We start from the raw sequence: 72,089 nt of genomic DNA, 5'->3' as shown, positions 1-72,089 counted from the left end.
CGGGTGGCAGTGAAGGATCCGGACACAGGGAGAGAGGAGTGGGGGGGGCTAGTGATGCGGCCGGGACATGAGGGGCAGCGGCAGCCTCAGCTCAGTGGCTGAAGATGGTGAAGGAGGAGACCATCTTCTCACGACGGGCTGATCCGAGCTGTCACGCGGGGTCACGGAGGCCGGGAGAGATTGGGGTGGAGGGGGGCGGATGGCCCGATGGGAGGGGGGGGGCACAGGTGGCCCGATGGGAGGGAGGAGGGGACAGATGGCCCGATGGAAGTGAGGGGGGGGCGACAGATGGCCCGATGGGAGGGAGGGGGGGGGCGACAGATGGCCCGATGGAAGAGGGAGGGGGGGGGGGGAGCGACAGATGGCCCGATGGAAGGGAGGGGGGGGGGGGAGCGACAGATGGCCTGATGGAAGAGAGGGGGGGGCGACAGATGGCCCTGCAGGGGCCTGAGGCAGACAGGCGTGGAAGGGGCTGGCTGCCGGAAGGGGGAGGAGTAGAAGCGCTGAGGAGGGAGGCCACTGCTCAGAGAGCCGGAGGCGGGGTAATCTCCCCCAACAACATGAACCCGCCTCCGGCTTTTTTTTTTTTCTCCAGCGCGAGCGTGGGAAAAGCAGCAGCGCGAGCGCGGGATATTTAAAAAACACTTGTGTGCTGCTGGGGCCAATATTTACTCGCCCGGGGGTTAAATCCACCCGCCCCGGGCGAGTAAATGTATATAATTGTCGAACACTGTGTATGTGTATACCGGTATTACCTCTCTGGGCGTGTATGTGTATACCGGTATTACCTCTGTGGACGTGTATGTGTATACCGGTATTACCTCTCTGGGCGTGTATGTGTATACCGGTATTACCTCTCTGGGCGTGTATGTGTATACCGATATTACCTCCCTGGGCGGGTATGTGTATACCGGTATTACCTCTCTGGGCGTGTATGTGTATACCGGTATTACCTCTCTGGGCGTGTATGTGTATACCGGTATTACCTCTCTGGGCGTGTATGTGTATACCGGTATTACCTCTCTGGGTGTGTATGTGTATACCGGTATTACCTCTCTGGGCATGTCTGTGTATACCGGTATTACCTCTCTGGGCGTGTATGTGTATACCGGTATTACCTCTCTGAGCGGGAATGTGTATACCGGTATTACCTCTCTGGGCGTGTATGTGTATACCGGTATTACCTCTCTGGGCATGTATGTGTATACCGGTATTACCTCTCTGGGCGTGTATGTGTATACCGGTATTACCTCTCTGGACGTGTATGTGGATACCGGTATTACCTCTCTGGGCGTGTATGTGTATACCGGTATTACCTCTCTGGGCGTTTATGTGTATACCGGTATTACCTCTCTGGGCGTTTATGTGTATACCGGTATTACCTCTGGGCGTGTATGTGTATACCGGTATTACCTCTCTGGGCGTGTATGTGTATACCGGTATTACCTCTCTGGGCGTGTATGTATATACCGGTGTTACCTCTCTGGGCGTGTATGTGTATACCGGTATAACCTCTCTGGGCGTGTATGTGTATACCGGTATTACCTCTGGGCGTGTATGTGTATACCGGTATTACCTCTCTGGGCGTGTATGTGTATACCGGTATTATCTCTCTGGGCGTGTATGTGCATACCGGTATTACCTCTCTGGGCGTTTATGTGTATACCGGTATTACCTCTCTCGGTGTTTATTTGTATACTGGTATTACCTCTCTGGACGTGTATGTGTATACCGGTATTACCTCTCTGGGCGTGTATGTGTATACCGGTATTACCTCTCTGGGCGTGTATGTGTATACCGGTATTACCTCTCTGGGCGTGTATGTATATGCCGGTATTACCTCTCTGGGCGTGTATGTGTATACCGGTATTACCTCTCTGGGCGTGTATGTGTATACCGGTATTACCTCTCTGGGCGTGTATGTGTATACCGGTATTACCTCTCTGGGCGTGTATGTATATGCCGGTATTACCTCTCTGGGCGTGTATGTGTATACCGGTGTTACCTCTCTGTCATGCCATGCATTATCACGCTGTCACCCTAGGGGACAGGGGAGCAGGAGACGGGAAAGCAGGAGACGGGAAAGCAGGAGACGGGAAAGCAGGAGACGGGGAAGCAGGAGACGGGGAAGCAGGAGAGGAGTCGGGGAGCAGGAGACGGGGAGCATGAGAGAAGGAGTCGAGGAGCAGGAGATGGGGAGCAGGAGTCGGGGAGCAGGAGAGAAGGAGTCGGGGAGAAGGAGATGGGGAGCAGGAGTCGGGGAGCAGGGGACGGAGCAGGGGACAGGGGAGTAGGAGACAGAGGAACAGGAGTTGGGGAGCAGGAGATGGGGAGCAGAAACAGAGGAACAGGAGTCGGGGAGCAGGGAACGGAGTAGAGGAGCAGGGGACAGGGGAGCAGGAGATGGGGAGCAGGGGACGGAGTAGAGGAGCAGGGGACAGGGGAGCAGGAGACATAGGAACAGGAGACGGGGAGCAGGAGACGGAGAGCAGGGGAGAAGGAGACGGGGAGCAGGAGACAGGGGAGCAGGAGTCAGGGAGCAGGAGTCAGGGAGCAGGAGTCAGGGAGCAGGAGTCGGGGAGCAGGACACAGGGGAGCAGGGGAGCAGGAGTCGGGGAGCAGGAGTCGGGGAGCAGGAGTCGGGGAGCAGGAGTCGGGGAGCAGGAGTCGGGGAGCAGGAGTCGGGGAGCAGGAGAGAAGGAGTCGGGGAGCAGGAGTCGGGGAGCATGAGAGCAGGAGTAGGGGGAGCAGGAGTAGGGGGAGCAGGAGTCGGGGGAGCAGGAGTCTGGGGAGCAGGAGTCGGGGGAGCAGGAGTCGGGGGAGCAGGAGTCGGGGGAGCAGGAGACGGGGAGCAGGAGACGGGGGAGAAGGAGACGGGGGAGCAGGAGACGGGGAGCAGGAGACGGGGGAGCAGGAGACGGGGAGCAGAGCAGGCAGAGTTAGGGAGCAGGAGTCGGGGGAGCAGGAGACGGGGAGCAGGAGAAAGGGGAGCAGGAGACGGGGAGCAGGAGTCGGGGGAGCAGGAGTCGGGGGAGCAGGAGTCGGGGGAGCAGGAGACGGGGGAGCAGGAGTCGGGGGAGCAGGAGTCGGGGAGCAGGCGTCGGGGTGGCAGAGTGAGGGAGCAGGAGTCGGGGAGCAGGAGACGGGGAGCAGGAGTCGGGGAGCAGAGCAGGCAGAGTGAGGGAAGATAGAGACACCAGAGATTTTCTGTCTCCATTAGTGCTGATTGCAGAGGGTCGTTAGGTGCTCTGTGGCTGGTCAGAGATTAGTCTGGTTTCATTTTATCAGCCTGTGCACGTCCGCTGTATTACTAACACCGGAGCATTTCTATACCTCACACTGGGCGCCCGTGTCTAATGCTACAAACCCCCACCTGGGGGCAGGAAGAGAGGGGAGAGAGAGCAGGGGATGGGGGTGTACGGAGGGAGGTTGGGAAAGAGGAAGATCAACAGGAAGGGATAAATAGTGACATGGAATGAGAGAGAGTGAGAGAGGGAGAGGAAAAGGCCGGAATTATAAAAGCTCTTGCCTCACTCACTCTCTCACTGTCTCCCACTCTCTCCCACTCTCTTTCTGTCCCTCACTCATTCTCTCACTGTCTCCCACTTTCTCTCTGTCCCTCACTCATTCTCTCACTCTCCTTCCCTCTTTCTGTCCCTCACTCATTCTCTCACTGTCTCCCACTCTCTTTCTGTCCCTCACTCATTCTCTCACTCTCCCTCCCTCTTTCTGTCCCTCACTCATTCTCTCACTCTCCCACTCTCTCTCTGTCCCTCACTCATTCTCTCACTCTCCCTCCCTCTCTCCCACTCTCTCTCTGTCCCTCACTCATTCTCTCACTCTCCCTCCCTCTTTCTGTCCCTCACTCATTCTCTCACTCTCCCACTCTCTCTCTGTCCCTCACTCATTCTCTCACTCTCCCTACCTCTCTCCCACTCTCTGTCTCTCACTCACTCTCCAAATCAGTGGTTCTTAAAATGTTTTGACTTGGACAGCTCTCATGGATTTTAAGGCTCCCTCAAACCATAGGCAACCTTTCTCGCTCACATGCTCCTCACTCGCCATCCTCACGCACACACACACCACACTCACCATCCACATGCTCACAGCCACCACACTCGCCCTCCTCACAATCACACATCCACCACACTTGCCCTCTTCACACGCACACATCCACCACACTCACTCCCGCACCCACCTCACACACACACACACCCACCACACTCACCCACCTCACACGCACACATCCACCACACTCACGCTCCTCACGCCCACACCCACCTCATGCACACGCACACACCCACCTCACTCACCCTCCTCACATGCACACACCCACCACACTCACCCTCCTCACACCAACCTCACTCATCCACCTCACTCACCCTCCGCACATGCACAAACCCACTGCACTAACTCTTCTCACACATCCATCACACTCACCCTCCTCACACACACACACCTCACTCACCCTCCTCACACACACACACACCTAATTCATTCTCCTCACATGCACACTCCCCCTCCTCACACGCACACACCCACCTCACTCACCCTCATACGCACACACCCACCACACTCGCTCTCATCACACGCACACACCCACCTCACTCACCCTCCTCACACGCACACACCCACTTCACTCACCCTCCTCACACGTACACACCCACCACACTCACCCTCGTCACACGCACAAACCCACCTCACTCACCCTCCTCACACGCAAACACATCCACTTCACTCACCCCCCTGACACACAAAATCTTCACACTCCCCCTCCTGACACACAAACCCCTCACACTCCCCATCGAGACACCCAGAAACCCTCTTGAAACACACAAACCCACCACACTCAACCTCCTCAAATGCACAAACGCACAACACTCTCCGTCATCCCCCCCCCAAACCAATCTAGCCTCTATCCCCAACAACTTGCTATGGATGGTGTCTTGGGCTCCGGCAACTGCGGGTCAGCTCAATGTACCCCCAAGACCTCCCATGGTTGCAGCTTAGAAGAACGTAGTGGTGGCATGCTCTCATGATGAGTTGGACGTCCTTATGGGTGAGCCCAAATGGAGGGCCGCTCTTCAAGGTAAGTACCCCCCACCACTTTCACCAGAGGAGCCCCAATGCCAGGGTGTGTAGCACATTCTGAGACCGGCCCAAAGTTAGACCCAATTGTTACGTTGCAAGTTTGCAAATGGTTTCGTTATTAAAACATTTTTTTATCATCCAATCAGTGTGTACTCAGCAGCCAATTAAAGATACCCCTCTTTTTGGGGGAGCCTGCTTTAGGGTGAACACATATCGAAACAAGTCAAAGAATGTTCAGTCCGCGCTCTTGCTTCCTATGGTAGCAGAAAATAATTCCTCTCCTTCCTCTTGCAGCTCCTGTGGCTCGAAGTGTCTCCCCTCACTCTAAAGATGAACTCCGTTGGAATACTCCGTCGGCGAACCAGACAACCAAGAAAGAAAGCACAGGAGCGCACCAAGGTAAGGATATAGTATATTGTATAATAGACAACAACAATGTAGAAACTTACATATAAGTAAAAGTTGGTTCGTGTCCAGGTCGAACGAAATCATCATCATATGGGCTCCACTATTGGTCAGACAAGGGGGCGATATTAATTCCTCTCATGTGAAAAATAGCCTCCGCGGGGGGAGCCTGCTTTAGGGTGAACACATATCGAAACAACTGAGCAATACCTTGGAAGGTGTAAAGATGGGATTGTTTACGCTGGAGAAGAAGGTATACACGAGGAACGAGGACGTTTTCAGAGAAATCAAGTGCAGTAACACAATGACTTTGTGATTGCTTTCAGTTATGGGTTTTTGGAGGACATTACCTTCAATAGGACTCTTCCCCAATGAGATACAACATTCAGTGGGCTCCCAGGGGGTGGAAGCACTTTGCCAGAGCAATGCACTGCAGATCGGTTTGGCGGCGGAGCAAGGAGGCTCTCCCCCCTGACGTCCACTTGGTGGCTTGATAAGTTGTCGCGTGGCTAATGCCTGTGCTAGGTAACATGGTATGGTGGCGTCCTCTCACGGTGGGTGAAGTGGCACCCCAGCCCAATGGTGAGCGGCAGAGCATGGTGGTCTCCTCTCAGGAAGGACGCTTGGTGGCAGAGTTTGGTGCGGCTCTCTCCTGGAGCAAAGCTACCACTCAATGGTGACTGTCAGGGTATGGGGGTGTCCTCTGATGGATTGTACTTTATGACATTTGGAACAGCGCACCATATGGGTATGGCTGACTGCGGGTGTACAAGTTCGACAGGAAATCTATGTATAAATGGGCCTCTTCATTTATGAATAATATTCTGAATAAAATGCTGTGGCCATTTTCACCCACATACTGTATGTGTTTTGATGTTGTTCATGTAGGAATGAAAGTAAGTGCAGACAATATTATAATAATGAAGCGTGTATTCAGACTTGGCTTTTATGTGCAGCCTACTCACGAGATGTTAGTAGGGTAAAGGCAATGATAGGATGAGTCCTCTGGACACAGACAGGATGCAACTCAGGTTCAGAAGTCAGGTGCAAAGGTACATGGAGAAATAAAGAGAAACCTCCATGGTGCAGGTCAATGGTACAAAAGATAACTTTATAGAAATGCTAAAATGCGCACTTACAATTTAAACATGTAAAATAAACATGTATCACTTAAAAGTGGATGAGGAGTGTTATGATGGTTGCTGCAGCTCACCGCACCGCTGACGCCTCGTGGTTCCTGTGTTTGGTAGGCTTTCTATGGTCCCCTTCTCCACTGCAATGTCCACTCAACGCGTTTCGCCAATAGGATAGCTGGCAATAGGCGAAACGCGTTGAGTGGACCCGCCCAGGAAGTGTGAGGATTGGTGCTGCAAGCTGTCAATCTCGATCGGAACCGGAAGTGACGCGACGGAGGTCATCGTGTACACCGGAAGTGACGTATCGCACCGGTGAGAATGCTGGAGGTGATCCCCATACATTGCAGTGGAGAAGGGGACCATAGAAAGCCTACCAAACACAGGAACCACGAGGCGTCGGCGGTGCGGTGAGCTGCAGCAACCATCATAACACTCCTCAAGTCTGAATACACGCTTCATATTATAATATTATTATATTGTCTGCACTTAGTTTGTGTTTTCTTTGTTGTTTTTTCCCACATGCTCCCCCATGGTTGTGAGAATTTGTATCGATCATCTGGGACCAGTCAAGACAGTCCCTTCCAGAGGGTTTGAGCAGGGGGTTACAACCTTTATTTATATACACCTCTCAGCTTATGGTTGCACTATTTGTAGTCACTTTAAGTGTTCACACCATTATATGTGTATTATATTTTTTTCACTTAATTATTAGTGAGCACTAGTATTTTATTAGCGCCTGTTTTTTCACCATCACCTTGTCATGTAGGAATGAAACACAGAGAGGTATGTCGCATGGTACAGTCACGGTATTGCCCAAAATGAAGGGCCAATTGAAGATTTTGCCATTCGTGATAAATGGCACAGATACCCTAATACTTATTTTTTATTTATTTATAAAATATTTTACCAGGAAGTAATACATTGAGAGTTACCTCTCGTTTTCAAGTATGTCCTGGGCACAGAGTAAAACAAATAATACATGGTTACAAGTACAGTTACATACATGAACAAGGTATACATTATATATAAGACATTGTGTGCACAGTTAAAGAAAATATATATTATGGGCGTATGAAACAGTTACAAACCAGATTAAAATGTGAGACAGCCTTAGATTTGAAAGAACTTAAGCTGGTGGTGGATATGAGAGTCTCTGGTAATACACACACAGACAAACTGATACACACATACGGGCACACGCAGACACACTGTTACTCATACAGACACACTGTCACACATACAGACACTCTTAGGCCTCGTTCAAGGTGCTGGCTTCGGAGGGCGGGCGTGCTGACGTGCGTGCTGCCGTGAGCAACAAAGTATTCAATTTGAATACTTGTTGTCAGGGTAGCAACTGCCCTGCCTCCGAAGCCAGGAGTTGCCGCTGACGACAGCTTCAGTAAACGAAAATTTAGTTTCTTGGAGCTGAAGCAGCATCACAGGGACCAAGGCAGCCAATGAAATCATTCTTCAGAATGATTTCATGACTGCAACTTGGATACTTTACCCTGCCGTCTGTAGCCCCGCCCCCTCCCCAACGCTGAAAAGTCTGCTGGGGGATAATCACATGTCGCCCAGCAAACTCCCAGCACTGCCTCCCGCACGCCCTCCCTCCGAGTCCTCAGCTGGCTCCCTGAACGAGCCCTTACATACACACACAACACCCCACACACAGACACTGTTACACACAGACACACTATTACACAGACACATTGATACACACAGAGAGACACTATTACACACACAGACACACTGTTACACTGAAATTCAAGGTATCCCCAGCACTCAACAAAAAAAGAGTCTGACGCTCAGTAATATGTATCAAATATAGCCCATCTTATTAAGTCAGGTGAGTGATAAAAATATACAGATACAGTATTTACATATATAGAAGTGTCCATGTTCCCTCGGGAACTCTAGTCTTCAATTATATAAGAATCAGCTACCCCACAATGTACAAAATATTCCCGTTAATCAACGTGAGCAAAAGTGGAAAAGACCGAAACACTATCTGTATGTTATTGTTACTCACCTGCCTTAATAAGATGGGACTATATTTGTCACATAGAAAAAAAGTCAAACAAACAAAGTCCTAGTTACAGGACGAAACGGGTCAGAGTGTTCTTGTGGCATTTTGTAATGTCTAGTGCACATTAAAAGTTCTTTTTTTATTTGTTTGCGCTTTATCCTTACCCTACGGACGGCTGTGAACCGCCATACCTACCTTTTTTTCTATCTGACTTCCTGAGGCTGGAGCACGCCGACACTGCACCTGGATCAAGTCTTTGGATTAACGGCATCTGATGGGCGGCATCGACGTGTCACGTCTGTGAGTGCCGCGCCCTCGGGGGCTAACGAGTTGTGCTTAGGGCGCCAGGATTAGTGAGGGTAGTGGCGGAGCTTTGTATATTTACAGGGTTCTCTGCTTGGATCCTTGCTCCTTACCACATATTGGCCCCTTCCTGAGGTTTGATGCCACTTTGCACACTGTGAGCCCCCTTTATATGCCTATTACGACGTGGATTTTGTTCCATGGCAGGACTGATATACTCATTCCCTATTATTGCAGTGCAACTGCTTGTCATTTTGTAGCACCGGTTTCGGAGTTTTCTCCACCCCACACATGCTTTGTTACATATCACTGAGCGTGTCAGTCTCTCTTTGTTGAGTCCCGGGATACCTTGAATTTCTATAAATTGGGTTTCCTGGGTAACAGCCCGCATCCCTTGCGGACCACTGCTTGGCAAACATACTTGCATGAATACATACTGATTTTGTGTGTATACAAGGCCCGTTCTAGACTGCATGCGGCCGAGCGTGCCTATGCGAACGTGCGTGCACGTGCCGCATGCTTTTCCCTGTTATAGAGCCGGGAGCTGCAGGTACTGTGTGTGTGTGTGTGTGTGTGTGTGTGTGTGTGTGTGTGTGTGTGTGTGTGTGTGTGTGTGTGTGTGTGTGTGTGTGTGTGTGTGTGTGTGTGTGTGTATGGGTTGTGTGAGTGAAGAAAGCCCTAAATAAGATTTTTTTAAAGAATAAAAAAGTTTAATAAGTATTTTTTTAATTTTATTTGTGCAATCATTGACACCTACACACACACACACGCACACACGCACACACGCACACACGCACGCACACACGCACACACGCATACATACACACATTTGAGCGCCGGTAGCGGCACAAAATCATCTTTTCCCCATCTTCGCCGCTGTCTGTCGGCTCCCAGCTCCCTGCCGTGCGCGCGCGGTACCATTATAGGAAGGCTGACTAATGTCACCAACTAAAATTCCGCACGCACGGTGTAGCGCGCACACGGCACTATAGAACGTGACTAAGGAAGCGACGGGATGATATAAGGCTGACGGGCCCCTCCCCTAAGGAGCCATGAGGTCATGGTAGTGGTTAAGGAAGGGGTAGTTAGGGCAAGGGGGAGGGATCCAAGCTTCCTCTTCTAGGATCTACTGGTGATCTTCCAGGTCTCCTGAGAGATGGCGGCGCAGCGCGGAGGAAGAAGGACACTGTCGGGTGGCCCAGTGCAGATGATGGCGGTCAGGGTCAGTAGCGGAGAAGCCCGGATGCGGGAGATGCAGGAGGAGGCGTGGCGGCTTTGTAATGGTTCTGAAGAAATGCACGGAGCTGGCGGGTTTTGGGGACTTGATAAGTAAGTCCCACTCTTTCAGGATTGGGACGGCATCTGAAACCTCGGAGTTTGGCCTAGGGTAGACAGCTATTAAAGACTTGGGCAGGTGGTCATCGGGGCGTTTTAAGGGTTATGTTAGACGCTGTGCAAACTGTTCAAAGAGATCAGGAGTTGATTTTGTTACTTGTTTTTGTCCAGTTCACGCCTCTCTGGAAGTCTGGCTGTGCGGGGATTCTGTGCACTGGGCTGGGTAGCGAGCGGAGCATAAGCCAGGGGGAGGCAGTTGGGAACAAGGGCAGACTTGGTGAGGATGTTGTGAGTTGGTATTAAGGGCATTTTGGCATTAGGGGTTTCAGAATGGCTGCTTGCTCATGTGCTCCGCGGTAAGGCGGGGATTTGGGCCAGAGGAAGCACCCAGCGGCGCGGAAATACAGCGATGAAGGTGGACGCGGAAGGTAGAGTAAAAGGGAATTTAAATTTTGCTGATTGGGTGCTTTTTTAGACTGCAGTTTTTTTGCGGATTGGCCTGGGAGGGGGGATTTGTTTCTTTTGCTGGGTGGTCCGGTATATGGATTCCGATACGTGTGGTCGGATTGTCATTTGATGATACTCCGGCGAATGGCGGGGATTTTTCACGCAATTTGCAGCGCGGATTGAATTTGGGGGTGAATATTGTTCAGGGCCGGCACGGATCGGACAGGAGAAGAGCTGGTTTTGGTTAGATTAGATCGATGGCGGATTTGTTCAAGGTCTGCGTTGATTGAATATAGGGTGGTTTTCGATATAGAAATCCGCGCAAATTGGGAGTGCGGGCGCATTTTCGGTTTGCTGTTTACTGTAGTATTTTGCCTGGCCTTCTGTGGGGCCATGCACATTAGCGAGATAGTGAGAATCTCAAAGAAAGGTGGGGAGTTGGGGGTGTTGCAAAGAGAGGACATAGAGTAGGATGCCGAGTAAGTGCGGTTTAAAATCAGGAGGTCAAAGACGAACCAGGCAGGGAAAAGGGAAATGGGTTCACCTAGGGGGGGTAGCGGACAATACGATTTGTCCGGTTAGGCAAGTGGGAGACTATGGGCAGTGTAGGCCCCAGGGTGGTAGCAAAGATGTGCGCAGTCTCAATAGATCCCCTTGATTCACAATAGGTGTCTCCCTCTGCAGCTCTCACTCTCCCGTGATCAGCGGGGTAGATACGAAACATGCAAGCAAAAAGAAAGTGCGGCCCCTGGTTGAAATCAATGTAAGCTGTGGTAATATCCAGCCTTATCCCAGGACTTTTCAACACCACTAAACCTAGGGGCTTTGATTAAGGTTATCCCCGCTAGTACTCTGCAATTGTGGAAGTGTGGGTTCATGTGAACCCTTATTTTATGTAAACGATTTTTAGTATGTATTTTTAAGTTTATTATAAAGGTCATTATCTTTATTAATTGTGTTTTTCCCTTTTTGCGCTTTCTTTTTGTTTGCATAGGCCCCAGGGTGGTGCCTCTTCCTTTTTGATACATGAAGACGAAACTGTGGTGTCCCGTTTTCAGTTTGTAAGGGTTCTGAAGAAATGCACGGAGCTGGTGGGTTTTGGGGACTTGATAAGTAAGTCCCACTCTTTCAAGATTGGGACGGCATCTGAAACCTCGGAGTTTGGCCTAGGGTAGACAGCTATTCAAGAGTTGTGCAGGTGGTCATCGGGGCGTTTTAAGGGTTATGTTAGACGCTGTGCAAACTGTTCAAAGAGATCAGGAGTTGATGTTGTTACTTGTTTTTGTCCAGTTCACGCCTCTCTGGAAGTCTGGCTGTGCGGGGATTCTTATGTGCACTGGGCTGGGAAGCGAGCGGAGCATAAGCCAGGGGGAGGCAGTTGAGGATAAGGGCAGACTTGGTGAGGATGTTGTGAGTTGGTATTGAGGGCATGTGTTGGGACCAACTGCTGCCCAAGTTATAGGGTAGGGAAAGGCGTTGGGCCCCTCCTCTTAGATTTTGTCTGCATGTAGGAGGAAACGATTTGGCAATCGTCCAATCATTAGATTTAATGAGGAACATGCAGCGGGACTTGGCGCAGTTAGTGGCGAAGTTTAGGCCTCTGATGCTAGTATGGTCGGAGGTGTCTCCAAGGCTGCGCTGGCGTGGGGCTAGAAACGACGCAGTGGTAGACGGATCTAGGAAAAAGTAAATAAGGCGATGGCGCCATTCGTGAAGGATTTAGCGGGGATAACAATAAGGCACGAGGACCTCAAGGGTGGGGGCTGAAAGGCCTGTTTAGGGAGGATGAGGTTCACTTATCCAATATAGGGAATAATATCCTCATCTTAGTGTGGCATGGCGTGCTAGAAAAGCAGTGAGGCTGGTGGCAGCTCGCCAGTTTAAGGCTCGTTAAATGACATTGGGGGGGCTATGTGAATTCAGACTACGGTACTGAGATGAGCACAGGCTGAGGGTAACTCTCGAGCTCCGGTGGGTGTGAGTGGAGCAATCTGGCAGGGTCGCTACTTGGGATAAATATGAGATATTTATCTGTTATTATAAATAAAGCCGTGGCCGTTAATTTCTCCCAAGACGTTGTGTGGTGTGTTTATTGGGAACGGGAGAGGGCATGGGTAAGTCATGTAATACACACACGCCACTGTCCAATACCACCCACTCCAATGACTAACCATTAAACTACCCATGACCTGCCAGTGCCGGCACCGTGCAGGGTATATATTGGCTAATAAGGCACCAAAATGACCACCTCATTACTGAACATACTGACTTAATAGTGTGTCCCGTGTTGAATTGTTCTCAAAATCTAATTGGCTTCCAGAAATTAATCTAACCATGGTAAAGGCAAATATTAATCTGCTATTGTTTTTCTGGACATTAATGACACATTTTATATCATAGTGACCTCTAAATAGGGGAGCGTTTGTCAATCAAGTGTTTTCTTTCCCCTTCGCACCCCTGTGCTTCTCAGAAAGCCAGTAAGGGTAAGGGGGAGAGAGGGGACCTTGCCTGTGCAAACTCTTTGTTGAACACACCCCTCCCAAGTCTCAGCACTACAGGTTTACAGACTCATTTTCAAAATACTTATTGGTGTCAAATTTGTGTAGACAAGGTATCAGTCACCCAGATTTATCCCGTAAACAGGTCACTGGCATTAGTATACTTTGGTTCACGGAAGGATTGCCCCTTTAAAACAAACACACTAATTAAATTACCCCACAGTCACATGATAATCAAATCAACTATTCAATTAATCAGCTGAATAATCTCTTTAATAGTGGCTTATATAATTAAAAATCAGCCGTGCAGCGTTGTATCTCAGAGATGTTACACTGCTGGTGCCTTACTGTATTTGCAGAATTATTTCTCTGTTTATTACGGTTTCCGTTTTAAAAAGGGGACTTCACTATTAATCCAAATTAAAAAGGTTTCACCTAACAATATATATTGTAAGACAAGCTTTCGAGAGTTCTCGCTCTTCTTCTGATTTGACAAAGATTCCAGCAATTAGTCCAAATTAAACAGGTATCACGTTTGATACCTTTGTACTAATTTACTCTGCACTATCGCAACTGGACTAACACGGCTATTTCTACTTAATTTAGGTTTTAAAAGAGTAGTCGTCCCACCCGAAATCAAAGGAGTTAAACAACGTGTCATATGGAAGAACGGCCAATTACAAGCTTAGCCCTAAATCTATCCTAAAGTAATATCTACTGAAATAAACACCCGTAGTATTGAGTACTGACTGCTAAATCACACGGACCTGTGGCTGCTATTGTCGCCTCTCCCAGAATCCTCTGCAGGTCTTGTCCTCCCTGTGAGGGCAGTGACACTGTCAGACTGGAATTACAGCTTCATCTGATTCTAGCTGCCATTTTGTTCTAGCCCCAGGCAGCAGAGGATTTGTAGAGGAAACTATCCAATGGGCTGAAAGGGTGTGGAGGGATGAACCTTTAAAACCCACCAAGGCCTACAGCTTCCTTATCCATACCAGGCTTACCCACAAAAAGGATAACCTCCTTATGCAAAGAGGGGTCATGTGCGGCTTGTATAGGATGCCTACATTTCTCCTTATCAGGACCGTACAGACACTTTTTGGGGTGGTACACGACCTCTGCTTTGGGCCCTCTGTGGATTCAGTCATTCCCAGGACGAATCATCCATTCGCTCCAGGCTGCAGGGCATCTCTGCTCCCCTTTTTCCCTGTGAAACCTGTGGTTGTGTCTGACCCTTCCATGGTAAACAGAAAACCTTGTTTCTTTTTTTTTTCCCGCCTTTTTGCTTTGAACGACTCCGTCCCATCAGGGATACTGGGGTCTCCCTCTTTGTTTGAAACTTCAGCAGTTTCACTGCACCCACAAGGCTTTTCTTGCAGTTGCATTAGCTGGCGGAAATATTCGGCATTCAGCTATTCAGCCTTCACTTGCAGAGTTCATAGCTCTCACAGGCGTCTCTGTAGACTTTTTTTTATTTTTCTGAGCAGCCATTTTAAAAACCCATGGGGTGTTCTCGCACACGTGGTGGGGTAGATGTTGGTCACAGAGTCAGTACCCTGTGTGGGTCACTGTCGCAGTCCCCCCAGTCAGACTGTGGCATTGTGGCTTTTCTCCAGCGCAGTGTAGCTTTCCTGCCTGGATGTGTAGGCCTTTAATTCTGGTCACTGTTGCATGGGATTGTTCTGTTCTTGCTTGTGCTGCTCAGGCTGTTGCAGGAACTGTAAGGAAACAAAAGCACAACCATATTCCCGGACGGTCTCCGGAGGCCCCTTTCCAAATGAAGGGCCACCTTCCATCCCACTTCTTACACCATATGTAGGAGACGAGTGCAGAGGCCAGGGAGGCGTATTTAAGGGAATAGAAACATTTGGCTTCTATTTAGCCCGCTGCATTAAACATTACTGCTTCATGTCGGCATGGAAAATCAATTAAACAGGCCTTCACCTTTGTAAATGCTGACTCGCACGTCTCAGTCCCTATCTGCAGGGCTGGGAGGATATGCCCTGTCACATGGAGTAATAGGAGGGGTTATAGGGAGGGGTAATATGGGGTATTAGGAGGTTTTAGGGAGAGGTTATATGGAGTAATAGGAGGAGTTGTAGGAAGCGTTTATATAGGGTAATAGGAGGAGTTATAGAGAGCGGTTATATGGGGTAATAGGAGGAGTTATATGGGGTAATAGGAGGAGTTATATGGGGTAATAGGAGGAGTTATATGGGGTAATAGGAGGAGTTATAGGGAGCGGTTATATGGGGTAATAGGAGGAGTTATATGGGGTAATAGGAGGAGTTATATGGGGTAATAGGAGGAGTTACAGGGAGAGGTTATATGGGGTAATAGGAGGAGTTGTAGGAAGCGTTTATATAGGGTAATAGGAGGAGTTATAGGGAGCGGTTATATGGGGTAATAGGAGGAGTTATAGCGAGCAGTTATATGGGTATTAGGAGGTTTTAGGGAGAGGTTATATGGAGTAATAGGAGGAGTTATAGGGAGCATTTATATAGGGTAGTAGGAGGAGTTATCTGGAGCGGTTATATGGGGTAATAGAGGAGTTTTAGGGAGTGGTTATATGGGTAATAGGAGGTTTTAGAGAGAGTTATATGGAGTAATAGGAGGAATTATAGAAAGACGTTAAATGGCGTAATATAGGAGGAGCTATGGGGAGCAGTTATATGGAGCAAAAGGAGGCATTATCGGGAGTAATAGGAGGAGTTATAGGGAGCAGTTTATGGGGGAATCTGAGTTATAGGGAGCGGTTATATTGAGCAATATGAAGAGTTATTGGGACTGATAGGAGGAGCTATAGGGTCTGATAGGAAGAGTTATAGGGACTGATAGGAGGAGCTATAGGGTCTGATAGGAAGAGTAAGGCGACCTACAGATCATAAGGAGATGGATCAGATTTAGCATTTCTGCGTCTCATTTTTCCCTTTTTCTTAACGTCACAAACACGTCGGGTCTGAGTCGCTATAAACTTCCTGTGTAAAAGAAACGTAATTACCGAGATTCTAACATTTTACTCATTAACAACGAAATATAAACACTTACATTCATTAATACACAGAATCTGGGGTCACAGTGCAATGGTACCAGGTGCCAACAGGACAGCTACCTTTTCATTTACACACCTTGAGTACCACAGTGTTTTTATTTACACACCCAGAGTACCTGTACTATTGTAGTAACACACTCCAAGTACCACTCCTTTTTATTTACACAGCTACACCATTCCAGTTTCTTCTAACTGACACAGGGATGGGACTGAAGATTCTCTCCTTTCCTTCTGTTAGAAAGATTGAATCAATATGTATTCTCTAACATGCTGTCCAAAAAGCTTTGTCTAATACATGGAGATGTGATGTTCAATCGGACCATGTAAAGTACCACTATTTATTAGGACTCTTCAACTACTATATCTATCTGTATATCTTTCTATTATCTACTGTATCTAGCTGTGTATCTACTGTATACTGTATCTGTATCTATCTACAGTATTTCTGTATCTGTGTATCTGTCTGTGTATCTACTGTATACTGTATCTATCTGTGTGTCTACTGTGTATCTGTATCTATATTTATGTGTATCTGTGTATCTGTCTGTGCATTTATCTATTTTTATATAAACAATGATTGACGCCCATCAGAGATGGTATACAGAAACATTACATACTGTACATTACATACTGTACATTACATACTGTACAAAACATTATACAGAAAAGGATTATACATATATATTAGAGATATAACTGCATAGTTCATCAAAGTATTTACCCCATAGAGCTCACAAACTATACATGAATAATTATGTGTGTGTGCGCACGTGTTTGTGGTTGTGTATGTGTGTGTGTGTGTATACATGCTGGGAACATAACACAACCTCATTTGCATTTAAATAGATTTAAAATGTGGTTCGATTTCTCGCACCCATTCCCTCCCTCTCCCTCCCTCCCTCCCTCTCCCCTTTTTTTCCTCCGCAAAGGAGAATTAGCAGGTGACGAGATGAGATATTGAAAAATAGTTTAACATGGCGGCTGTGCGTTTGGAGCAAGGACGGGAAAGGGGAGAGAGGGAGTGAGGGGGGAGGGAGAGAGTGAAGGGGAGAGAGAGGGGAGAGGAGAGAAAGAGGGGGATAGAGAGGGAGAGATAGAGAAGGGGAGGAAGAGAGAGAAGGTGAGAGAGAGAAGAGAGGGAGAGAGAAGGGGGATAGAGAGAGAGAAAAGGGGAGAGAGAGAGAGAATAAGTGGAGTGGAGGGGATGGAGACAGAGAGAGAATAAGTGTAGGCCGAAGATTCGGGAAGGAGGGATGTGTGTGAGAGAACGAGAAAGAGGAGAGGGAGAAAAGAGAGCGTGTGAGAGGACGAGAAAGAGAGAGGTAGTGGGGGAAGGAGAGAAGAGAGAGTGCGAGAGTGTGAAAGGGAGAGCGCAAAAGAGAAAGGAGTGAGTATGCCAGCATACTTTAACTAAATATTTAACAGCAAATAGTGTAGATAAGGTGTTTCCTGCATAATCAAGAGTTTACAAATGGCCTTATCATCAAAGAGATTAGGTAAAGAGTTAAATGGCTGACTATCATAATCTTGGCTAAATTCATACTGGGCTGAATCTCCAATGGCTGTGTATGAGAGCGGGAGTGAATGCATATCTGAGCGTATATGCATCAGTGCAAGCCCTTATCACTTATCTGTGCCTGTAATTGCCCGATAGTGTCCCCCTACAATCTGTTTTACCCTTGTGGAGCCTTGATACTCCAGTCAAATGCTGCCGACCTACACCACTCAACATTGGGTCTCATCGTCTTGGTGTCCATAATTGTTCTCTATGTTTGGGTAACTAGTCCTTCTAGAATGCCCCTTATCCAGAGCTTTACGCAGACGTACCCAAAACATTGTCCTCTCTAGAGGTCCGTTTCCCCACTCTAGGTAGGTATTCCTGCGCAGGTACTTGTGTAGCCCAAGCACCTGTCTCAGCTCGACCTTCGTCACTTGCTCAAGGAGGATGACGATAATCCCAACCCGGCCCTCCAGGAACTGCCAGGACTTGGCCATGTCGAACTCGAAGCTGCACCACGGACTCTGCATGAAGTTCCGAGATAGAATGACTAAAGCCTTGCGACTTCTCAGAAGACCCTCATTGATAATGTTGGAGGTGATGGCGACACCGGGCAGGAAGTCCCGATAATGCAGGCAAAGTCGGAAGCGTGTCTTACCCTCTTCTAAGTTAGGGACCAGTTGCCTCCTCACCCATTCTTCATCTCCACTAGAATAGATGACGAAGGCATCATACTCGTCCTCTGTAATACGCTTTGGATATAGGTGTTGGCAGCACCAGTGTCGGAGCAGCAACAAGTAGTTTTGAGAGTAGCAAAGATACAACAAGAGAAAGGCGGTCATGGCAGGAAGGAGAGTGCCCAGCACACCTGCCAAGATGGACAGGTCCACATGGCAGTTGAGGTGCAGCACATCTGTCAGCTGAAAGTCCTGCAGGTGTTCTGGGGTCTTACACACCATGTGTTCACTACGGGTTAGGACCTTCTCCTTCTGCTCATTGGTCCATGACACAAAGTCATGTTGGCTGCAGGAACAGTCAAAAGGATTCTGTGAAAGGTCCAGTTTTGCCAGACTTAGGGGCAATGCCCTTGCTGTTTCCTCAGGTAGACTCTGGAATTGGTTACCACTTAGGTCGAGGTGGGTGAGAGCAGACAGCGGGGTGAGAACAGATGGTTGGAGCTCAAGAAGCCTATTCCCACTCAGTTTTAGTTCCTGCAGAAGTTCAAGGCCAGAAAAGATGCCTGTGGGAAGATCTTCCAGGCCACAGTCAGAAAGGTCCAGAGAGCGGAGCTGGGTTAGATTCTGGAAGACTGCACTCAGGATGTTGCTGTCAAACGTGTTACCAGACACGCTGAGCTGTTTCAAACTGTACAGCCCACAGAAGGAACAATGAATAAGGAAGTGGCAGTCCGTGTAAGACAAGTCCAGGACTGTCAGCTTACCCAGACGCATAAATATTGGGAATTTGCCTACATTCAACAGGCGTGAGTGGCTCAAGTCTAAGGAACAAAGCTCAGGCAACTCCAGGAAGACACTATTTATGTGAATCAGCATGTTGTAGCTCAGATTGAGATGCTTAAGGACTAATATTCCAGAGATGATCTGAGAGCAGCAGGAGTCTATCCTCAGTTGGTTCCTGCTCAGGTCCAGCAACTCCAGCATATACATTCCAATCAAATCCATTGAGAATTTGGCGAGATCCCGGCACCCAGTTATCCGGAGCTCTCGGAGGAACAATAAATTAGAAAGGTCCCAGGAAGGAACATAGGAGAGGTCACAATTCTTGAGAACAAGGTATTGGAGCCTGGATGCATTAGAAACAGGGGAGAATGTGTTGAGATTGGTGTTCACCAGGCGCAGAGACGTCATGTTCTTCATGCAATCAAACAGTGTTTTGGTGCCATTAGGGAACTTCACAATGGTATTGATTGTCAACTCTTGGGCATCCACCTCACAGAGCCCCTCCAAAAGCCCATCCTGGTAGTGAATTTTAAATCCATAGTTTCTGTAGTGTCCGATCTCCAGCTTCTCAACCTGTAAACCAGACAGTGCCTTCAAGCCAGTTCTCAGGGCCTCAGCAGTGGAAAAACATCCCCTTATATGCAACCCATGCAAGGTGATGGATCTGAAGGCCCCAGGGGCGATGTGCTCCATGCGGTTCCGAGACAGGATTAGAGTGAGGTTTATAGTCTTGATGCTTCGCAAGGTCTCCAGGTCACTCTCACAGATGTCTGCGATCTGGTTGGCATGAAGGTCCAGAGTGTAGAGAGAGAGGAGAGATGTGGGGAAGCGCAGAGAGGTCAGCAGGTTGCTGCCGGCATTCAGTTCCCGGAGAGAGGTCAGATTCCCAACAGGGAAGTCAAACAAAGAGGTTAGAGATGTCTCCACTACAACGAGTCTGTGAAGGGACTGGAGGCCAAAAAAGGACTGAGATGCCCAATAACTAACTGGGTTACCTGTGAGAACCAACGTATGCAGGTTGTCAAGGCCTTGGAAAGCCATATCATCAATACGCATGATACTGCACCTGCAGGGAGACAGACCCAGAGACTTATATAATGCACAGACACAGTCTGAGGGTTCTCTGACATGTAGGTGTGGGTGTAACATTAAATAATAGAGTGAGGGTGTCTTCACTTGGGACAGAGGTTATCTGGAATGAGTATTACCTGCTGATGGTGTCTGCATTTGGGACTAGTGTTTCCCACTGAGTGGGTCTGCACTCGGGACTCATATTACCTGGTGAGGTCAAGCTCCTGCAGGTTCGGGACCAGTGAGAAGTATTTGCGGTAGAGGTATTTCAGGGGGTTGAAGCTGAAGTCTAAACTCTGGATACTTGCAGGCAGATCCACGGGGAGGATTGAGAAATTTCCAGCAGAGCAACTGAAAGACACCAGGGGTATCTCCTGTGAACAGACAGACGGAAATGTGTTTGAAGTAAATGGGTAAAGGACATGTGGGTGAAAGAACATGTTAGTAAATTCAGCTGCTGACACCTGGGTAGGACAACTGTGATTAGAAATACAATTTGTTTTTGCCTCACATGTGCTAATTGAGCTGGCTGGGCTGAACGTAATTCAGTCAAGTGACTTGTTAGCGCTATATAACTAGAGACATTCTTGGGGAGCAGCCTGCATATAAAGCAGCCCATCTTTAAAGTAACACTTTTTAAGTAGCATACAGTCTGGAGTTTAACAGGGAGTTCAGAGTTGACAAGTGGACAACAAAACACCAACTGGCCCTGAATCCTGAATATGAACTACGCTGGAAAGGAGGGTATTATCTATCTCAGACTGCACATCTCAGCACTGAACTATTGGTGCCATGCCGCCTTTTACTATTTATATTTGCTATGACCTCACTTCTTTCTACCAGCCTCATTATGGGGGCTATGCACTAAGCAGTGAGCTTTTGCGCCGGCGTGAAAAAACAATTCACGTCCGACTAAAATTTAAGCCAGAGGCGCAATTCACTAAAAATTTCTGCGCATTCTGGATCGGCCGAGCTCCAATCTTCCCGATCTCTTTTTTAGACGTACTATTGACGAGAAGTGGGAACCATTTACATACAGACCTATATAGGAAACCCACCGATAGAAATGCACCTTTTTCTCAGAAGGTGAGAGCCACTAGAATTGTGGACAGACAGTCACATTTGGAGAAAACTTTTAAGGACATTAAAACACACTTCCTATCAAGGGGACTGTAACAGGGACTTATCACTGTTTGAGAGAAACTGCCTCTAAATCCAGCAGTGTGCTGGTTAATTGCACACAGGCAATCAACCAGACTCCACCTGGCTGATTAGGACTTTTAGAAAAGCCAAACAGTGATAAGTCCTTGTTACAGGGACATAGAAAAGAAGTGATAGAGAAGGCGTTCTCACGACCTATCACACATTCCCAGCATCAAGATGACACAGAGAGGATCACAATAGTGTGTAAATACACCACGGCAAGTAAGTTACTTAATCTATTACAAAGCATTGGAAGATTTTGTAAAGCGATGAAAATCCAAAAAATGTGTGTAAATTGCCACGTAGATTTGCCTGTCAGAGAGGGCATAACTTAATCTGCATATTCAGGCAAACAGAAAAGATCACTACACTTGGCCACACTACCTGAGTTTTCAAAAACCGGGATGTTTAAGATATCACAACTGTTCTGTGAGTAACAGTCTAAACAGTAGCACAGAATTCTCTCACCCAAGAAACGGGAAGAGATATACTATCAAAAATAAAATGACCTGTGTTACTACTTTTGTGGTCTCATGATAACCTGTCCGTGTGGCTGATGCTATATCGGAAAACATCGCGTATGCTTAAGACCCGCTGTATCGAACACAAGAGTAAGATTCATCACACCACAGAAGAGACGGTATTAATCAAACACTGTTCAGATTACAAACACTCTGTCTCATCTCTCAAACGTATGGGTATAGAACACGTACAGAAACCCATAGCAGGGTTACACAAGGATGTTACGCTTTTACACTGAAAAGCATACTGGATCTTCACCTTTGATACCGTTTTCCAAAGGGGTTAAATGACAACTTGCCTCTTGAGTTTTTTTCCTTACCGAACACTAAAACACATGAGATGGTGATCTCTTGCTGCTGCTGATACCTGGCTAATCTTGGGTTGGTATACCTGTGTCTGTTTTATGGACTTTGAACATATTATCTTTCTTTCCTACTATTGGGGTTATCTATCGCTTTACTTTATTGTGTGTTTTTTTCACTTATCATGGCTACTCACTATTTCGGTAGCTATGTTTTATGACCACATCGAACACTTTTTTATTGTTTGGGCACATGGAGTTCTTTGATATTCTCATCAATACATAACATTGTGTCATCCCAGCCATTATATGCAATGCTGATGCCTTAGTGCTGCCTCACTGCTGCTCAGCCCAACAAATATCATCAGTAGCGCTCATTCTGAGCATACATATCGGGTTGCCTAGCAACAAACATCAACAATGGAGGGTCCGGATGACGCTGCGCGCACAGCGCCAACGCCGATACGGGATGACGTCACGTGCCACAGAAGACAACGCGGGAGTATGCTGATTCTACCCAGGACCAATCGGATGGGGGAAGGAAGCTGTAACAGGGACTTATCCCTGGTTAAATAAAGCAGCCTCAGAGCTCTGAGAATCCAGCAGAGAGTTCATTGCAGCCACTCAATTAACTAGTCTCCACCTGGACTAATGAGAGCTCTGTAAAAAGCCTCATGTGAGACACAGGAGAGAGATTCCTTAGCTCACATTTGGGCTGACATAAGGACAGCAGAGAAGCCTGCACACCGACACTGTCTTGAGCACAAAGGCTGTGCTGAGATCAAGACACCCAGAAACCTATATTTCCTGGACACAGAGGACCCAGGAACCTGCCAGAGACTGACATGGAGGGACACCTGCTTAAGGTACTTCCTGAGACTTTGGGGTGATAGGCTGGTAATGGTAATATCCCTCCAGTCCTGCAGATAGGGTCTGGGGAAGTAAGTTAGCCCTTATAAAGGGTTAGGCGTTTGTTATTTTGTTGTTTTTGTATGTTTTGACTGGATAAAGGAACAGGCTTAATAAAGCCAAGATATCATTTCACCCAAATCGGTCTCCATTATATGTACCTCTGCACACATCTCTTACATATAGTGTCAGAAGTGGGATTAGAGGTGGCCCTTGAATTGAAAAGCTGCCCTGGAGACTGCCTGTGATTTTTTTGTGCTTTTGCCTGCATACAGTTCCTGCAAACAGCCTGAGCAACAAACCAAAGAATCACGTGCAGAAGTGACCAGATTTAAATTGCTACACATCCAGGCAGGAAAGCTACACTGCACTGGAGAAAGCCACAATGCCACATTTGGACTGGGATGACTGTGACAGACGGTGACCCTAACAAGGTACTGATGCTGTGACCAGAGTCTATCCCACCACTTGTGGGGGAAAAAAACCCATGGAATATAACATGGCCGCCCAGCTGAAGTCAAATACAGATTCTGCAAGAATGGGGAAGAAAATGTGTTCCTGGTATAAAGAGCCCAGATACATGTGGCAGTGTCCCTTCAGGCCTTATTCGAATGATGAGGATGATCCCTATGTGGCCCCAGAAAAAGGGTTGCAGCCATTGGAATATTTTTTTCAACATGCCAAGGAACTGCAGCAGCAAGCAATGCACTGTGGTCACGAGGAAGATACAGGAGCTTTACTTGGCAAGGGAACAGCCAGTATCACTCATGAGAAAGAATTTGTGCACAGTACTTCTGATGTTTCAGCACCTACCAAAGTAAAGAAGAAAAAGAAAAAGTCTACAGAGCTACAAATTCTGCAAGCAAAGTCTGCCCACCTGTAGGACTACCAGATGGGCTTCTAACGAATACAGTGAAAACAGCTGCAATAGCGCCTCCCGAGGTCAGGAAAAAAAATACACCTGATAGCCCCAAAATGGAGGACAAGATGTGCCGCCCCTGTAATGAACCCTACCCCATGGAAGATTAGCCCTTTAGGTCCCATAAGGATACGGATAAGGATGAACAGAAAGAGAATCCCTGCGCTTCTCCCTTTGGGATAGCAATCAATGGGGAATGTGTATATATATATATATATGTATGGTGTAAATACCTATAAGAAAAAAGGAGACTTTTGGTATACATCCTTTGATCAAATAATGCCAAGCCTGCTAACCACGTCAAGGTAAGTCTCATTAGCAGGTCCCTACGCTAAATGCATACTAGTGTTATGTGAAATAAGCCCAGAAGGGGTTAAATTATCAAAGCATATGCTTATATAACCTAGTGCAATTAAAAACTGGTGTATTCCAGTACAGCTACTCACATGTCTGCAAGTGAAGTGAAATAATGGGACCTTTGGGATTATATACCTAGAAGAGGAGGGGCTGGCCTGCCACAAACTGCTCAATAAGCAGTTGCAGGTGATTGGCTAAATATATTAAATTACACCATAGTAGTGTTGCCCTCTAGGAGCATGCTGCTAAGGATTAAAATCGGCCCAACAAATAATGTAAAACAAATATAATCACTGCATTTCTCCGTATAAGGAGCATGCAGCTAGTGAGGAATTGGCCATACACCAGGGAGTCAACAGTATCCGGACAGAGGTGGACATATCGCAGAATGAGGATCATACTCTCCTCATAGCACTGGATGCCTCACACAAAGAGATCAGCAGCTGCCACACAGAATTGGAAGTCTCAAAAAAGGAACTTCACAGTCTCGCTGAGGAGCATCATTCCCAAACATCTCTCAAAAAACTGACTATATTCTTAGTATGGATCTTAAAGTCTCTCAGAAGGAGCTTCACACCCTAAACCTAGCGATAGAAGTCTCACGCCAGGAGACCGGGAGTCTCAACTCAGAAGTGCGTAAATGGAAGGAGGACTACAAGGAGGCCCTGAATGTTACAGAGACTGCAAAACGAGAAAATACAAGGCTGAAAGAAGAAAATTATGATTTGACAGACCATGTCAATGAAAAGAATGAAAAGCTTCATGAGCTAGAAAAAAGGTTGAAACTATTTGAATATGAAACGTTAGAAGCATTGGAGCAATGCACACAAGCAGAGCACCTACTGCAGAACCAACTGCAATGTCTGCGTACGCACCTACAGATTGCCAAAGAGAAGCAGCGATCTCTGCAGGAAGAAAATCTGCAGGCTGCTAAAGAAATACAAGTGCTGCAGGAACGTCTGATTACCCAGTGTGTCCCCGCAAAGCAGCATGAGAAACTGAAGGTTATCCTGAGCATCACCAAAGTATCGCTAGAGGCCAAGCTTAGAGGCCAGGTGACACGGTACAAGAGGGAGCACAAGAAGGTCCAGAAACTGAGGCAAGCAGCTGCGGCCCGAACGAAAAAATCCGCAGAGCTCCAAAATATAATGAAGAATGCGTTAATGCACAATCAGAGCAAGCTCCAGAAACAGGATTCTCTCCCTGATGAGCTACACTTCTTAAAAAGGGAGAAAAGCAGCAGAGTTATTCAGAAATACTACAAAGCTATTGTCCAAGCAAGGTTGTAAAGAGAAATGTATCTGCGCAAACGCTCTGCCGCGCTCACCATACAGGCTGCCTACAGAGGAATGGAAACTCGTCGGCTAAATAGTCAGAATAAAGCCGCCTGCCTTCTCCAATCCATATGGAGAATGCAACGTCAAAGAAAGAATTATGAACATTTGAAGCAGTGTGTAATCTTACTCCAGTTAAATGTTACAGTAGGAAGTGTCTGCAGCAAAGATATGGCTGTGTGTAACATCAAAGTGTCACATTTAAAGTGTCAGTATAGTTAATTTTGGAGTTAATATCTCTGGATGTTTTCTTTCTATATCTTTAATCGTGGATGCATTCTGAATACCTGGACTAACATTCTGATTAATTTCTTCAAACAGGTATGTTTCTGTGAGCTGAATTCTCTTATCAGTTGCAACAGAATTTAAAATCGAATTAACTATTTGATATGTTTCTGTGAGTTGATTAGGCGACCCCCTTCCTTAATTGTTAGTCAAATGCATGTGATCGGAGTATTTAAGACAGTCTATCTTGGCTGTGAGCCATATGGCTGTGTGTAACATGAAAGTATCACATTTAAAGTCTGTAGAGTTAAGTTTGGAGTTGAAATTGGAGGTCAAGATTAGAGAAAGATCTGGACTCTGCACAACAACAACAACAACTTTGCTACTGTGAGAACTTGATTTCTAAATGCTATGATTATATGTACTCTTCTTATCCTCCAATAACTGGGAAGTCTCTCCTCCTGCATCTCACTATGCCCTCCCTATTGCTTTTTCTGTTTACTGTTTCCTCACTCCTTTGTGAATGTCTCAGTTCTCTCCAACTTCCCACTGCACCATTATTTATACACCTCTCTCACAACAACTTATTTACCCCTCAATAAAAAAAAAAACCACACAAATCCTCTATTCACACCCTCTTTCTACTCCTTCCTGCTGCTGGGGATCTCCCCTAAGCCTGAACCCAGACATACACACCTGCTCTCACCCAAGCCTCCCAGCCATCTCTTCCACTGTAAATTGAGTTAATTTTCTGATTTAATACCTTATTTGAACCTTAAAACTCACCCCACAAATCAAGCATCCCAATAGCCAGCCCTCATGGCTATTGTCCCGCACCCACAGTCACTCCTACCACCCATTGTGGCCAAGCACTGCCATCTACAGCACTTACTCCCTCACCTGCTGTCTCTGTAAGTCTCCCATCATACTACTTAGATTGTAAGCTCTTCGGGGAAGGGATTTCCTTTCTGATTGTCTGATTTTGCTGCGCTTATTGTATTATTATAATTCCCTGTACTGTATTCTTTGTGAAGCGCTGAGTAAACTTTTGGCGCTATACAAATAAAGACATACAATACTACTACAAAAGCTGCTGGTGTGATTCAATCCAGATATAGGTTCTACATTACAGCCAAGCAAGCTGTGTGTTGCTATAAGCGCACCCGCAATGCCATCTCAGTACTACCATCGGCTTTCCACACAAGTCAGGAAAGAAGAACCGAATTACGACTGGGAAGCGCAATACCAATACAGTCATGCTACTGTGGCCCCATGGCCCAAGCTATATTCCTCACAATGAAGATAGCCACTGGAAAGATACGGTCTTTGGCTAGATTGAGGCAGAACTGTTTCAGTGTTCACACCTCTACAGGTACAATACTAGGTAATTACCAAACTGAGATGCCACGGGAGTCGATCAGTATGGATAAAAACTCCACCCAGCTTGAACCACCGTGAATATGGCTAGAAACCCCGATGCATGGGGTCACCCTAAACTCAGGGAAGAAAGAATCGCCTGACACAGGGGAAAATACATGACCAAGTGGTACTTGGGAAAAGTCCTTCTCGAGTGACTGAAGAGTGCTGAGCTCAAGCATCTTCTTGAGGAGACATTACTGACCTGGAAAAAGGGCTCCAATCATCTCATTCGAGCCGCAGAGATATCTCGAGTGCGAGTGGAAGGATGGGCTTTAGCCATGGCAATCCTGAGCTTCCCACAAACAGGGGAGGTATGTAACAGGGACATAACCCTGTTTAAATAAAGCAGGCTCAGAGCTCTGTGAAACCAGCAGAGAGATAGTTGATTGCAGCCACTCAATTAACTAGTCTCCACCTGGATGTAAGGAGTGCTCATCACAAACAAGGTGTGACCACGAAGCCGAAGTGGGGATTTGATATAACACCAACCCACAGCCATGTGGGTGTGTCTGGAGTGTAGATTGGTCGTGGTAGCCGGGTCGGGTAGGAGAGTTCTGAATGGTCAATAATACTTACCGAGGTCGGTGTTGGAGATTAGCGGATCGTAGGAGGTACTTAGCCGTAGTCTGGATTGGAGAGAGGCGGATCGTCGTGGTACTTTGCTGAGGTCAGTATTGGAGAGGTGCGGATCGTCGAGACGCTTGCCGGGGTCAGGATGGAGAGGTACGGATGGTCGTACGTAGCCAAGGTCAGGAGAACAGAATAGTGGAGTCTGTAGGAAAAGCTAAGGTCAGGAACAAGGATCTGGAAGCACAACAAGACTGTGGAGGCAAGGCAGCAGTGAACACTTTGCTCATAGGAAGGTTTATGCTCAGCCAATTTGCAGTGTGGCAGCTGAGCATATAAAGGGAGATAGTCCAATGAGAGGAGAGCATACTCAGTAGTATGCCTGGCTGAGGTTGTCAGGAGAGAATCAGCACAGGTGTATACTTAGGCACAGGAATTGGGATGGTTCTGCGCGTGTGCGAGTGCTACGCATAGCGAGTGTGTGCTGCGTGACGGTGGCATCACTGCGTGAGTGTAGCCTGGAGGTGGGGACAGCATTTAGTGCAGAGTGTGGTCCGCACACACCCCTAGATGGAATGCTGGTATTCGCCAGTAGGCGAGATGTGCTGCAGGAGGCGGGAGAAGCGAAAAACCCGGTCGCGGGTTGTTGTAAGCGAGGAGCGCGCTGAGGATCATGGATCCTGACACTGGACTAATGAGAGCTCTGTAAAAAGCCTCATGTGAAACACAAGAGAGAGATTCCTTAGCTCACATTTGGGCTGACAGAAGGAGAGCAGAGAAGCCTGCACACAGACACTGCCTTGAGCACAAAGGCTGTGCTGAGATCAAGACACCCAGAGACCTATATTTCCTGGACACAGGGGACCCAGGAACCTGCCAGAGACTGACATGGAGGGACACCTGCTTAAGGTACCTCCTGAGACTTTGGGGTGATAGGCTGGTAATGGGAATATCCCTCCAGTCCTGCAGATAGGGTCTGGAGAAGTAAGTTAGCCCTTACACAGGGTTAGGCGTTTGTTATTTTGTTGTTTTTGTATGTTTTGCCTGGATAAAGGAACAGGCTCAATAAAGCCAAGATATCATTTCACACAAATCAGTGTTCATTATATGTACCTCGGCACACATCTCTTACAGAAGCCCTTAGAGAGAGCCCTGGATTACGCCACCGCTTGACCGGGAGGACGCGACTGCACTGGACAGATGGACGTCGCTGGATGATCATAACACCAACACTGATGAGTTCTGACAAGGGACACGTGCCTGACAAAGCACGTGGTTGCGAAACGCGTTGAGGTCACGAGAGGCAGCCCAGCGCAGTTACCCATTGGCTGGAACGCGATGACCAGGAAGAGCCAGCAGAGAGATTTGTTTGCCGTGTGGTCGTGCAGTCCGGACCATTCGCGTCCACACAGAGCATCCGCTGCCGCTTGCGGTTAGTACTCGTTCCCCTCATTTGGGATTTTAAATCAATGTACCTTAGAAATCCCATAGTGAATGTTAGTTTGACTATATTTTGATTTAAATGTGTGGTTTATTGTGCTTCACAGAAGCTTATATTGGGTTAGTATCCTCTCTGTGGGACTAGCCATGTATTACACATTTTGTCATTAATGTTATATGTTTTTTGATTGTGATTTGTCATTTGATAATTTTCTTTATATCATTTGATTTTGTGTTTTCGTGGTCCAGGTGACCTGATATTAAATATTTCATTTTACTAATCCGTGGTGCACTTGTCACGGGAGCCAGGCAATTACACCTTTATACCGGGATCATATCACTGATCAAAACCAAGAAGTAAAACAAATTTTTATTTATTCCACTGAAAGTGGGACTTAGAAAAATTCTCTCCTTCAAATTTCCGAAGTTGGCTCACTGACATCTCTCACAGAGAATCTTTGAATTTACCGCTGCTGTCTTGGCGCTTAGAATCTGAGGACCGGATTGGTTGCTGGGTTTTCTTATAGTATTTCAGATTAATTCATGAAATACTACAACCAATCCGAGCCTGGGAACTTTATAACCAGCCAATCAGAGGGCTGCCATTTTTCCAAAGCCAGGAAAGCGGTTTCTTCAGAATGCAACGAGGGCATGGGTGAGTTTGCCACCTTAGCCACTTGTTATTCAGAAGCCACCCGCTGGGTTAGGTGCCTCCAAGTCTGGGAAGGCAAATGCTGGCCGCGATAGCTGGCATTATTTCCCGGATGTGGGTACTCCACCTAACCATCCTGCCCAAACGGCTTCAACACCTCTGGCAGCATCTGTGATTTTGAAGTACGGACCTAGGGCAGACTCAGTGGCATCACAAATTGGTAGCCCACTAGCCCCCCTCGTAGAACCGTCTTTGAAAGTCCCAGCTTATAAGTATAATACATTTACAAACATTGCAGTTTAATAAAAATATACATTTTACTTAGACAAAGTCTTTAGGGCTATGGGGTTTTTGGGGGTTAGAATGGGACTATATACTTTTATTCCCACTACCCATATCCCACATCAACTGTAAACCTGAGTTAGACTGTAAAAACATTATAGCCACATTGGCTATTAAACATTTTATGAAACAAAAAAATATGTCCCATTTTTCTTCTAAGTCCTGAAGTGGAATGAAATTGCATCTTAGCTGCAATCTCAGAGCTGTAGCTCCGTCCCTTAAGGAAACCTAATTTTCTTTAGAACCAAAAAAACGCTTAGGCGCAGTCCCAGGGCTGTATCTCTTTCCTTTACTGAAACTTGGACTTAGGTTTCAGAAAACTTCTCTCAATTTAATATAGAGTTGGAGAAACCCCCAGAACCTCTAGACTGATTCGGGGGTACCTGGGCATATACTGGGGACCCCTTACTAACCTAGGGACCCTTGACTGTACCCGGGATACAAAAATCCCTATGCCCCCTTTTACCTTCCTGGTCTGTGCTGAAGCAGGGAAACCTGGCGGAGTCGCGTAACTGTTTTCAAGGGAGGATTTTGACCGGAGTGATGTGTCTATATGTCCCCGGGAATATGACCTGATTCATACATTTTTGGGGTAGCCAGCAACTCTGGACACCTGCTACATAGACACAATCTGACAACACTTTTACCGCAACCCCCCCCTTGAAACCCATAGCCTGAGAATCGCCACTGGTTAGCACTCCTGGAAAGGTAAAACACACAGAAAATCTTTATTGACATGTAATTACATTAATTGCAGGTACAATACACAGGTTGAAGAGCTGACCTTCTAAAACCTGACACAGGGCTCAGAGGTAACCAGCCGGGCATAATACCTGTATTTATGGCCTGGTTACCCCTTCACCGTCACAGCGCTTGTGTGCATTGTTTTTCTTTGTCATTTGGAGAACTCTCTAAGGAGTTCTCCATTTGTAGGAGTATGTGAGGTGTGGCTCCTAGCACGGACAGCTGCAAGCGGATTACACTGGTTTCAAGAGGACAGCGCGAGCGCAGAAACCTAACTTGTGACTTTTACTTACTAAGCCATTTACTCATGAGAAAGGCCAAAACGTCGATCTACTTGCTCAATAAATAAACTTTATTCAAATCCGAAGTGCCCTGCTTCTCCTTCACTTCTTTCGCTATATAAATAAAGACTTACACACACACACACACACACACACACACACACACACACACACACACACCTCTCTCTCTCTGTCCTCCCCCCCCATCACACACTCACCTCCCTCCACTCACCTCCCTCCCGCTCCACTCACCTCCCTCCCACTCCACTCACCTCCCTCCCGCTCCACTCACCTCCCTCCCGCTCCACTCACCTCCCTGCCAGGGAGCCTGCAGCTGCCAGGCGGCGCCTAAGATGGCGGCGGCCGGAAGGACCCCTTTCCTCCCTCGCGGAGTAACTAAGATGGCAGCGGCCTGAAGGAGAGGTGACGTGTGTGTGTGTGTGTGTCACTGTGTGTGTGTGTCTCACTGTGAGTGTGTGTAACACTGTGTGTTACACTGTGTGTGTGTGTGTGTCACTGTGTTTGTGTGTGTCTCACTGTGTGTGTGTGTGTGACACTGTGTGTTACACTGTGTGTGTGTGTGTGTGTGTGTGTGTGTGTGTGTGTGTGTGTGTGTGTGTGTGTGTGTGTGTGTGTGTGTGTGTGTGTGTGTGTGTGTGTGTGTGTGTGTGTGTGCTCCATAATTTTAAGCGTTAACTTTTCTGTCAAACTCCCCTTCATCAGGACAGAGCAAACAATAAGAGCATCTTCCATATTTCAAATATTTAGTAAATCCCGGTTTCAGCCGAGCCAGTTTATTCGCATTTTGGGCTACTCTGTGTCTATATCCCCTATTCTACCCACGAAGGAAGACCTCCCTCGCCCCCCCTGTAACCGGAGCAATGATCTCCGCAGCTCGTATGTACAGAAATCATAAAAACTACGAAGAAAAGGACGTGGCCGGCGCTCGGAAATCAGGGACATTTGGACGCGAACCGTCTCACCGCAACCATGTGTCCGCCGGCGTTCGGCTGCAGAGAGACCCTTCCACCACAGCCACTCCGCCACTGGACAATCAGCCGCCGGCCATTTCGTTAAGTTAATTTAAGGGTTCATTTCGCCATGAGGGTAAGAGGTTAAGGATTGAGGTTTTAGTGTACGCGGTTAAGTTTTTAGAATAGGGGATTAGGGTACGGTGCTTTAGGGCAGGGGGCGCAAAAAAATTTCCCTGAGCCCCCCTGCCGGATGTTGTCCTCTCCGCGCGCCCCCCTCCATCCTTACCTTGAGTCCCGGCGTCTGGGCTTCATGACGTCACGTTGCCATAGCAATGTGATGTCACATGATGCCGCTGCATCATTTGACGCGGCGTTGCCATTGCGACGCGTCTCCAAATGCCGGCTGAATCAAGTTAAGTATTGTTTGCAGAGGCCCTGCAGCACCCCCAGCACTTAATCTAAGCGCCTTAAGGAAGCGCGCGGGGTTTACCCCTGTCGGTAATCTCGCGCCCCCCTGGGCAGGGGATTCAAGAAAATTGTGATCCCGAACGGTGCGCTGATGAGCCAATCAGCGGCGGGAGCGGGAGCTGTCATCAGGCAGCTTCCTACTCAAGGTAGTGTGTGTGTGTGTGTTTTTTTTGTGGCAGAAGGGGGAGGGAGCTGCTTACCTTACAGCAGCCCGCAGCAGCTCCCTCCTGCAGCCCGAGCCCGTGGAGGGAGGGAGGGAGGGGGGGAGTAGAGGGTCCCTCCGCTCAAGCTACGCCCTCTCCCGCTCCCTACAGACCGCATATCGTGGTCTGTGTCTGTCAGTGCCCCGCCTGTCTGCAGTGCAGGCGCGCTGACTGAGGGAGCGGGGCCTTAGCCTTAGGGTAAAGGGGATTAGGGTAAAGGGGATTAGGGTAAAGGGAATTAGCTTTTTAGGGTAATGGGTAGTGTTAGTATTAGGGTTTTAGATTAGATGTTTTTAAGGTAAGGTGTAAGGTTAGGGGCTTACGTTGGTGGCGAAGTGGCCGGCAGAGAGATGTCCCTGCGGCGAGGTGAGTGGTGGCTAAACTCTGGCAGATTTTTGGTCGCGGCCTGTTCTAGCCCAGCTGGTGCTACCATGGCAGTATGTCCCAAGTCCTCTTTCCGAGCTCTTACTCAGGTATCAGCAAAGTAGTCCTACTAAATGTTCAGCAGAGTTTTACCCTGTAGACCAGGGTGGCCAACGGCTGAGTCACTGATTGAGCCACCTGTGCTGAAGCAGGGATATCCATGACACCTGACCTGTTGGTAGCCTTTGAGGACTGGATTTGGCCTCCCCTGCTGTAGACATTCTCCAGGCCTGAGTGGACTGTGCTGTTCTCTTGCCAGGGTAGCTAATTAACACACACACACCAGTACTGGGCTTCCTCGGAGATTCCAATAGCCACCGCAATTACCCTGCTCCCTGCCACACACCCCTATGTGAATACCTTGTCCTCGAGTCAGGAGTAGAGAGCGCAGGACAATCAGTTGTAGGACAATTTAACGGGACCGTTATTCCATTATACAGGCGGTCAAAACCCTGGTAAAGACCGTTGGGGGAGGCATTAGGAAACCTGAGGGAAAAGAAGCAGGAGGCGGAAACGTTGAAAAGAGAAGGTGTAAGGGAGACGAACATGGGGCAACGTGAAGAAAAAGAGAGTAAACTGTGTGGGGGTGAAATAATAAAGGAAAGAGAAGCGGGAGAAGAGTGAGATGATATAGAAAATAATGAAATCATTAGATAAAACATATAGAAAGCTAATTATAGACGTGTGTGTGTGTGTGTGTGTGTGTGTATACAGATTCATGGAATTAGATATATCCCCAGGCAGAAACATAGAGATATACGGATAGGTAGACAATAGGTAAGCATATATAATGTTAGCTAGTACATTGTTTATATAGAGTAGGGTACATAGCTAAGGAGGAAAGCATGTAGGTAGTCAGATGTAGAGATAATGAAATAGATACATAGTAAATATATATATATATATATATATATATATATATATATATATATATATATACATGTAGAGGTATCGGTACCGTGTTAGCCGAGCTTCAATAATCAAAAAATAAATAGATGATACCGTTCTGTGGCTAACGAAATGCTTTTATTTGTGTGAGCTTTTGAGATACACTGATCTCCTCTTCCGGCGATGTTACAAAGTATATATATATATATATACATACATATATACACACACGTAGATAGAATACAGTAGATTCCTATAACATGATGTTGCCACCACCATGCCTGACAGTTGGGATGGTGGTGACTGGGTGATGTGCAACGTTGAGCTTGCGTCAAACGTAACTTTTGGAATTTAGACCAAAAAGTTCAATTTTTGTCTAGTTTGACCACAAGACCTTTTCCCACATTTCCATGTCTTTTTGAATAATAGCTTCTTTCTGGCCACCCGTCCGGACAGCCCAGCTTTGTGTAGGGACTGGCTCATTGTTGATGCGAAAACACTGACTCATCCCCCAGTCAACACCATCCCACCTGTCAAGCAGATAACACATCATGTTATGGGGATGCTCAGGGCCGACAACAGAAATCATGGGGCCCAGGACAAATGAAAGGAGCAGCCCCTGCCCCCCGAACCCATAGCGTACCTACCACAAAAAATATTGTTTAGCGCGCAACTTTTACTTAACTGTTTTCTTATTGTGATACAGAAAAAAACATTACAATGCAACCTGTTTATTTTTATATTTTCAACAAAAGACAGGTGACTGCCTGCCTGGGTGGGTGACTGACTGACTGGGTGGGTGACTGACTGACTGGGTGGGTGACTTGACTGGGTGGGTAACTGACTGCCTCGACTGACTGACTGACTGCCTGGGTGGTTGACTGACTGCCTGGGTGGATGGTTGACTGACTGCCTGAGTGGGTGGTTGGGTGAGTGACTGATTGGGTGGGTGGATGAGTGACTGAGTGGGTGAGTGACTGGGTGGGTTGGTGACTGGGTGGGTGACTGAGTGACTGGGTGGATGGGTGACTGGGTTGACCGAGTAAGGCAGAATGAACCTAGGCGCTAACTAAAAAATCAGATCCAACAAAGTGACCCACATATGATGATACAAAGGATATATATTACCAACAGTGGGTGATAGGTGCCCCTACAAAGTGAAAAGGGGAGACCTATATGAATGAAGATCTCTTCTGCTTCAATCCCATTAGGGACTATCCAAGACCCTTAGCATAGAAAATAAAACAAGGAAAAGTGACTGAGTGACTGGGTGGGTGGGGGGTGGTTGGGTGACTGAGTGACTGAATGACTGCGTGGGTGGGTGGATGACTGAGTGACTGGGTGGGTAGGTGGGTGAGTGATTGGGTGGGTGGGTGACTGAGTGACTGGGTTGGTGGGTGAGTGACTTCACTGAGTGACTGCCTGGGTGGGTGAGTTGGGTGGGTGACTGGGTGGGTGGGTAAGTGACTGGGTGAGTGAGTGACTGAGTGGGTGGGTGCCTCGGTGGGTGACTGACCTTGACCGGGTGGGTGCTGCTTCCTGCTTCCTTGCCTGCCAGACGCAAGGTAGGCTCGGGGGCATGGGAGGTAGGTGGCTGGGGGCGGGCGAGACTGGTGGGCTAATTCCGCAGCTGCTGCCCGGGGCAGTAGACAGGCGCGTGGGGGGAAGATGGGTTGGCATGCATGGCCTCGCAACGGTGCTTCCCCTCTGTCCCATGTTGGGGGGAGGGGGCCACAGGCAGCAGGCCGGACACCTTGCTTTCCTACGCATGCGCGCTGGGACTTCGGCTCTGCGCATGTGCACGGGGAATTGCTAGAAAAAAAATTCTGACTTTTTTTTTTAATATATAACTGGCACGGCCGTGCAGGGGGCACGGCCACGCAGGGGACCCGGGTAGCTGGGTCCCCTGACTCACGGGGCCCGGGATGCCAACTGCGGCAGACCCTCCCTGTTGGTGGCCCTGGAGATGCCTCTCTTCAGCTTGTCAGGATATAGGGGAGAATGGATGGTCCAAAATACAGTCGAATCTTTGATGAAAACCTCTATGAGTCAGCCAAGACTCTGACACTGGGGAGGGAATTCACATTTCAGCAGGACAATGACACGAAGCACAAAGCTAAAGCCACACTGGAGTGGTTGAACAAGAAGAGAATGAATGTTCTTGAGTGGCCCAGTCACAATCCTGACTTGGACCCAATCGAACATGTATGACAAGACTTGAAGATTGCGGTCCATCAACGATCCCCAACAAACGTGAACTGGATTCTTTCCCCATGAAGAATGGGCAACAATTTCACCCATTCTACTGTGCAAAGCTAGTAGAGACCGATCCAAAAAGACTCATAGCAGCAATTGCTGCAAAGGGGGCTCCTACCAAGTACTGACTTAAGGGGCGGAATACTTATGCAAACAGTAAATTTAATCTGTACATTTCCTTAGCTGATATTTAACCTGCTCATATAACAGGGCTAAGTTTAACCCCTACAGCTTTGTAGCGTAGAATAAAAAGAAGTTTGCTTGAAAAACCGTGCTTACATTATCTGCAATTAAACAAAATGTGATATCATTGGTAGGGGGTGAATTCTTCTGAAAACCACTGTTATATATCTCATCATCTTCAGCCCTTGTCGATCCGCACACTAAACAAATATATACTCACACACACAGAAAAAAAATATATATATATATATATATACACACACACACACACAGAGAGAGGCCCCCCCACATTTTCCACATACAAACCGGTATACTTTATTTGCTATTTCTCAGTGTGGGATAGAGGAGCTCCCAAACAAGGGACCCAGTAATACGTACAATTTACTATAAGCAAAGATCATATTACCAATAAAATATATGTATTTTTCCTATATTTGTATATACTTTTATACACACAAAAGAGAAGTGGAGTTCAGTTAACACCACCCCAATTAGCCGATCATTAGCAGATAAGCCTTCAATCTCCCAGCTGCTTTAATTAGCTGACGGTTCAGCCACTGGCAGAAATAGGTGTGTGTGTGTATGTGTATTGTGTGTGAATTGTGTGTGTGTTTCTATGTGTGTGGCCAGTGGGGGATTGAGTGAGAGGAGGGAGGAGAGCAGAGTGATAGAGGGGGGTTGGGGGTGGAATGTATAAGAGAGAAGGGGGGGGGAGAGAGGAAGCGTGTAACATGGGGACAGGGGGATATAGTAATACCTGGGGGGGAGGAAAAAAGGAGGGTGAGAGAGCAAGGAGGTGAGAAAGAGGGTGCCTCGCAAGACCGCTGGGGGGGGGAGGGGGCAGTTGTAACTCTAGTCCTGGGCCCCGTGAAAGCTGTCGGTGGCCCTGTACCTGCTAAAGAGGTACAGTGGGAGAGTGAATACAGAGTGTGTGTGTATATGTATATATATATATATATATATATATATATATATATATATATATATATATATATATATATATATATATGTATATATATATATATATATATATATATATATATATATAAACTAGCTGAGAGACCCGGCGTTGCCCGTGAGTTAAATTTACCACTAGGAAAAGGTGGGGGGAGGGACAGTGGACAGGAGATGGGGAGGGGGGAGGAGCAGTGGACAGGAGGAGGGGAGGGATGGGGACAGTGGACAGGAGGGGACGGGGACAGTGGACAGGAGGGGATGGGGACAGTGGACAGGAGGGCTCGGGACAGTGGACAGGAGGGCTCGGGACAGTGGACAGGAGGGGACGGGACAGTGGAGGGGACGGGACAGGACAGTGGAGGGGACGGGACAGTGGACAGGAGGGGACGGGACAGTGGACAGGAGGGGACGGGACAGTGGACAGGAGGGGACAGGACAGTGGATAGGAGGGGACGGGACAGTGGACAGAAGGGGACGGGACAGTGGACAGGAGGGGGACAGTGGACAGGAGGGGACGGGGACAGTGGACAGGAGGGGGACAGTGGACAGGAGGGGGACAGTGGACAGGAGGGGGACAGTGGACAGGAGGGGGACAGTGAATAGGAGGGGGACAGTGGACAGGAGGGGGACGGGACAGTGGACAGGACAGGGGTGACACTGGACAGGAGGGGGGTGACACTGGACAGGAGGGGGGGACAGTGAACAGGAGGGGGGGAGAGTGGACAGGAGGGGGGGGAGAGTGGACAGGAGGGGGGGTGAGAGTGGACAGGAGGGGGGTGAGAGTGGACAGGAGGGGGGGTGAGAGGGGACAGGAGGGGGGGTGAGAGTGGACAGGAGGGGGGGTGAGAATGGACAGGAGGGGGGTGAGAGTGGACAGGAGGGGGGGGACAGTGGACAGGTGGGGGGGGGGCATTAGACAGGAGGGGGGGGAAGTGGACAGGAGGGGGGGGACAGTGGACAGGAGGGGTGGGACAGTGGACAGGAGGGGGGGGACAGTGAACAGGAGGGGGGGGACAGTGGACAGGAGGGGGGTTGGGTTTCTTAAAATTTACGGGTCCCTCCTCTCCACTCCCCCTGTATGTTTCTCCGCTCCCCCCTCTCTCTCCGCTCCTGCCCCCCCGTCCCCCCATGCGTAGCTCCGGTCCCCACCCTAGAGTGTCTGACACACACACAGTGTCACACACACACACACACACACACACACACACACACACACACACACACACAGTGTAACACACAGTGTCACACACACACACACAGTGAGACACACACAAACACAGTGACACACACACACACACAGTGTAACACACAGTGTTACACACACTCACAGTGAGACACACACACACAGTGACACACACACACACACACGTCACCTCTCCTTCAGGCCGCTGCCATCTTAGTTACTCCGCGAGGGAGGAAAGGGGTCCTTCCGGCCGCCGCCATCTTAGGCGCCGCCTGGCAGCTGCAGGCTCCCTGGCAGGGAGGTGAGTGGAGCGGGAGGGAGGTGAGTGGAGCGGGAGGGAGGTGAGTGGAGTGGGAGGGAGGTGAGTGGAGCGGGAGGGAGGTGAGTGGAGGGAGGTGAGTGGAGCGGGAGGGAGGTGAGTGGAGCGGGAGGGAGGCGAGTGGAGCGGAGGGGAGGCGGGGAGGTGAGTAGAGCACCGGGGAGGGGGAGAGGTGAGTGTGATGGGGGGGGAGGACAGAGAGAGAGAGGTGTGTGTGTGTGTGTGTGTGTGTGTGTGTGTGTGTGTGTGTGTGTGTGTGTGTGTGTGTGTGTGTGTGTGTGTGTGTGTGACCATGACCTTTGGCCCGTCACTCCGCCTCAAGCCAATGAGGGATGTGTGGGGGCGGGCGGGCCAAGGGACCAATGAGATTTCCCCTAGTGACACAGGACATCCAGACAGGCATACAGTGCTTTCACTAATATAGTATAAGATATATCTGTGGTTGTGTTTGCATGTATATACTGTATAGCCAATAAAAAGATCACATTCTCACGTCTCAGCCAGGTCTGCAACCCTGCCTTTCCCCGTTATCTCTTAGCGTACACTGCTTCCACTGCAGCCGGGGATTCTGGGTAACAACATGCAAATGAGCATAGATCTTTTCCTCCTGCCCCCAATGTCTTGGCTAATTATTTTTCATTTGATTTATGTACAGTATGTGGCGGACTTGTTTTCTGTGTAAAGGTGACATTTAGTGCGCAGTATGGTAACCACGCAGTTAACATTCTTCCTAAATGTATTCTGCCTCTCACGAGGGCGTGGGCCCTTCACAAGGGGCCGTAGTTTTTCTCCGGGACCCACTTTCTCCACCGGCTTATTTTAAACGACTTTAAATGGACCGCGTAATATGCGGCATTGGATGTGGGTTGGGGCGTCTTTCTTTCCTGCGATACACTATGCCATAACCGGAGCGGTCGGGCGCCACACGGGCGCCGAGCGAGCCTGTTTTAATACGCTGCGGTCTGTGTGCTCTTCCGTTTGCTAACCGGGTTCTGTAACGCCTGACTGTGTTTGCTCCGATTAGCGAGCCTGGGCCTTGCTGTGATGATGCAGGTTGTGGGAATCTGTTAATAAATGGGAGAGAATCACACTCCCTGATAAATTGGAAATGAAAGATTTCCCTACCCCAGAGATACTGTCACAAGAGTGCCCCAGGTCACGAGAAAGGGACAAATGGCTGACAAGACGCGTGGAGTCTCGTAGATCACAGAGTTGTGGGGTGTAAGAACTAAGGTTACCAGGTGTCCAGTATTGAACGCTCTGTCCAGTAACAAATGAGAGGTAACACTGGACATGTATGTGTTCAGTATTACCTCTCTGGACATGTATGTGTATACCGGTATTACCTGTCTGGGCATGTATGTGTATACCGGTATTACCTCTCTGGGCGTGTATGTGTATACCGGTATTACCTCTCTGGGCATGTATGTGTATACCGGTATTACCTCTGGGCGTGTATGTGTATACCGGTATTACCTCTCTGGGCGTGTATGTGTATACCGGTATTACCTCTCTGGGCGTGTATGTGTATACCGGTATTACCTCTCTGGGCGTGTATGTGTTTACCGGTATTACCTCTCTGGGCGTGTATGTGTATACGGGTATTACCTCTCTGGGCGTGTATGTGTATACCGGTATTACCTCTCTGGGCGTGTATGTGTATACCGATATTACCGCTCTGGGCATGTATGTGTATACCGGTATTATCTCTCTGGGCTTGTATGTGTATACCGGTATTACCTCTCTGGGCGTGTACGTGTATATCGGTATTACCTCTCTGGACGTGTATGTATATACCGGTATTACCTCTCTGGGCGTGTATGTGTATACCGGTATTACCTCTCTGGGTGTGTATGTGTATACCGGTATTACCTCTCTGGGCGTGTACGTGTATATCGGTATTACCTCTCTGGGGGTGTATGTGTATACCGGTATTACCTCTCAGGGCGTGTATGTGTATACCGGTATTACCTCTCTGGGAGTGTATGTGTATACCGGTTTTACCTCTCTGGGTGTGTATGTGTATACCGGTATTACCTCTCTGGGCGTGTATGTGTATACCGGTATTACCTCTCTGGACGTGTATGTGTATACCGGTATTACCTGTCAGGACGTGTATGTGTATACCGGTATTACCTCTCTGGGCGTGTATGTGTATACCGGTATTACCTCTCTGGACGTGTATGTGTATATCGGTATTACCTCTCTGGGAGTGTATGTGTATACCGGTATTACCTCTCTGGACGTGTATGTATATACCGGTATTACCTCTCTGGGCGTGTATGTGTATACCGGTATTACCTCTCTGGACGTGTATGTGTATACCGGTATTACCTCTCTGGGCGTGTACGTGTATATCGGTATTACCTCTCTGGGGGTGTATGTGTATACCGGTATTACCTCTCAGGGCGTGTATGTGTATACCGGTATTACCTCTCTGGGAGTGTATGTGTATACCGGTTTTACCTCTCTGGGTGTGTATGTGTATACCGGTATTACCTCTCTGGGCGTGTATGTGTATACCGGTATTACCTCTCTGGACGTGTATGTGTATACCGGTATTACCTGTCAGGACGTGTATGTGTATACCGGTATTACCTCTCTGGGCGTGTATGTGTATACCGGTATTACCTCTCTGGACGTGTATGTGTATACCGGTATTACCTCTCTGGGAGTGTATGTGTATACCGGTTTTACCTCTCTGGGTGTGTATGTGTATACCGGTATTACCTCTCTGGGCGTGTATGTGTATACCGGTATTACCTCTCTGGACGTGTATGTGTATACCGGTATTAACTGTCAGGACGTGTATGTGTATACCGGTATTACCTCTCTGGGCGTGTATGTGTATACCGGTATTACCTCTCTGGGCGTGTACGTGTATATCGGTATTACCTCTCTGGGTGTGTATGTGTATACCGGTATTACCTCTCTGGGCGTGTATGTGTATACCGGTATAACCTCTCTGGGCGTGTATGTGTATACCGGTATTACCTCTCTGGGCGTGTATGCGTATACCTGTATTACCTCTCTGGGCGTGTATGTGTATACCGGTATTACCTCTCTGGGCATGTATGCGTATACCGGTATTACCTCTCTGGGCGTGTATGTGTATACCGGTATTACCTCTCTGGGCGTGTTTGTGTATACCGGTATTACCTCTCTGGGCGTGTATCTGTATACCGGTATTACCTCTCTGGGCGTGTATGTGTATACCGGTATTACCTCTCTGGGCGTGTATGTGTATAGCGGTATTACCTCTCTGGGTGTGTATGTGTATACCGGTATTACCTCTCTGGGCGTGTATGTGTATACCGGTATTACCTCTCTGGGCGTGTATGTGTATACCGGTATTACCTCTCTGGGTGTGTATGTGTATACCGGTATTACCTCTCTGGGCGTGTATGTATATACCGGTATTACCTCTCTGGGCGTGTATTTGTATACCGGTATTACCTCTCTGGGCGTGTATGTGTATACCGGTATTACCTCTCTGGGTGTGTATGTGTATACCGGTATTGCCTCTCTGGGCGTGTATGTGTATACCGGTATTGCCTCTCTGGGCGTGTATGTGTATACCGGTATTACCTCTCTGGGCGTGTATGTGTATACTGGTATTACCTCTCTGGGCATGTATGTTTATACCGGTAGTACCTCTCTGGGCGGGTATGTGTATACCGGTAGTACCTCTCTGGGCGTGTATGTGTATACCGGTATTACCTCTCTGGGCGTGTATGTGTATACCGGTATTACCTCTCTGGGCGTGTATGTGTATACCGGTATTACCTCTCTGGGCATGTATGTGTATACCGGTATTACCTCTCTGGGCGTGTATGTGTATACCGGTATTACCTCTCTGGGCATGTATGTGTATACCGGTATTACCTCTCTGGGCGTGTATGTGTATACCGGTATTACCTCTCTGGGCGTGTATGTGTATACCGGTATTACCTCTCTGGGCGTGTATGTGTATACCGGTATTACCTCTCTGGGCATGTATGTGTATACCGGTATTACCTCTCTGGGCGTGTATGTGTATACCGGTATTACCTCTCTGGGCATGTATGTGTATACCGGTATTACCTCTCTGGACATGTACACTGGCGACACACTTTATTCGAGCTCGGCTAGTCCCACGAATTCGGGTATACCCGGGTGTATTGAGGTTTGTGACTGTTTTCTGCCCGAGTGCATTGAGGTATTTTCCAGGCAGGGATTGAAGCATTTTATTCCCGCTGGCTGCAATACTGCACAGTATATATATATATACTGCATTACAATTCATGAATTTATGCCATCTGGTAGACACGCGAAGCATTGCAGCCTATTAAATCCTAATCATTATCATTTAACAGATCAGCCACCCGTCAGCCAGGCATGAACCCAGGCTGGGAAGGCAAACACAACGGGGCTTGTCAGAGGTGGGGAGCGGCGCATTCCAGGTATCTGCCAGGTACATACTGGGTATTTGCTCAAATAAAGTGTGTCGGTGCAGTATGTGTTCAGTATAACCTCTCTGGGCGTGTATGTGTATACCGGTATTACCTCTCTGGACGTGTATGTGTATACCGGTATTACCTCTCTGGGCGTGTATGTGTATACCTGTATTACCTCTCTGGGTGTGTTTGTGTATACCGGTATTACCTCTCTGGGCGTGTATGTGTATACCGGTATTACCTCTCTGGGCGTGTATGTGTATACCGGTATTACCTCTCTGGGCGTGTATGTGTATACCGGTATAACCTCTCTGGGCGTGTATGTGTATACCGGTATTACCGCTCTGGGCGTGTATGTGTATACCGGTATTACCTCTCTGGGCGTGTATGTGTATGCCGGTATTACCTCTCTGGGCGTGTATGTGTATACCGGTATTACCTCTCTGGGCGTGTTTGTGAAAACTGGTATTACCTCTCTGGGCGTGTACGTGTATACTGATATTACCTCTCTGGGCGTGTATATGCATACCGGTATTACCTCTCTGGGCGTGTATGTGTATACCGGTATTACCTCTCTGGGCGTGTATATGCATACCGGTATTACCTCTCTGGGCGTGTATGTGTATACCGGTATTACCTCTCTGGGTGTGTATGTGTATACCGGTATTACCTCTCTGGGTGTGTGTGTGTATACCGGTATTACCTCTCTGGGTGTGTATGTGTATACCGGTATTACCTCTCTGGGCGTGTATGTGTATACCTGTATTACCTCTCTGGGTGTGTTTGTGTATACCGGTATTACCTCTCTGGGCGTGTATGTGTATACCGGTATTACCTCTCTGGGCGTGTATGTGTATACCGGTATTACCTCTCTGGGCGTGTATGTGTATACCGGTATAACCTCTCTGGGCGTGTATGTGTATACCGGTATTACCGCTCTGGGCGTGTATGTGTATACCGGTATTACCTCTCTGGGCGTGTATGTGTATGCCGGTATTACCTCTCTGGGCGTGTATGTGTATACCGGTATTACCTCTCTGGGCGTGTTTGTGAAAACTGGTATTACCTCTCTGGGCGTGTACGTGTATACTGATATTACCTCTCTGGGCGTGTATATGCATACCGGTATTACCTCTCTGGGCGTGTATGTGTATACCGGTATTACCTCTCTGGGCGTGTATATGCATACCGGTATTACCTCTCTGGGCGTGTATGTGTATACCGGTATTACCTCTCTGGGTGTGTATGTGTATACCGGTATTACCTCTCTGGGTGTGTGTGTGTATACCGGTATTACCTCTCTGGGTGTGTATGTGTATACCGGTATTACCTCTCTGGGCGTGTATGTGTATACCGGTATTACCTCTCTGGGCGTGTATGTGTATACCGGTATTACCTCTCTGGGCGTGTATGTGTATACCGGTATTACCTCTCTGGGCATAGTGGCCCGACCGGCTTGTGGGCCGCGGGATTTCCCCTAGCAGGGAGTGTGCAGGGCTGTTTGACATGATTGTGGCAAGTGGATCATCAGGAAGCGCATACCATGTGGGAACACATAAAAAGAAAAATGCTTTTGGTGCAATATTGTACAGACAGTGATGGAGTAAAGTTGCTAGCACAGAAAGTGTACACAGAATACTCACAAACGTGAGGTAGGATGAAGGCACATAAAGGTATCTTTAAGAGCTGGTGTCAATCTGTGGAGTATGGTGTTGCCAGAATACTGTGGTTCCCAGCTGACCTTTAGGGCAGGAAAACACTGGACATAGCGTAGACCGTAAAACAATTTAATAAACGAAGTAGTTATATTCCAATCTACTCACATGTTGCAAGATTAAAAACAGCATTTTAGATCTCAATGATCTCTGCAAATATCGCTCGATGCTGCCACCGGATGGGGCCTCTCTCTCTGGTCTCCCTCCTTCTCTGCTGTGCGTGTCACGAGTGCGTGTCAGCAACCGGAAGTGACGTCATCGGCATCCAAGGGTTCCGGTGGGTAGAGACAGCGTCACTCTACGCGTTTCACCTTACTTGGCGTCCTCAGGAGTGACGTTGTGAGAGGTATAACTGATATATATACACCCTCCAATTAGTTGTTAATTGATTTACTGGGAGATGCTGGTAGACAGTTATCTCTAGGATTACAATTGCCTAAATGGCTGCTTTGGTGTATAGCAGGGGTAATTGGGCACACAGTCTTGCAGGGCAGTCAGTAAGACTTAACCCCTAAATGCCTGTCCATTGATGTATTGGACATATATATTCTGCAGACAGTGACTGCCCAACGGCACCCGCTATATCAAACATGTAGATGTGTTGTTTGTATATAAATAGAGCCATATTATTAAACACCAGAGTATGTAAGGGATAGCTAGATCACTTATAAATGCATTAACGTTTACATATATCTGATCTCCAAATACATCCTAACTAAATAATCTGATTTATCCTACTGATACAAGATCTAATGTACAAAATAGCATGATGATATATATAATGTACAAAATAGCATGATGATATATATTGTTAGCCTAAGCTGGCATCAGAATGAGGGTAATCAGTTGCCACATGTAATGGGCAATCTTAAAGGCAGATACATACAATTTACTATTCCTCTGTATCATACATATGCAGAGTTCAAAAAATGTTAAAACTAATCTATAGTGATCTCATGATCTAACTAAATAGAAATTAATAAAATACAGTATAAAATATCCTGGGGGGAATAGAAACGAAAAGTTATTGCAGGAAACATAAGAATGAAAAAACTTATAAAAATTCTTATAAAAGTCATATAAAAATCTTATAAAAACGTATAAAAAAGGTTTAATGTCAAATTCTAAGTTAAGGCCCGAGGGGGACATAGTACTGAGTTCAAACATCCAGAAGGATTCTCTCTTTAAAAGAGCTGAATGTCTGTTGCCACCCCTCCAATGTGGCATAACCTGTTCTATGGCCTTAAAAGTTAACCCTATTGGGTCCGAGTTATGCATTAACAAGAAATGATTGGAAACACTATGAGTAGTGAGTTTTTTCCTAATGTTTCCAATATGTTCTAGTATGCGTGTCTTCAAAGGACGAATTGTTTTTCCAATGTATTGAAGACCGCAACTGCACTCAATGAGATATATTACAAAATGTGACCTGCAATTGAGATGCTGTTTTATATTGTACATTTTCTTGGTAGCATAGGACGTGAAACTGTTGGTAACTTTAGAACTAAAATTACAAGCTGTACACATTTTACAGCCGTAAAAACCTTGTGTCGGATTCAGCCAGCCAGAATGATTAGCAATGGTTTTTTCCCTGAGAGCGCTAGGGGCCACAATGTTTTTAATGTTCGGGGCTTTCCTATAAATCATTTTCACTTTGTCCGGTAGATGTTTCCCAATGATTGGATCATTTTTTAATATGGACCAATGTGAATTGATAATGTTATTGACTTTAAATGCGTCCTTGTTGTATTGTGTGATAAATGGCACGTGAATGCTCGTACAGGGGTGATCTTTTGGTTTGGGTACTAACATGGATTCTCTTGGTGTATTGGCAGTTCTTTCTAAAGCACTGTGGATGACATCCTCTCTATATTTCCTTTCTCTGAACTTCCTCGACAGGACCACCGATTGTTCCTGAAATACATTGTTATCAGAACAGTTGCGCTTCAAACGTCTATATTGTCCATATGGGATGTTGGTAATCCATCTATTTAGATGGCAGCTTGACCGTAAGATATAGTTGTTTGCGTCAACATCCTAAAAATAATTTTTTGTTTTAATGGTGTTGTTTTCAAGATAAATGGTGAGGTCGAGGAAGTTCACCGAGGAGACACTGGAAATGGAGGTAAATTTTAGATTAAAATCATTATTATCTAGATTTTTGAGGAATGTGTCTAGATCTCCCTGTGGACCCTTCCACACGAAGAGGATGTCATCTATATATCTGCGCCATGTGACCAAATTTGCGCCCAGACCCTCCCATGACCATATGTATTGATCTTCCCACATGGCCATGAGGAGGTTCGCGTAGCTGGGCGCAAATTTGGTCCCCATGGCGGTTCCACATAATTGGAGGAAAAATTCATCGCAGAACCAGAAGAAGTTCCTACTGAGGACAAATTCAATGCATTTGATTAGAAATTCTACTTGAATAGTGGGAATATTTCCCTCTTTTTCCAAAAACAGCTTAGCGGCTCTGCATCCATCTCCATGTCTGATGGATGTGTACAGAGCCGTCACGTCTGTAGTGACCAATATGAAGTTCTTTTCCCATTGGATATCCCTCAGCAGTAGGATCACATCGGTGGTATCTTTCAAGTAAGATTTTTGTTTTTTTACAATCTCTTGTAGATAGTGATCTATGTATTCCGATAAGTTTGCTGTTAGGGATCCTATACCGGAGATGATTGGTCTCCCTGGGGGTTGCATAAGGTTCTTATGGATCTTTGGTAGGAAATAGAAGACGGGGAACATCGGATCCTGTACATTAAGAAACAGGAATTCGTGTTCCTCCAATATTCCCCGTCCTCTACCATCCTCCAGGAGTGACTGCAATTCTTTTTTAAATTCAGCTGTAGGATTGCTGATGAGTTTGCGATATGTGCTATTGTCCCCTAGGATCCTATTGGCCTCCCTAATGTAATAATTATGATCCATGATGACCACACCCCCTCCTTTGTCTGCCGGCTTTATTATAATTGTTTTGTCCAATGATAGCTCCTCTAACGCTATTTTTTCCTCTTTTGTTAGGTTCGTATGTTGGCCGCTTCTCCTGTATGGGAGAGCTTCCAGATCTTTGGTCACTAATTGGAAGAAGACATCCAAATGATTTCCCTTTGCAAATTTGGGAAAAAATTAGGATTTTGGTCTAAATTTTGAATGAACATATTCAGAGCCTCTGGAATCTAAGGTGTTGGGACTGTCTATTCTATTGTTTTGTGTTTCAGTCCAGTTTCTGGTTTCTGCATCCTTGCTTAAGAAAAATCTCTTTAGGGTGAGAGATCTAAGAAATTTGTGTGCATCTACAAAAAGACCAAATTTATTTGGTCCAATGGTGGGAGCAAATGTTAGTCCCTTGCTAATAACTTTATTTTGGCTTGCTGTAAGAACTTTACTACTAATATTAAAAATGTTACTTTTTATTGGAATTTCCTTATTTTTCCGTGTTCCACCCCCTCGTCTCCCTCTGACATGCGTCTTTTGTTTCTTTGTTTTGTGCTTGTACTGGGAGTCGCCAGGGGGTGAAATGGGTTCCTGGTTTCCCATGAACTCATACACCCCCTGGTTGCTAGAAAAGGTGGTTGTTCCTTGTGGTGGCCTACTTTTAAATTTTCCTTATCAGAGATCTTAATGATGTCATTAATTTCCAAATGCTTAGTTTTTTCTTTAGCTTTCCCCCCTGTTTGTGGGATTTCTACCTTTTTAGATAAAACTTGGGGTAGAAATCCAGCATGATTTTTTGGATAATTATCAGTAAATCTTCCTCTGTATGAGGTATCCATGTTAGAGGTGGATGTGGGATGTATTTGTGAGGGGTCAGGATTGGGAGATGATTTACGCCCATTTTTGCCCTTATTCCAGGTTCTCTCTATGCCCTGTGCATAGTCGTCCTGATCCCTCCTAAATTTTTTTAGTTTGATTTCAATTACCTCTTTTTTAAATGTGTCTACATTTTTCTGAATTTTCGCATCTCGTTCAGTATAATCTTTAATATTCTCAAGGGAACCTAGTTCCAACCTTAGATCTTCTATCTCTCTGTCCAGTGTTAATAGATGTTTCTCTTGTTGAGACATAATAAGTTTAATCAAAGCAAAGGAACATGCATCTTGAGTGCTGTTCCAATTTGCAATGAAATCATCATCACTAAGATCCATTGATGGATTTTTTTGGACTCTCAGTCCTCTGGGTATTATCTTATACTCCACATATTTTTTTAAAAAGAGAAGGTCAAGCCACTTTTTTGTATCGCGTATCAGTGTACGTTCTAATTTGATACATGTGGTGTTGATCTTATCTTGATCCTCTCTAAATGACAAATTGGCATCTTTAAAATAGGTGTCAAGATTTAAATTTCTGTTTGTCCTATTTTGGAACACATTGGGGCTAGCCATAGTATACAAATAATATTAAGTGGTACACAAATGCAAGGGTGCAGCCTTGGTAAATAAAGTGAATAGTGTGTGTGGAGTGTTTAACCAAAATCGGCAGGAGGGATCAGGACGACTATGCACAAGGCATAGAGAGAACCTGGAATAAGGGCAAAAATGGGCGTAAATCATCTCCCAATCCTGACCCCTCACAAATACATCCCACATCCACCTCTAACATGGATACCTCATACAGAGGAAGATTTACTGATAATTATCCAAAAAATCATGCTGGATTTCTACCCCAAGTTTTATCTAAAAAGGTAGAAATCCCACAAACAGGGGGGAAAGCTAAAGAAAAAACTAAGCATTTGGAAATTAATGACATCATTAAGATCTCTGATAAGGAAAATTTAAAAGTAGGCCACCACAAGGAACAACCACCTTTTCTAACAACCAGGGGGTGTATGAGTTCATGGGAAACCAGGAACCCATTTCACCCCCTGGCGACTCCCAGTACAAGCACAAAACAAAGAAACAAAAGACGCATGTCAGAGGGAGACGAGGGGGTGGAACACGGAAAAATAAGGAAATTCCAATAAAAAGTAACATTTTTAATATTAGTAGTAAAGTTCTTACAGCAAGCCAAAATAAAGTTATTAGCAAGGGACTAACATTTGCTCCCACCATTGGACCAAATAAATTTGGTCTTTTTGTAGATGCACACAAATTTCTTAGATCTCTCACCCTAAAGAGATTTTTCTTAAGCAAGGATGCAGAAACCAGAAACTGGACTGAAACACAAAACAATAGAATAGACAGTCCCAACACCTTAGATTCCAGAGGCTCTGAATATGTTCATTCAAAATTTAGACCAAAATCCCAATTTTTTCCCAAATTTGCAAAGGGAAATCATTTGGATGTCTTCTTCCAATTAGTGACCAAAGATCTGGAAGCTCTCCCATACAGGAGAAGCGGCCAACATACGAACCTAACAAAAGAGGAAAAAATAGCGTTAGAGGAGCTATCATTGGACAAAACAATTATAATAAAGCCGGCAGACAAAGGAGGGGGTGTGGTCATCATGGATCATAATTATTACATTAGGGAGGCCAATAGGATCCTAGGGGACAATAGCACATATCGCAAACTCATCAGCAATCCTACAGCTAAATTTAAAAAAGAATTGCAGTCCCTCCTGGAGGATGGTAGAGGACGGGGAATATTGGAGGAACACGAATTCCTGTTTCTTAATGTACAGGATCCGATGTTCCCCGTCTTCTATTTCCTACCAAAGATCCATAAGAACCTTATGCAACCCCCAGGGAGACCAATCATCTCCGGTATAGGATCCCTAACAGCAAACTTATCGGAATACATAGATCACTATCTACAAGAGATTGTAAAAAAACAAAAATCTTACTTGAAAGATACCACCGATGTGATCCTACTGCTGAGGGATATCCAATGGGAAAAGAACTTCATATTGGTCACTACAGACGTGACGGCTCTGTACACATCCATCAGACATGGAGATGGATGCAGAGCCGCTAAGCTGTTTTTGGAAAAAGAGGGAAATATTCCCACTATTCAAGTAGAATTTCTAATCAAATGCATTGAATTTGTCCTCAGTAGGAACTTCTTCTGGTTCTGCGATGAATTTTTCCTCCAATTATGTGGAACCGCCATGGGGACCAAATTTGCGCCCAGCTACGCGAACCTCCTCATGGCCATGTGGGAAGATCAATACATATGGTCATGGGAGGGTCTGGGCGCAAATTTGGTCACATGGCGCAGATATATAGATGACATCCTCTTCGTGTGGAAGGGTCCACAGGGAGATCTAGACACATTCCTCAAAAATCTAGATAATAATGATTTTAATCTAAAATTTACCTCCATTTCCAGTGTCTCCTCGGTGAACTTCCTCGACCTCACCATTTATCTTGAAAACAACACCATTAAAACAAAAAATTATTTTAAGGATGTTGACGCAAACAACTATATCTTACGGTCAAGCTGCCATCTAAATAGATGGATTACCAACATCCCATATGGACAATATAGACGTTTGAAGCGCAACTGTTCTGATAACAATGTATTTCAGGAACAATCGGTGGTCCTGTCGAGGAAGTTCAGAGAAAGGAAATATAGAGAGGATGTCATCCACAGTGCTTTAGAAAGAACTGCCAATACACCAAGAGAATCCATGTTAGTACCCAAACCAAAAGATCACCCCTGTACGAGCATTCACGTGCCATTTATCACACAATACAACAAGGACGCATTTAAAGTCAATAACATTATCAATTCACATTGGTCCATATTAAAAAATGATCCAATCATTGGGAAACATCTACCGGACAAAGTGAAAATGATTTATAGGAAAGCCCCGAACATTAAAAATATTGTGGCCCCTAGCGCTCTCAGGGAAAAAACCATTGCTAATCATTCTGGCTGGCTGAATCCGACACAAGGTTTTTACGGCTGTAAAATGTGTACAGCTTGTAATTTTAGTTCTAAAGTTACCAACAGTTTCACGTCCTATGCTACCAAGAAAATGTACAATATAAAACAGCATCTCAATTGCAGGTCACATTTTGTAATATATCTCATTGAGTGCAGTTGCGGTCTTCAATACATTGGAAAAACAATTCGTCCTTTGAAGACACGCATACTAGAACATATTGGAAACATTAGGAAAAAACTCACTACTCATAGTGTTTCCAATCATTTCTTGTTAATGCATAACTCGGACCCAATAGGGTTAACTTTTAAGGCCATAGAACAGGTTATGCCACATTGGAGGGGTGGCAACAGACATTCAGCTCTTTTAAAGAGAGAATCCTTCTGGATGTTTGAACTCAGTACTATGTCCCCCTCGGGCCTTAACTTAGAATTTGACATTAAACCTTTTTTATAAGTTTTTATAAGATTTTTATATGACTTTTATAAGAATTTTTATAAGTTTTTTCATTCGTATGTTTCCTGCAATAACTTTTCGTTTCTATTCCCCCCAGGATATTTTATACTGTATTTTATTAATTTCTATTTAGTTAGATCATGAGATCACTATAGATTAGTTTTAACATTTTTTGAACTCTGCATATGTATGATACAGAGGAATAGTAAATTGTATGTATCTGCCTTTAAGATTGCCCATTACATGTGGCAACTGATTACCCTCATTCTGATGCCAGCTTAGGCTAACAATATATATCATCATGCTATTTTGTACATTATATATATCATCATGCTATTTTGTACATTAGATCTTGTATCAGTAGGATAAATCAGATTATTTAGTTAGGATGTATTTGGAGATCAGATATATGTAAACGTTAATGCATTTATAAGTGATCTAGCTATCCCTTACATACTCTGGTGTTTAATAATATGGCTCTATTTATATACAAACAACACATCTACATGTTTGATATAGCGGGTGCCGTTGGGCAGTCACTGTCTGCAGAATATATATGTCCAATACATCAATGGACAGGCATTTAGTGGTTAAGTCTTACTGACTGCCCTGCAAGACTGTGTGCCCAATTACCCCTGCTATACACCAGAGCAGCCATCTAGGCAATTGTAATCCTAGAGATAACTGTCTACCAGCATCTCCCAGTAAATCAATTAACAACTAATTGGAGGGTGTATATATATCAGTTATACCTCTCACAACGTCACTCCTGAGGACGCCAAGTAAGGTGAAACGCGTAGAGTGACGCTGTCTCTACCCACCGGAACCCTTGGATGCCGATGACGTCACTTCCGGTTGCTGACACGCACTCGTGACACGCACAGCAGAGAAGGAGGGAGACCAGAGAGAGAGGCCCCATCCGGTGGCAGCATCGAGCGATATTTGCAGAGATCATTGAGATCTAAAATGCTGTTTTTAATCTTGCAACATGTGAGTAGATTGGAATATAACTACTTCGTTTATTAAATTGTTTTACGGTCTACGCTATGTCCAGTGTTTTCCTGCCCTAAAGGTCAGCTGAGAACCACAGTATTCTGGCAACACCATACTCCACAGATTGACACCAGCTCTTAAAGATACCTTTATGTGCCTTCATCCTACCTCACGTTTGTGAGTATTCTGTGTACACTTTCTGTGCTAGCAACTTTACTCCATCACTGTCTGCACAATATTGCACCAAAAGCATTTTTCTTTTTATGTGTTCCCACATGGTATGCGCTTCCTGATGATCCACTTGCCACTTTCTATGAGGATTGAGAAAGAAATCCTACACCAGGTCACAGCTGCAATCAACCATTGTGTTTGTCTAAGTATCACCATTATCACTATTTTATTGATTATATCACTGTTATTGTAAATGTATATGACCGCCGATTTTGGTTAAACACTCCACACACACTGTTTGACATGATTGCCTGCATTTTCAGTCTCGTTTTTGCTAAATTGAGTTTTTGTTTAATTTGTATATTTTCCATTTAGGGTTCAGCCCTTCAAGTAATCGCAGTGGTCGGGTGTAATTGGGGTGCGGTGTGATGGTTTTGGGGGTTTCAGTGATCATTTGTTGTGCCTGTGCAGGGAGGAGAGTGGGACAACTTGGCCCATATCTCACACACACCCACACACGGCTAAGCGTGTATGGGACAAATCCCCAAATCAGAAGGGGGTTCACATTGGCAAGGGCTGATAGACACAATTTATACGGGCACTAATTATTGATAGAGGGTGAAGTCCTTATTAATCAGGGGTACTCCCAGATTGGGACATTTGGCTGCGACCAATCTCAATGCAGCCGCCATCTAATGTCCTGCGTCGTCGCCATCTTTAAAGAGTCCCGCGCGCCCTCGTGAATGTCCCAGGTGCCCGCTGCTTCAGCGGCACGGAACATCAGGCTGCGGCCCCGCTGGTGCTGACCTCGCTCATGATTGAGAGCGGTGACGTCACCAGCTCTCCCAGCATGAGCACCGGGTGTCCTGGCTATTTCGGAAGCGCGCGGGGGGGGGGGGGGCGTTGTGGGCAAATTTAGCGCGCTCGAAAGTAAAACATTTTGGTTTACCCAAGCGCCAAGCTTGGGTAAGCGTGCGTGCCCGCGCACCGCGTGAGCGGGGACTTACATATATAGATATACTAGCTGATATACCCGGCGTTGCCCGGGATGTAAATCCGTAATAGGTAGTATTAGTTATAAATAGGGGAACAATAGGATGACTATTTGGTGGAAAGGTTGTATAATGATGTTGAAAAGAAACATGGAAGAAAATGTAATACGATGTTGTTTAAAAATGGTTTATTGTAAACACACTACAGTACAATGTATATTTTCGTGACATAAGTGATGTAAAAATGTGAGGTGTGTGTCCCGCTAGGGTGTGAGTGGGTGTGAGCCGTCGGGTGGGTGGTCAGTATGGGTGGCGGGTGGGTAGTGAGTGCTGGCTATGGGTGGGGCTCCCGCTAGGGTGTGAGCGGGTGTGAGGCGGGGGGTGTCTGTTGAGTGCGTGCGGCGGCTGGTCAGTGGTGTCGGTGCGTAGGGGCGGGGGGCAGCAGGTGTGTGTCGAGTGTGGCAGGTGGGTGAGAGACGGCAGGTGTCTGTTGAGTGCGGGCGGCGGCTGTGGGGCGCAGGGGTGTGAGGCGGCGGGTGGGTGAAATGGGGAGGTGGCGGGAGTGCGGGTGGCGGGTGGGTGAAAGGCAGAAGGGTGGCGGGAGTGCGGGCGGCGAGTGGGTAAAAGGCAGATGCGGGTGGTGGCGGGTGGGTGAAAGGCAGGGGCGGGAGGACGCGTGGGTGAAAGGCAGAGGCGGGAGGGTGAAAAGCAGGGGCGGGCGGGTAGTGGGTGAAAGGCAGGGGAGGGCGGGTGGTGGGTGATAGGCAGGGCGGGCGGGTGAAAGGCAGAGGCGGAAGTGCGGGCGTCGGGTGGGTGAAAGGCAGGGGAGGGCGGGCCTCGGGTGGGTGAAAGGCAGGGGCGGGAGGCGGTGGGTTAGGGGCGGCGGGTGGGTGAAAGGCAGGGGTGGGAAGGCAGGTGCAGGGGGGGAAAGTCAGGTACGGGGGGGAAGGCGGGGGCGGGGGAGGAAGGCAGGGGCAGAGGAAGGCAGGGGCAGAGGTGGCGGGGAAGGCAGGGGTTGGGGGAGGGAAGGCGTGGGGGGGAAAGTGGGGGAAGGCACGGTGGGGGGAAGGCAGGGTCGGGGGGAAAGGCAGGGGCGGGGGGGAAAGGTGGAGGAAAGGCAGGGGCGGGGGGGAAAGGGGGGAGAAAGGCAGGGGCGGAAGGGTGGGTGTCAGTGTGTGTGTCACTGTGTGTATCAGTGTGCCTGTCACCATGTGTGTGTCACTGTGTCTGTCACTGTGTCTGTCACTATGTGTGTGTCACTGTGTCTGTCACTGTGTGTGTGTCACTGTGTCTGTGTGTTTGGGGGGGTCAAAAACGGAGCTGGGGGGGTCAAAAACTGAGCTGGGGGAGGGGCAAAACCGGAGCTGGGGGGATGGGCAAAACCGGAGCTTGGGGGAGGGGCAAAACCGGAGCTGGGGAGGGCAAAACCGGAGCTGGGGGGAGGGGCAAAACCGGAGCTGGGGGGGAGGGGCGAAAACGGAGCTTGGGGGGAGGGGCGAAAACGGAGCTGGGGGGGGCAAAAACAGCTGGGGGGTCAACAAAAACGGAGCTGGGGCGGACAGACGTTGAGGAGGGCCTGAGGGGTGATAGTGGGGGGGGAGCTCACACAGTTTGAGGAAGCTTCTGCGGTGTGAGCAGTCCACACGGGTGAGAGTGTGGTGTGTGAGTGGAACAGTGGCTTAGAGTAGACCGGCCAATGAGAGCCGTGGGGGGCGGGCCATTGGGGGGTTGGGGGGCGAGACACTGGCCAATGAGAGCCGTGGAAGGGCAGCCGGACCGACGGACCAATCAAATGGTCTCCAGACACTCACAACCAAGATTTTCAAATTTATATAAATAGATGTAAGTAAAAGCGGCAAGCGCCGCCCGCTCAGCGCTAGCGGGGACGCAGCCTAGATGGCGTTCGGGATGGACCACGCAACCAAATATGAAGCGGCAACCTGCCAGGCGATGAGTTCACGGAGGATCGCCGGCGGCTTTGCTCGCGGCCAACTGTCCGACTTCCATATATGAAAACTTGTTCCTGAGGGGTCTTGTGCAAATCAACTTCCTAAACATATTTTGCACACACGGTTGCAGTTGCAAAGCGTTGGTATTCACAGTATTCCTCGGGCACCATTTATAATCCCACTAATAGATATTGGTAGTAGCCTCTCTCATTTAGGATATCCCCATTGTTATGGAACAAGAGCCACATTTCTGACTCACCCCCCTCTCTCCTTTGCAGCTTCTGCCTGTCAGATTTTATTCCCAGCTGCATGGAGTCTGCAGACACATACTGTGCCTGTGTGGCTTGCAACAATGTTGCATTCCTTGCCTGCGAGCATGGAATCAGTGAGCTGCTACAGCAGTTTCTGAGATCCTCACCAGAATGGTCTAGTCTGCCCCCCCTCCTGTTTGTTCAGACATGGTCTGCCCCTAGACTATTCCTTTGCCCACACAGCACCTCACTTCCTTTTCAACCCTGGAGACAGTGAGTAAAGAACCCTTCTCTGTTTATCCCCCTTGGTGAGGCCATCTCTTTTTACCGGTTCCTAACTAATAATCATCAATACACACCATCCACAAGTATCTGTACCCTGCTACCTTTTCCCAATAAAGTGGAGGAAATATTACAGGACTTGGAGTGATTTAAAAGGGAACTGTGTTAATGCTATCGGGAGCCATTCATACCAACGTGCCCTGGCTTCAGAATACCCATATTGGTCACAATAAAAGTCTGCCTTGGAGGGGCGGGGGGGGGAGTAAACAGGGCTAGAGGGGAAGGGGAACATACCTGCATTCATTTTAGAACCAGCAATTCTGCCTCCCTCCCCGCTGGCCCCACCTGGGGGTACATGAGTGTGGAGTTTGTCAGTGCCCTACCCAGTGGCAGAGAGGGGAAGGGGGGGGGGGAGAGAAGGGAGGGAGAGAGAGAAGGGGGGAGTGGGAGAGAGAAGGGAGGGAGAGAGAGAGAGAAAGAGAGAGAGAGAGAGAGAGAGAGAGGGGGGGTAAGGGGGAGGAGGAAAGGGGGAGAGGGGGGAGGGAGAGAGAGAAGGGGAGAGAGAAGGGGGAGAGTGAGAGAGAGAAGGGGGAGAGTGAGAGAGAGAAGGGGGGAGAGAGAAGAGGGGAGAGGGAGAGAGGGAGGGAGAGAGAGGAGAGGGAGGGAGAGAAAGGAGGGGAGAGGGAGAGAGAGAAGAGGGGTGAGAGAAGAGGGAGAGTGAGAGAGAAGGGGTTAGAGAGATAGAAGGGGAGAGAGAGATAGAAGGGGAGACAGGGAGAGAGAGAGAAGGGGGAGAGTGAGAGAGATAAGGGGGGAGAGTGAGAGATAGAAGGGGGAGAGAGAGAGAGAGAAGGGGGAGAGTGAGAGAGAGAAGATGGGGAGAGGGAGAAGAGGGGAGAGGGAGAGAGATAAGGGGGAGTGAGAGTGAAAGAAGAGATAGATAAGGGGGAGAGTGAGAGAGAGAAGATGGGGGAGAGTGAGAGTGAGAAGATGGGGGGGAGAGAGATAGAAGGGGGAGGGAGATTGGGGAGAGGGGGAGGGGGAGGAGGAAAGGGGGAGAAGGAGGGAGAGTGAGATTGAGAAGGGGAGAGAGGGAGAGAGAGAGAAGGGGGAGAGAGAGAAGGGGAGAGAGGGAGAGAGAGAAGGGGAGAAGGAGGGAGAGAGAGAGGGGAGAGTGAGAGAGAGAAGATGGGGGGAGAGAGAGAAGAGGAGAGAGAGGGAGAGAGAAGAGGGAAGAAAGAAGGGGGAGAGAGAAGGGGAGTGAGAGAATGGGGAGAGAGTGAAAAACGAGAGATAAGGGGGAGAGTGAGAGAGAGAATGGGGGAGTGAGAGAGAGAAGGGGAGAGTGAGAGAGAAAAGATGGGGGGAGAGTGAGAGAGAGAAGATGGGGGGGAGAGAGAGAGTGTGTGAGAGAGCGAGAGAGAAGGAGGGAGAGAGAGAGGAGGGAGAGAGAAGGAAGGAGAGTGAGACAGAGAAGGGGGAGAGAGAGAGAAGGGGGAGAATAAGAAGAAGGGGGAGTGAGAGAAGAGGGAGAAAGAGAGATAAGAATGAGAGTGAGGGAGAGAAGGGGGGAGTGAGAGGGGAAAGAGGGAGAGAGAAGGGGGGAGAATGAGAGAAGGCGCAAGGTTGAAAGAGAAGAAGAGGAAAGAGAAACCGAAAATTTACCAAAAAATCTCCGGGCGGCGGCATCATCTCCCCCAGAAAACTTGGCTGCTCGACGTCAAATGGCGCAGCGTTGCCATGACAACGGGATGATACGTGATGTCATGGCGCCACACTGCGTTCTGTTGCCATGACAACGGGGAATCACGTGACGCCTCAGCGCCATAAGACGTCCAGTTGTCATTGCAACTTGATGCCGCGCGATCACGTTGTCATAGCAACGCGCACCATGTGATGTTGCGGAGCCGTGCTGACCGGACCTGGCAGGGGGAGATGATGCCGGGAGATGTCGCAGGTTAGAGAAATAAATAAGTCTCCAGTACTCTAGGGTCACCAACAGGTCAGGTTTTCAGGATATCCCAGCTTCAGCACAGGTGGCCCAATCAGTCCCTGCTTCAGCAAAGGTGGTGCAGTCTTTGACTGAGCCACTGATTGAGCCACCTGAGCTGAAGCAGGGACTGATTGAGCCACCTGAGCTGAAGCAGGGATATCCTTAAAACCTGACCTGTTGGTGGCCCTAGAGGACTGGAGTTGACCACCCCTGGCTTAGGGCCTCAAAAGGTCAAAGTCCGTCCCTGGGCATTCTGCACGGTCAGCCTTTGTATGACCGTTCCCACGGGTTCTGATTCCAGTGGACACAGCGCGGTGTGAGTTACATGATTGCGGTGTTACACGCGCTTCAAAAAGCCCCATCTGCGTGTCTGGACGTGAGCAAGCTTAGGTCTGAGCCAACTTTATGTCCCCTCGTTAACCTTAACGGACTTTACTGGCTCTGTGATGATAACGCCTCATTAGCATGTTATTATCACTAACGGCTGTCATAGTTACAGCCATGCTCTTTACGGAGTTTCACTTAGAGCGTAAGCTCTGCGGGGCAGCATCTCCCGCTGCCTTGTTATTATTTACCTGTCACGCTTATCCCCATTGTAGTGTATTTACATTGGATTGTAATGTTGCAAAGCGCTGGGCCCTGTGGGCTCTGTATCAGTAAAATGAAACACGCACAGAACCTGGCGTAAAAATCCAGGGAAAAATAGGGGATTTGTAAAATAAATCTGGTGCTGATTTTTTTCGCCGCTTCTGTCAGACAGCACTTACCTCAATGCAGGAGTGACCCGCGCAGGGACCGACGTAGCAGCGCAGGAGGTAGAGGGACAACCAGAGTATATATGGAAGGCTGTCCATGCCCAGAGCTCCCCGCAACAGCCCCCGTCACCCCTCCCAGGACATTTAGGAGTGTGAGAACTTCCTCACTTGTTCGGGTGCCTCCCACAGCACGCCTGCGCAGTGCGGGAGAGAGAGGGACAGGTGACGGGGACAGCACTAAACAAAAAACACTTCTTTCACTTCCTGAAATTGGAACCGAGCCGAAAATGCCAAAGCAAACCCTGCGTCACAAAATGTAACCCCTTCATAGCCAGGGATACAAGTGATATAATAACACGCAGAGCGCTGTAATAACACGCAGAGCGATATAATAACACGCAGAGCGATGTAATAACACGCAGAGCAGTGTAATAACACGCAGAGCAGTGTAATAACACGCAGAGCGATGTAATAACACGCTGAGCGATGTAATAACACACAGAGCGGTGTACTAACACGCTGAGCGTTGTAATAACACGCAGAGCGATGTAATAACACGCTGGGCGATGTAATAACACACAGAGCAGTGTAATAACATGCAGGGCGATGTAATAACACGCAGAGCGCTGTAATAACACGCAGAGCGATATAATAACACGCAGAGCGATGTAATAACACGCAAAGCAGTGTAATAACACACAGAGCAGTGTAATAACACGCAGAGCGATGTAATAACACGGTGAGCGATGTAATAACACACAGAGCGGTGTACTAACACGCTGAGCGTTGTAATAACACGCAGAGCGATGTAATAACACGCTGAGCGATGTAATAACACACAGAGCGGTGTACTAACACGCTGAGCGTTGTAATAACACGCAGAGCGATGTAATAACACGCAGAGCTATGTAATAACACACAGAGCAGTGTAATAACATGCAGGGCGATGTAATAACACACAGAGCAATGTAATAACACACAGAACAGTGTAATAACACGCAGAGCGATGTAATAACACACAGAGCGATGTAATAAAACGCAGAGCGATATAATAAAACGCAGAGCAGTGTAATAACATGCAGAGCGATGTTATAATACGCAGAGATATAATAACACGCAGAGCGCTGTAATAACACGCAGAGCGATGTAATAACACGCAGAGCGATGTAATAACACGCAGAGCAGTGTAATAACACGCAGAGCAGTGTAATAACACGCAGAGCGATGTAATAACACGCTGAGCGATGTAATAACACACAGAGCGGTGTACTAACACGCTGAGCGTTGTAATAACACGCAGAGCGATGTAATAACACGCTGAGCGATGTAATAACACACAGAGCAGTGTAATAACATGCAGGGCGATGTAATAACACGCAGAGCGCTGTAATAACACGCAGAGCGATATAATAACACACAGAGCGATGTAATAACACGCAGAGCAGTGTAATAACACGCAGAGCAGTGTAATAACACGCAGAGCGATGTAATAACACGGTGAGCGATGTAATAACACACAGAGCGGTGTACTAACACGCTGAGCGTTGTAATAACACGCAGAGCGATGTAATAACACGCTGAGCGATGTAATAACACACAGAGCGGTGTACTAACACGCTGAGCGTTGTAATAACACGCAGAGCGATGTAATAACACGCAGAGCTATGTAATAACACACAGAGCAGTGTAATAACATGCAGGGCGATGTAATAACACACAGAGCGATGTAATAACACACAGAACAGTGTAATAACACGCAGAGCGATGTAATAACACACAGAGCGATGTAATAACACGCAGAGCGATATAATAAAACGCAGAGCAGTGTAATAACATGCAGAGCGATGTAATAATACGCAGAGATATAATAACACGCAGAGCGATGTAATAACATGCAGAGCGATGTAATAACACGCAGAGCGATATAATAACACGCAGAGCAGTGTAATAACACGCAGGGCGATGTAATAACACGCAGAGGAGTGTAATAACACGCAGAGCGATATAATAACACGCAGAGCAGTGTAATAACATGCAGAGTGATGTAATATCACGCAGAGCGATATAATAACACGCAGAGCAGTGTAATAACACGCAGGGCGATGTAATAATACGCAGAGCGATATAATAACACGCAGAGCGATATTATAACATGCAGAGCGATGTAATAATACGCAGGGCGATGTGATAACACGCAGAGCGATGTAATAATACACGGAGCGATGTAATAACACGCAGAGCGATATATTAACAGGCAGAGCGATATAATAACATGCAGAGCAGTGTAATAACACGCAGAGCAGTGTAATAACACACAGGGCGATGTAATAACATGCAGAGCGATGTAATAACACGCAGAGCGATGTAATAACACGCGAGCAGTGTAATAACACGCAACGCGGTGTAATAACACGCAGGGCGATGTAATAACACGCAGAGAGATGTAATAACATGCAGAGCGATATAATAACACGCAGAGCGGTGTAATAACACGCAGAGCGATGTAATAACACGCAGAGCGGTGTAATAACACGCAGGGCGATGTAATAACACGCAGAGAGATGTAATAACATGCAGAGCGATATAATAACACGTAGAGCGATATAATAACATGCAGAGCAATATAATAACACGCATAGCGATATAATAACACGCAGAGATATGTAGCCCTGGTAAAATTATGGGCTATATTTCTATCCTCCTCCTGCGCAGTAATCATTATTAAGGGCAGGTTTGCCAGGAGTTATCATGGGTTTTCCCCACGTCAACCACTTGCCCTGAAATGGTGAAGGTAGGTCACCTGACCCTGTGTCCAATCAAGAGACACAGGGGCGGTGCCTATTGAAACCATAAAGAGCAGTGCACTTCCTATTTAGTGGAGTTCCTGGAGAGTTCTAACTCTAGGTTCTAGTGGGGATAGTGAGTTAGGATCCAGATGAGTAGAGCTGATAGATAGGTGGACCAAGTACCTCTCACCCTGCTTAGGGGGTGAGGGAAGAGCTATCCCCACTCTGTGTGCCCCTGATGCCCAGAGTGGAGGCAGGGACATCCCAAGGGAGTACAGTTGGCTGGCTGCTCATATGTGATACCTGTCTGCATGCTGTGGAGAGAGAGACAAATAAAGAGCTGCTGCTAATTATAAGAGACTTGTGTGGAGACTGGAATCTCTCATCCCCGTTAGGGGATTCTGTGGTAGGGATTCCACCCCGTATCCCTGGGGATTACTACAGATGGAGGCGCTGCACCATTGAAGGAGAATGAAGGCATCCACCCCAGAGACCTGTCCTTTTGTCCCCATGTCACCGCGGGAGACTCAGGCCCTCCTGTTGCCAGCATGTACGCACCACATTCAGACATGTAGCCAGACCATGAAACACCCTAGGGTACCCGATATGAGGTTGGGGGTTGAGGGGCTACAGATATAATAACTCGCAGAGCGATATAATAACACGCAGAGCAGTGTAATAACACGCAGGGCGATGTAATAACACGCAGAGGAGTGTAATAACACGCAGAGCGATATAATAACACGCAGAGCAGTGTAATAACATGCAGAGTGATGTAATAACACGCAGAGCGATATAATAACACGCAGAGCAGTGTAATAACACGCAGGGCGATGTAATAATACGCAGAGCGATATAATAACACGCAGAGCGATATTATAACATGCAGAGCGATGTAATAATACGCAGGGCGATGTGATAACACGCAGAGCGATGTAATAATACACGGAGCGATGTAATAACACGCAGAGCGATATATTAACAGGCAGAGCGATATAATAACATGCAGAGCAGTGTAATAACACGCAGAGCAGTGTAATAACACACAGGGCGATGTAATAACATGCAGAGCGATGTAATAACACGCAGAGCGATGTAATAACACGCGAGCAGTGTAATAACACGCAGAGCGGTGTAATAACACGCAGGGCGATGTAATAACACGCAGAGAGATGTAATAACATGCAGAGCGATATAATAACACGCAGAGCGATATAATAACATGCAGAGCGATATAATAACACGCAGAGATATGTAGCCCTGGTAAAATTATGGGCTATATTTCTATCCTCCTCCTGCGCAGTAATCATTATTAAGGGCAGGTTTGCCAGGAGTTATCATGGGTTTTCCCCACGTCAACCACTTGCCCTGAAATGGTGAAGGTAGGTCACCTGACCCTGTGTCCAATCAAGAGACACAGGGGCGGTGCCTATTGAAACCATAAAGAGCAGTGCACTTCCTATTTAGTGGAGTTCCTGGAGAGTTCTAAGTCTAGGTTCTAGTGGGGATAGTGAGTTAGGATCCAGATGAGTAGAGCTGATAGATAGGTGGACCAAGTACCTCTCACCCTGCTTAGGGGGTGAGGGAAGAGCTATCCCCACTCTGTGTGCCCCTGATGCCCAGAGTGGAGGCAGGGACATCCCAAGGGAGTACAGTTGGCTGGCTGCTCATATGTGATACCTGTCTGCATGCTGTGGAGAGAGAGACAAATAAAGAGCTGCTGCTAATTATAAGAGACTTGTGTGGAGACTGGAATCTCTCATCCCCGTTAGGGGATTCTGTGGTAGGGATTCCACCCCGTATCCCTGGGGCTTACTACAGATGGAGGCGCTGCACCATTGAAGGAGAATGAAGGCATCCACCCCAGAGACCTGTCCTTTTGTCCCCATGTCACCGCGGGAGACTCAGGCCCTCCTGTTGCCAGCATGTACGCACCACATTCAGACATGTAGCCAGACCATGAAACACCCTAGGGTACCCGATATGAGGTTGGGGGTTGAGGGGCTACAGATATAATAACTCGCAGAGCGATATAATAACACGCAGAGCAGTGTAATAATACGCAGAGCGATGTAATAACACGCAGAGGAGTGTAATAACACACAGGGCGATGTAATAACATGCAGAGCGATGTAATAACACGCAGAGCGATGTAATAACACGCGAGCAGTGTAATAACACACAGAGCGGTGTAATAACACGCAGGGCGATGTAATAACACGCAGAGAGATGTAATAACATGCAGAGCGATATAATAACACGCAGAGCGATATAATAACATGCAGAGCGATATAATAACACGCAGAGATATGTAGCCCTGGTAAAATTATGGGCTATATTTCTATCCTCCTCCTGCGCAGTAATCATTATTAAGGGCAGGTTTGCCAGGAGTTATCATGGGTTTTCCCCAAGTCAACCACTTGCCCTGAAATGGTGAAGGTAGGTCACCTGACCCTGTGTCCAATCAAGAGACACAGGGGCGGTGCCTATTGAAACCATAAAGAGCAGTGCACTTCCTATTTAGTGGAGTTCCTGGAGAGTTCTAACTCTAGGTTCTAGTGGGGATAGTGAGTTAGGATCCAGATGAGTAGAGCTGATAGATAGGTGGACCAAGTACCTCTCACCCTGCTTAGGGGGTGAGGGAAGAGCTATCCCCACTCTGTGTGCCCCTGATGCCCAGAGTGGAGGCAGGGACATCCCAAGGGAGTACAGTTGGCTGGCTGCTCATATGTGATACCTGTCTGCATGCTGTGGAGAGAGAGACAAATAAAGAGCTGCTGCTAATTATAAGAGACTTGTGTGGAGACTGGAATCTCTCATCCCCGTTAGGGGATTCTGTGGTAGGGATTCCACCCCGTATCCCTGGGGCTTACTACAGATGGAGGCGCTGCACCATTGAAGGAGAATGAAGGCATCCACCCCAGAGACCTGTCCTTTTGTCCCCATGTCACCGCGGGAGACTCAGGCCCTCCTGTTGCCAGCATGTACGCACCACATTCAGACATGTAGCCAGACCATGAAACACCCTAGGGTACCCGATATGAGGTTGGGGGTTGAGGGGCTACAGATATAATAACTCGCAGAGCGATATAATAACACGCAGAGCAGTGTAATAACACGCAGGGCGATGTAATAACACGCAGAGGAGTGTAATAACACGCAGAGCGATATAATAACACGCAGAGCAGTGTAATAACATGCAGAGTGATGTAATAACACGCAGAGCGATATAATAACACGCAGAGCAGTGTAATAACACGCAGGGCGATGTAATAATACGCAGAGCGATATAATAACACGCAGAGCGAAATAATACGCAGGGCGATGTGATAACACGCAGAGCGATGTAATAATACACGGAGCGATGTAATAACACGCAGAGCGATATATTAACAGGCAGAGCGATATAATAACATGCAGAGCAGTGTAATAACACGCAGAGCAGTGTAATAACACGCAGGGCGATGTAATAACACGCAGAGAGATGTAATAACATGCAGAGCGATATAATAACACGCAGAGCGATATAATAACATGCAGAGCGATATAATAACACGCAGAGATATGTAGCCCTGGTAAAATTATGGGCTATATTTCTATCCTCCTGCGCAGTAATCATTATTAAGGGCAGGTTTGCCAGGAGTTATCATGGGTTTTCCCCACGTCAACCACTTGCCCTGAAATGGTGAAGGTAGGTCACCTGACCCTGTGTCCAATCAAGAGACACAGGGGCGGTGCCTATTGAAACCATAAAGAGCAGTGCACTTCCTATTTAGTGGAGTTCCTGGAGAGTTCTAACTCTAGGTTCTAGTGGGGATAGTGAGTTAGGATCCAGATGAGTAGAGCTGATAGATAGGTGGACCAAGTACCTCTCACCCTGCTTAGGGGGTGAGGGAAGAGCTATCCCCACTCTGGGTGCCCCTGATGCCCAGAGTGGAGGCAGGGACATCCCAAGGGAGTACAGTTGGCTGGCTGCTCATATGTGATACCTGTCTGCATGCTGTGGAGAGAGAGACAAATAAAGAGCTGCTGCTAATTATAAGAGACTTGTGTGGAGACTGGAATCTCTCATCCCTGTTAGGGGATTCTGTGGTAGGGATTCCACCCCGTATCCCTGGGGCTTACTACAGATGGAGGCGCTGCACCATTGAAGGAGAATGAAGACATCCACCCAAGAGACCTGTCCTGTTGTCCCCCATGTCACCGCGGGAGACTCACGCCCTCCTGTTGCCAGCAGGTACGCACCACACTCAAACATGTAGCCAGACCATGAAACACCCTAGGGTACCCGATATGAGGTTGGGGGGGGGGTCAAGGGGCTACAATTGGAGGTGCTGCTGAGAGCATCAGGACAGGTTTCAGCAAAGCAGAGCTGAAAGTAGTATGTACACTTTCAGAGCAAGTGCTGCAGAGAGAAGGGCGTTTTTGGAGACTAGGGGTAGTCTGGAGGGACTGTTCTCTCGTACAGTACACCCCAGGTGCCCTAAGAGGGTGATGTAAATTTGGGTACACTTGGCTATAGCTGTCCCAGTCACCTTGAGGCAGATAGTGTAGGATTCCTGTGGGTGTAGCCTGGTTAACTTGGGACAGGAACTTCAGCATAGGGTCTGCACTATGAGTGGCTAAAAGTAGGTTGACGCCAAGTACTGCTGGAAGTCCCAGTACACTAGCCAGTACCCAGAAAACACACCGCAGAGTGCTTGTAATGAACCGTCAGCGAGTGCGGTGTACAAGGAGAGAGTTCTGCCTAGCCTGGGGTATACCATGCGTTTTATCGCTGGTTAGAGCACTATTGAGAGTAGTGAGTGCATAGGAACGAGTTGCACTTCAGACACTGAGAGTAGCGCTATCGTGGGCTTAGAGGGCTCACTAAACATAGTTACATAGTTACATAGTAGATGAGGTTGAAAAAAGACGTACGTCCATCATGCTAAATTTAGACAACAGATACTTTATCCTATATCTATACTTACTCACTGATCCAGAGGAAGGCAGAGGAAGGCAAACAAAAAAACCCCAGTGACATATCATCCAATGATATCTCATAAGGGGAAAAATAAATTCCTTCCTGACACCAAGAATTGGCAATCGGAATAATCCCTGCTCAACATCCATCCCATGTATACTTATTTGCAGTGGTTGACAAATCACCAAAAAATCTACTCGCCACACAAAAAAATCTACTCGCCACCTAGTACCAAACGTGTGCTGCTTGGGCCAATATTTACTCGCCCGGGGTTAAATCCACTCGCCCCAGGCGAGCAAATGTATAGGTTTGTCGAACACTGCTTATTTGGTATATCACTGTATATATTTCCCATCTAAAAAGATGTCCAACTTTTTTTTTGAACATATCTATTGTATCTGCCATCACAGTCTCCATGGGTAATGAATCCCACATTGTAACTACCCTTACTGTAAAGAACCCTTTCCTTTGATGCTGGTGAAATCTCCTTTCCTCCAACCTTAAGGGATAACTCTGAGTCCTTTGTACTTCCCTTGGGGTGAATAATTAATTTGAAAGCTCTTTGTACTGTCCCCGAGTATATTTATATATAGTTATCATATCCCCTCTCAGACGCCTCTTTACTAATGTAAATAAATATAATTTAGCTAGCCTCTCCTCATAAGTTAGATTGTCCATCCCCTTTATTAATTTGGTGGCTCTTCTCTGCACTCTCTCTAGTTCCATAATGTCTTTTCTTAGGATTGGTGCCCAAAATTGTACTCCATATTCAAGGTGTGGTCTTACTAATGCTTTTTAAAGGGGCATAATTATGTTTACTTCCCTTCCATCCATTGCCCGTTTGATGCAAGATAAGATCTTGTTTGCCTTTGCAGCTACTGCATGACTTTGGGCACTATTGCTAAGCCTGCTGTCTACAAGCACTCCTAAATCCTTCTCCATCAAGGATTCCCCCAATATATCTCCATTTAATTTGTAAGTCGCCTTTTTATTCTTGCATCCCAAATGCATAACCTTACATTTATCTGTATTAAACCTCATCTGCCATTTATCTGACCACGTTTCCAGTCTCTCCAAGTCCTTCTGAAGAGAAATTACATCCTGCTCTGATTCTATTACCTTAGACAATTTAGTATCATCAGCAAAGATGGAGACTTTGCTCTCAATGCCAACCTCAAGGTCATTAATAAACAAATTAAAAAGCAGGGGTCCCAGTACCGATCCCTGAGGTACTCCACTCACGACTTTAGCCCAACCTTAACGGCCTAGAGTGCCTACCGCGTGGTTTGCCTACCCCACCATACAAACTTAGACAACACAATTTTTTGTGGAAGTAAAAATGGTCACAGCTTTATTGTTTAACAATACTATCAAATAACTGTCAGCCATAAACTTAGTCCTTTGTCGTCCCTATTCTCGGTATCTTCCGGCGGGAGGAGCCCTCCTCCGCCCGCCCTATTCTACCGTCACCCGGGAGACACACTCTCCGCCGTGATGGACACTCTCGCCCCTTACTCACGGCCCCGTCATCCATTCACCCTAGGTCCCCCTTTTCATGGCCGTCTGGGCCTACCCGCATAGGATAGAGCCCAGCTACCTAAGATTGGTGTCAGCGGTACAGCGACCGACCGCCTGCGTCGGCTTCCAGCCCGCACGATCTTTTCAGGGGGACCGTTACCTGGTGGCCCATCCGCATCGGGTGGAGCCCCATTTTGGGTATTTACGGTGTCCCTACGATGACTGGCTTGACAGTTCCGCCACCCGGAGGACCCATTAAGGCCAGTTACTGGGGACTCACCCCACACCCCAAGCTGTGACCCTAAACCCTGACTGCTGATCGGTTGCAAAGGCCTGCGTATCTACTATATATTTGTGAAATCACTGTATGTCTGCGTTCCAAGGGTCAATCGCATTGGACCTTGGCCCTGTCACTCCAGCTCAGGCCATGCCCGCCCCCGCACACCTCTCATTGGCCTACGTCCAACACCAATGCCACACTGTCCCACCCCTCACTGACTCTCATTGGCCTGCGTCCAATGCCCGCCCCCGCACACCTCTCATTGGCCTGCGTCCCACCCCTCACTGACTCTCATTGGCCTGCGTCCAATGCCCGCCCCCGCACACCTCTCATTGGCCTGCGTCCAACACCAATGCCCTAATACAGTGTTTCCCAAACACTGCTTAGGGGGTGAGGGAAGAGCTATCCCCACTCTGGGTGCCCCTGATGCCCAGAGTGGAGGCAGGGACATCCCAAGGGAGTACAGTTGGCTGGCTGCTCATATGTGATACCTGTCTGCATGCTGTGGAGAGAGAGACAAATAAAGAGCTGCTGCTAATTATAAGAGACTTGTGTGGAGACTGGAATCTCTCATCCCTGTTAGGGGATTCTGTGGTAGGGATTCCACCCCGTATCCCTGGGGCTTACTACAGATGGAGGCGCTGCACCATTGAAGGAGAATGAAGACATCCACCCAAGAGACCTGTCCTGTTGTCCCCCATGTCACCGCGGGAGACTCACGCCCTCCTGTTGCCAGCAGGTACGCACCACACTCAAACATGTAGCCAGACCATGAAACACCCTAGGGTACCCGATATGAGGTTGGGGGGGGGGGTCAAGGGGCTACAATTGGAGGTGCTGCTGAGAGCATCAGGACAGGTTTCAGCAAAGCAGAGCTGAAAGTAGTATGTACACTTTCAGAGCAAGTGCTGCAGAGAGAAGGGCGTTTTTGGAGACTAGGGGTAGTCTGGAGGGACTGTTCTCTCGTACAGTACACCCCAGGTGCCCTAAGAGGGTGATGTAAATTTGGGTACACTTGGCTATAGCTGTCCCAGTCACCTTGAGGCAGATAGTGTAGGATTCCTGTGGGTGTAGCCTGGTTAACTTGGGACAGGAACTTCAGCATAGGGTCTGCACTATGAGTGGCTAAAAGTAGGTTGACGCCAAGTACTGCTGGAAGTCCCAGTACACTAGCCAGTACCCAGAAAACACACCGCAGAGTGCTTGTAATGAACCGTCAGCGAGTGCGGTGTACAAGGAGAGAGTTCTGCCTAGCCTGGGGTATACCATGCGTTTTACACTCTCCGCCGTGATGGACACTCTCGCCCCTTACTCACGGCCCCGTCATCCATTCACCCTAGGTCCCCCTTTTCATGGCCGTCTGGGCCTACCCGCATAGGATAGAGCCCAGCTACCTAAGATTGGTGTCAGCGGTACAGCGACCGACCGCCTGCGTCGGCTTCCAGCCCGCACGATCTTTTCAGGGCGACCGTTACCTGGTGGCCCATCCGCATCGGGTGGAGCCCCATTTTGGGTATTTACGGTGTCCCTACGATGACTGGCTTGACAGTTCCGCCACCCGGAGGACCCATTAAGGCCAGTTACTGGGGACTCACCCCACACCCCAAGCTGTGACCCTAAACCCTGACTGCTGATCGGTTGCAAAGGCCTGCGCATCTACTATATATTTGTGAAATCACTGTATGTCTGCGTCCCAAGGGTCAATCGCATTGGACCTTGGCCCTGTCACTCCAGCTCAGGCCATGCCCGCCCCCGCACACCTCTCATTGGCCTACGTCCAACACCAATGCCACACTGTCCCACCCCTCACTGACTCTCATTGGCCTGCGTCCAATGCCCGCCCCCGCACACCTCTCATTGGCCTGCGTCCCACCCCTCACTGACTCTCATTGGCCTGCGTCCAATGCCCGCCCCCGCACACCTCTCATTGGCCTGCGTCCAACACCAATGCCCTAATACAGTGTTTCCCAAACTGTGCGCCGCGGCGCCCTGGTGCGCCGCGGCTTGGCTAGAGGGGCGCCGCGATCAGGGCCGCCAGCAGCGGGAAACAAGGGCTGCTAGCTCATTTAAAAAAAAAAAAAAAAAACCTCTGAGGGGAAGCAGAGGAGCGGTCACGTGACCGCTCCCATCCAATGGGACTGCAGCCTGCCCGGCATTGCAACTTCAGTGCCCGGCATTGCAACTACAAAGCCACCAGACAGTGTGTGTGTGTGTGTGTGTGTGTGTGTGTGTGTGTGTGTGTGTGTGTGTGTGTGTGTGTGTGTGTGTGTGAAAAACGGCCTGCAGGGTGTGTGTGTGTGTGAAAAACGGCCTGCAGG

General features: G+C 47.6%; 1 protein-coding gene across 4 annotated transcripts; it reads right to left on the bottom strand.

The window, feature by feature from the left end:
• Positions 1–16,245: 16,245 nt before the first annotated feature.
• TLR4 (toll like receptor 4) lies at positions 16,246–60,401 on the bottom strand. 4 transcript variants are annotated; one of them, XM_075579441.1, is made up of 4 exons: positions 60,234–60,363; positions 57,768–57,818; positions 20,533–20,699; positions 16,246–20,320 (listed from the first exon to the last, which is right to left on the bottom strand). In XM_075579441.1, the coding sequence occupies exons 2-4, from the start codon at positions 57,771–57,773 to the stop codon at positions 18,022–18,024; spliced, it is 2,472 nt and encodes an 823-aa protein (XP_075435556.1). In that variant the 5' UTR covers positions 57,774–57,818; positions 60,234–60,363; the 3' UTR covers positions 16,246–18,021. The 4 variants fall into 4 exon arrangements, with proteins under 4 accessions (XP_075435556.1, XP_075435557.1, XP_075435555.1 ...); XM_075579442.1 differs by lacking the exon at positions 57,768–57,818 and adding an exon at positions 28,091–28,286 and having other exon boundaries at positions 60,234–60,361; XM_075579440.1 differs by lacking the exon at positions 57,768–57,818 and adding an exon at positions 22,038–22,122 and having other exon boundaries at positions 60,234–60,360.
• Positions 60,402–72,089: the final 11,688 nt, after the last annotated feature.

Source organism: Ascaphus truei, chromosome 21 (genome assembly GCF_040206685.1).
Source record: "Ascaphus truei isolate aAscTru1 chromosome 21, aAscTru1.hap1, whole genome shotgun sequence".
Classification (NCBI taxonomy): domain Eukaryota; kingdom Metazoa; phylum Chordata; class Amphibia; order Anura; family Ascaphidae; genus Ascaphus; species Ascaphus truei.
The sequence above is the reverse complement of the archived record's forward strand: the minus strand, read 5'-3'. Positions and strand labels throughout refer to the sequence as shown.

Coding starts and splice junctions, on each gene's coding strand:
- TLR4 (XM_075579439.1), bottom strand. CDS start 60,320: ATGGACAGCCTTCCATATATACTCTGGTTGTCCCTCTACCTCCTGCGC. Junction 20,700..60,233: donor CGGGTCACTCCTGCATTGAG/GTAAGTGCTGTC, acceptor GTCTGTTCACAG/GAGATACCCCTGGTGTCTTT. Junction 20,321..20,532: donor CAGGAGCTTGACCTCACCAG/GTAATATGAGTC, acceptor GTCTCCCTGCAG/GTGCAGTATCATGCGTATTG.